Here is a 72,089-nt window from a genome sequence, read left to right on the forward strand (position 1 = left end):
AGTAAAATTTTCATGGTTTTTGGTGTATCTCCCACGTCTTACTCCCTATGATTGCTTTTAGTTAGTCTGAATGTCAGCATTCTCCTCTGTCCTTTTGCTTATCTAAAAGTCAAAAGTCTTGGGGTGAGGAGGGGGGATGTATAAAGAGGAGGGTTGTTTATGTTTCCAACTTTCGGTACTTTTGACTTTGCTTGCTGGCTATTAACTTAATATCATATATAGGATAGCTTAGATAAAAATCAGAGCATGCCTTCTGCTGTATAAACTGTTACAATACTTTTGGACAGCTCTTACAGTATCTACTAAAATTTAAAATGTTCATACATTTTGAATTTGCAATTCTACTGCTACATGATACTATGGAAATAACTTCATTTTGAGACTTGAAGGATTTTGTTCAGATATGAATCTCAGTTAACTTTTGGGAATCTTTTTATTTAAATAGTTCCTGCAATGGAGTGAATGCTTGTGTCCCCCCCAAATTCATATGTTGAAATCCTAACCCTCAGTGTGATGGTATTAGAAGGTGGGACTTTAGGGAGGTAATTAGATCATGAGGGTTCAACCCTTATGAATGGGATTAGTACCCTTGTAAAAGTTACTGCAGAAACTTTCTGCCATGTCAGGATATAATGCCATGTCAGCACTCTGTGGCTTGGAAGAGGGTCCACACCAGAACCCGACCATGCTGGCACTCTGGGCTTGCACTTCCCAAACTGTGAGAAATAAATTTCTGTTGTTGATAAGACATCAATTTATGGTATTCTGTTATAGCAGCCCAAGCTAATTGAGACAGTTCCTTTCATGCAAATGCTGCAAAACCTTTATAGAAATAAATCTTTGAATGTAAGACTTAAAAATTTTCAGAGCCCTAGAATTAAAGCTCTAAAGACCTTTGGACACTGTAAAATGAGTGGATTGCATAAGATGATCTCAAATTTTCCCTTTAACTCTTAACACTCTATCGTCCTCTGGTCCTGGAAGAAGATGATGGTAAAGGCAGAATGATGACAGTGATCAGTGTATTATAGTGGGGATACCTTTACTCTTAGCACAGAGGTCCTTTATTGCTTTTATTCCTAAAGCAGAGATTTTCTCATTCCGTTTTTTACTATTGTATCACATTTTTTTTGTGTGTAAGTAATATTGCCATCAATTTAAAAAATCCTTTGACCTGGCCTTATTGTCTTAATTTCACTAACAAAAGTCAATTGGTAGAGATGCAACCAAAGTAAGAAACAGGCTATTCTTTTGAATATGAAGAATGGCTGTTTGTTAACTCTTAAATGTGGATATGCTGTGTTTTTCCTATGGAGTTAATGCTACCTGATGTTATTTAAGACAGTTCAACATTTGTTGGACACAAGAATTATAGTGGGAATTATGGACCCAGAGATAAACGAGACAGAGTCCATATCCTCAAGGAGATTAGAGTTGAGTAGGTCATATTTTGGATTAAAAAAAATCCAGTTAATGCTGGGGACACAATAGGGTCAAAGGGTGAAACATGAAGATAACTTTTAGCACAATTTAAATATAACCCAAATGGACCCAAACTCTATCAGCCTTTTAGTAAAAATGAAGTCCTATTAAAATTATGGGCCAAATTATGATGACTCTTAACGTCCTCTTACATGATTGTAGGACCCCCACTCCCCTCAACATCTCTTCCATGTTCCAGAGTGGGAACAAATTCATGCATGTTTTCCCAGTCTGGTAAACCGTCGTGTCAGCTTGCCTTTGGCCCAGCTGCAGGTCTCTGTGACAAAACTGCTTCACTGGCACAGGGTTCCTTTGCTGAACTTTTAGGGTCCCAAAGAAGTGCAGAGTCTGTGGCTCTTCAGCTCTAGAAGCACTTGTCCTCTGGGTTCTACAGCTGCCATGCTTGTGCCTTGAGGGTCCCAATGAATGATTCTCATGAGAAAATGTTCTTCAGATTCTTGCTCCATAATCTCCCTCATCGTGGTGGATCCAAACCAGTGCTTTAGGCTGTGTGAGGGGGGTATGGACTGATATGCTGACTTTTCATGATCCCTGTCTGTTTTCTCCCCATTTTTCCTCTCCAGTGGCACTACCACTCTTTTCTTTAGAGAAAAACACACTCTCCATGCACATCCCTTCAGGCTAATGCCAAGGAGTATAACCACCCCACTAGTTCCAACCTGACCCCAAACAGACCATGTCATGTTTCACTTTATAACCCTAGTCTCAGCTCAGTGTTTGCCACAGAAAAGGACCTTTACTTGTTAAATTAATGAATCAATGTTGTTAAAGGGGAGTTTAAATATAATCTAGGGAGATGAAACAGATTTCACAGCTTCATGGTTGTGCCCATGGGAGATGCTAGCAAATGTTAAGTGAATGAACAATTAGTATCTTGCACGTTCTGAGATTAATGACCTCATGATTTGTGCTGCCCTGTCTTTATATTCTTATACTGTGAGCTTTGTGACTAAAGGGATATATTTGCAAGATAGTTGACCAGGATTAAAGCTCTATTTTTGTCAGGACCTGTAAAACAGTTTAAAAACATTAACAAGCATTTATTAAGGAAACATGTACAATTTAAGTGCAAAACAACTGTGCTGGGCACTAGAAACTTATTGTTATGGAGAGCAGCAGACACATGGATAAAAGGAGACAGGGAACATGGGGAGTCAGGAAACAAGGGAGGGGGATATAGTGAGAGGGTGGGAGGCAGGGCAAATAGTGACTGAGGACTCAGAACTCCTGACCATCTATGTTTCAAGTTCTAGCATTGGCACTGGAGTGAGCAAGTTCACTTTGAGTTTTTTGTTTTTTTTTTTAAGTTATGTTTTAGACTAGTTAGTAAGGAAAGGCTATTTATTTATTTATTTATTTATTTATTTATTTATTTTTCAATTGCTTAAAATGCAAGATAGTATTTATTCTTTTTTAAAATTTAAGTATATAGTTGGTATACAATATTATATTAAGTGTGTAGTTTCAGGTGTACAATATAGTGATTTGACATTTTTATACCTTACATTATGATCACCCCACTAATTCTAGTAAACATCTGTCACCATGTAAACTTATTATAATATTATTGACTATATTGCCCTTCACTTTTTTCACCCATCCCTACACTCCCTCCATCTGGTAACCATTTCTTTGGTCTTTGTTTCTATGAATCTATTTTTTAATTGCTAAGATGGAATTTTTTAAAAGACGAGATAATGGATTCACATGATTTGGCAATTGAAAGATCCCAAAGCAAAAAAAATATTCCTTCTACCATTTCCTCCAGTCACCTGGCTCCTGGATGGACGTTTTCTATCTCCCAATGGAGTCAAAGAGAAGATAAAGAAAAACTTAAAAAAAATGTTTGGTCTCTTCAGCAAGGTCAAAGCTGACTGATTTGTTTAGGAAAAAACTGTGATCTTGGCTTCATCAGTCTTATGTTCTAACATCCTGACCTATGAGCCTAGAAAGGAGCCCCTGATTGTTCACGGACTAGCAAACCTTCAGAAGTTTTGCACTTTGCTTTAAAATATTTCAGCGACATTTGAATCTGGTGGTTGGGTTTTGAGGAGCCTGTGATGGTGCTGGGGACATGCCCAGGGTGGTTCAGAAGCAAGAAAGAGCCAAAGGCCAGAAGGGAGAGTGGGGACTGAGAATCAGGAAAACCAAGCATTAACAACCTCTGTAGAGGTCCACAGGCAGGTAAGTGGACAAGTGTGTGTGTTCAGATTAACTTAAAGGGTCAGAGGTCATTGGGGAAAATATACCTCTAACATTTAACTCAACCAATGAAAGAGCTAAGAGAACCTAAGTGACTCCCCAACGATAGAGCACCTTGGTATTACTGCGTGACCAAAATATGTTCAGGCTTCAAAAAACCTTTTAGCTGATTTTATATTGTAGAGTAGGAAAATGATTGATTAGAAAGATTGACACTGTTGGCAAAAAGTGAACGATAGTCACATTTTTCTTCTAGTAAACACTTTGTTTTTCTTTCCTCTATGGGACATATTTTATTAATTTTTGTTGGCCCTGAGTTATTTTCAGAAAGACAAATTTATTTAGATATATAGTAACCTGATTACACTTTAATTTCTCAATAAAATGTTTGAATTTTTAAAGTTCAATTCAATTGAAAAATCATTATGTTCTTGGCCTCAAGTAGCTTAAAGAATTACCTTCTATCTTTTCTTCTGGCACTTACCGCATCTGTGAGTAACTAATTTTGGCTTCATGTCTATTTTCCTCACTAGACCGTAGGCATCCTCAGGGCAGAACTATATTGATCATGCTCATTAACAAATTTTTCTAGAACCTTGTACAGTGTCTGGCACACAGTAGGCTTTACTATTTGCTAAATGACAGAATGAAAGAGATCAGATGAGGTAAAGTGGCTAAACCAATAAATAACACCTCAGTTACTATAAGCTTTCTGTTTTAGACCTGGCAATTTAAGGTTTTTGTGGGGCATGCAGTTGGTGGTTACATATATGATTTGGTGGGTCATATGCATATATATTATATATATATATATATATATATATATATATCAATTAGAATAGTCTAGAGAAGTAAGTTCAGGAGTCATCATCACACAGGATGGCTAAAGTAAGGGTGTGGCAAGATCACCTAAAGGTCATATACAGGTACAGTACGAAGAGGGATAAAGAGAGAATCCAGGATGACTATCGCTTAGTGTGTGAGAGAAAGGAGAAGAGAGGCAAGAGAAAGGTAAAAGATGAGAGTATTGTTCTGGAATCCAAAGGATGAAAGGGCTTCGAACAGATGGTATAAGTGTCAACAGTGTCAATTGCTGCCAAAATGTCCAGCAAGATGAGGACAGAGAAAAGAACAAGACAAACGAATGAAGAAGCAGAAACCGAAATGTCCTTTGATAGATGAATGGATAAAGAAGTTGTGGTATATATACACAATGGAATACTATTCGGCAGTAAGAAAAGATGATATAGGACCATTTGTGACAACATGGATGGATCTTGAGATTATAATGCTAAGCGAAATAAGTCAGACAGAAAAAGTCAAGAACCATATGATTTCACTGATATGTGGGATATAAAACTGAAAACAACAAAAGAACAAGACAAAACAAATGAAGAAACAAAACCTCATAGACGCAGACAATAGTTTAGTGGTTACCAGAGGGTAAGGGGGGAGGGGATTGGTAGATGATGGTAAAGGGGATGAAATATATGGTGATGGAAGGAGAACTGACTCTGGCTGGTGAACACACAATGTGATATAGAGATGATGTAATACAGAAATGTACACCTGAAACCTATGTAACTTTACTAACAATTGTCACCCCAATAAACTTTAATTACAAAAAAAAATGATGAGGACAGAGAAGTGACCATTGGATTTAACAATTCTGAGGTCTTTGGTGAACATGGCAATACCAATTTTAGTGCAGTGGTGGGTGAAGAGGTGACTCTGAGGGTGAGGCAGGGGAGGCCCGGGATGTAGAGGATACTTTTCAGAGGCTTGCTTGTAAGAGAAGAGGCACATAGCTATGGGGGTATGTTAAGGGTATATAGACCCATTGCAGTGTTTTATTTCTAAACTTTTGAATTACAGGTAGAGTACATGTTCAGTGTAGAAAATTGAGACAGTAATTAAAAAGTATTTTAAAAAGTATAAAAAGCCAGAGAGGACATTCATAATTCTACCACTCTAATTCAAACATGCTGCCAAATTTTACTATTCTAATCAGTTTCATGCATTTTAGCCTAGTTGAGAAGAGACCAAATGAGTGATTATAAGCTCTGCTTTTGCACATACAGAGGATTAGCTCTGGCATCTATCCCTGCATTAATTACCAGGGTGGATTTGGCTGATCTAATTGGTTAGAGCCTTTCCTCCCTCACTGCTCCCTGGGTGTTTCTCCATATGGAGTTATTTAATTAGACAGAGATAAAACTTCTTGTTCATTCATTTAACAAATATTTATTAGTTGTCTACCACGTGCACTGCGTTAGTTGCTGAGGGATATAGCAGGGATGCAGACAGACACGTATCACCTCATGATATTTAAAGTGTCATTTACAGAGGGACTTACTTCATTCTATGGTATGTAGATATTATCAACTAGAATTTACAGACAAGCTTTCAATTTCATTTGTGTAACTGACTCCCTTGACATTTTCCCCAACATTAAAAACTCTTCAAAAATGTTACTCTTAATGGTTGATCTTAAATATTTAGTTTTTCTTTTCATTCCCCTGTCCCCCCCATAATAACACTACTGCAAATAGCTTTGAAAGTAAGCTTTGTCCATATTTTGTACTGTTCTCTTACAACTCATTCCTAGAAGAGGAATTTATTGGGTCAAAAGATCTGAACTTTTCTAAGGCCTTTCGATAACTATTGTCAGATTGCTTTCCAGAAAGTTCCTATGAATTTAAATTCTTAACAGTCATAAACAAAGGTGCCTTTTTCACCTAAGGGAGGGTTTATTTGTTTATATGCTGAGTTGACTGAAATAGTACAAAAGGAAAGATTAAAGATAAAGAAGATGGCTTGGGCTCTTACATTTAAATCTTTAATCCATTTAGACTTTATTCTAGTATATGGTGAAAGACAGTGGTCTAGTTTCATTTTTTTTGCATGTTTCTGTCCAGTATTCCTAACACCATTTATTGAATAGACTGTCCTTATCCCATTGTATATGCCTGGCTCCTTTGTTATAAATTAATTGACCATATTTGGCATGGATTTATTTCTGGGCTCTCTCTTCTGTTCCAGTGATCACGAGTGTGTTTTTATGCCTGTACCATGCTGTTTTGATTACTATAGCATTGTAGTATAGTTTGATATCAGGTAGCTGGATACCTTCAACTTTGTTCTTTTTTCTCAAGACTGCTGTGGCTATGGGATCTTATGTGGTTCTATATAAAATTTAGGATTAAAACTCCTAGATGAAAACAGAGGCAGTAAACTCCCTGACATTGCTCTTAGTAATGTTTTTTTATGATACATCTCCTTGGACAAGGGAAATAAAAGAAAAAATAATCAAATGGGACTACATCAAACTAAAAAGTTTTTGCATAGTAAAGGAAGACGTCAACAGAATGAAAAGAAAACCTACTGAATGGGAGAAGATATTTGCCAATGATACTTTTGATAAGGGGTTAATACCTAAAATTTATAAAGAATGCATACAACTCAACACCGAAAGAACAAATAATCCAATAGAAAAATGGGCAGAGGACCTGAATATATATTCCTCCCAACAGGGCATATGAAAAGATGGCCAATAGACATATGAAAAGATGCTCATGTCACTAATCACAGAGAAATGCAAATAAAAACCATGAAGAGATATAACCTCACACTTGTTAGAATAACTGTCATCAATAAATCAACAAAAAACAAATGTTGGCGAGGATGTGGAGAAAAGTGAACACTTGTGCACTGTTTATGGGATTGCAAATTGGTGCAGTCACTATGGAAAACAGTATGGATGTTCATCAAAAAATTAAAAATAGAACTACCATATGACCCAGCAATTCCATTTATGGGTATTTATCTAAAGAAACCGAAAACACTAATTTGAAAAGATATACACACCTCTATGTTCATTGCAGCACTATTTACAATAGCCAAGATATGGAAGCAGCCTAAGTGCCCATCAATAGACAATTGGATAAGGAAGGTGTGGTACATATACACAATGGAATATTACTCGGCCATAAAAATGTATGAAATCTTACCATTTGTGACAACATGGATGGACCTACAGAGTATTATGCTAAGTGAAAAAAGTCAGAGAAAGACAAATGCCATATGATTTCTCTTATGTGTAGAATCTGAAGAACAAAATAAATGAACAAACAAAATAGAAACAGACTCATAGATACAGAGAACAAATTGATGGTTGCCAGTAAGAAGGGTGTTGGGGAGCTTGGTGCAAATGGTGATGGGAATAAGAAGTACAAATTGGTAGTTACAAAGTAGTCACAGGGATGTAAAACACAGTAGAGAGAATATCGTCAATAATATAATAATGAGTATATATAATGCCAGGTGGGTACTAGACTTATCAGGGGGAATACTTTGTAAATGAGATAAATGTCTAATCACTATGCTGTTCACCTGAAATGAATATAAAATAATATTGAATGTCAACTGTAATTGAAAAATTAAAAAAAATAAAGAAGATGGAACAGGGTCCTTGAGAAGTAGTAGTGATAAAATCTGGAAAAGGTACTAGAAGGTAATTTTGTAAAAGAAAACAGAAAAGTTTCTTGTTGGGAGAGGAGTTAAGGAGGGTGCAGCTACCAAGAGTGTTTGTGTATGTGTTGAGAGACGGGGAGCTGAGGGAGTTCCTAGCTCATGGCTTCCATTTTCCTCATATGCCAAGAGGCAAGATCATCTTGGCAGGCAGGGGTAGGATAAGGCTGATAGCTTGGAGAGAATGAAGGTGGCTCGGAAGGGCTGTGTAGAAAATGGGACACCATGTAAACGGTGCAGATGCCCAGATAATGTAATGTTGCATTTTGTTTACAATTGTAAGTGAAAACTTGATTATTAATATTGGGACTCTGTTTACAGGGTATAGTGAAATTGAGAATCGGTGATTATTTGATTAATATGATGAATGTTCCAAATTAGGAACACCAGGTCAGGGTACATTTCCGACCTAAATTATACAGTGCAGTTGTCCGCAGTGATCTAATTAACCAGATGATTGCCAAATCTCTACTTCTTTCTGTCCCCTGTGGACATAGCTTAAAGAACTAATAAGTGAACTGGACTCTGCCCCAATCTATTTTGGGATAATTGATGTCTTTGTACTCATATCCCAGCAGCTTGGTATTAAACACTGAAGCTTTGTGGAGAATATGTCAGTAGGCGATTTACTACCTCAAAAAGCAGTCTTTCTCTTGGAAAGCTTATCAATCAGAACTTTGGAGGGAAGTTTCCAAACTCCCTAAGGAAAATTATATTTTATTGCTATGGAAAAATATTTGATTCTGTGCATTTTGCCTCATAAAATGAATTTGGTTTTGATTCTGGGTACTTAACAATTTTTGTTTCCGTCTTCATGAATTTCTTTAGAGCAATTTCAAACACTTATGCTCATTAAAAGTTGGCTTTTTTCTCCCTTAAATAAAAAGTGCCATGATTTTAACATGTTAAAGAATAAGGAAAATCAATTATGGTACAGAAATATTTCATTCCTCCCTTAATTGATGGTTGATGTAATGTAGGCTGTGAAATGAATGGAGGCAGTTACTGAGGTAACTTGGACTCTGAAACCTATTTTGTGAAGTAGCAATGTGATTGGGACATTTTTGGAATTGATCTTAATGCTTTGAGCTTCCTTTCTATGTTCTTAAACAATACCATGACATGTCATTTATTTATACCGTGTTTCCCCGAAAATAAGACCTAGCCAGACCATCAGCTCTAATGGATCTTTTGGAGCAAAAATGAATATAAGACCTGGTCTTATTTTAATATAATATAAGACTGGATCTTTATAATATAACATAATATAATATAATATAATGTAATATAATATAATATAATATAATATAACATAACATAATACCGGGTCTTATATTAATTTTTGCTCCAAAAGATGCATTAGAGCTGATGGTCTGGCTAGGTCTTATTTTCGGGGAAACACAGTATATGAAAGTGAAGATAACAAATGATTTTACTCCAACTTGACTCTTCTCTTCACAGACTCAGCATACCTCCCTTGTTCTCAAGTATTCATCAACGTGCAGTTCTGTGGTGGTGGAAGATGATGATGTAAGAGGGCCTGGCATGAGATTTCAGTTTTCTCAAAGAACTCACAACCAGTTAAAGTTTGGTAGCAAACCAAATTCTGTTAGGTTGGTGTAAAAGTCATTGAGGTCTAAAAGGTTAAAAATAATTGCAAAAACCGCAATTATGTTTGCACCAACCTAGTAACAAACAATAGCCATGTTCCCATTTGAATATTGTTCAAATACAAGTGTAGCCATGAATGCTAAGAACAGTTTTTGGCATTAGAGATCTGTCAAGTGCTTTTATCAATTGTAAAATGGATAAACAAGCTGAAATACAAAATGGCAGAATTATATTCTTTTGCATCTGGATTTTAGTCTGTTCCTGGTCAGAGTCTCAACATTGACAAGAATGATAAGTTTGACTCAGGCTAGTTACTTTTGCAGAAGCTTGAAGGAAATGTGTGCAAAGTCAAATCTCCTTCTGTCACCATATATTTTGATCCATTTTACTCTTTTCTACCTTCTCCCCTACCCCCTTTCCCTGTGGTAACCACTAAACTATTGTCTGTGTCTATGAGTTTTTGTTTATTTGTTTGTCTTGTTTGTTTATTGTTTTCAGTTTTATATCCCACATGAGTGAAATCATATGGTTTTCAACTTTTTCTGTTGACTTATTTTGCATAGCACGATAATCTCAAGATCCATCCATTTTGTCATAAATGGCTGTATTTCATCTTTTCTTATGGCCAAGTAATACTCCATTGTATGTAGTATGTACCACATCTTCTTTATCCAACCATCTATGGAAGGACACTTTGGTTGTTTCCATGTTTTAGCTATTGTGAATAATGCTGCAACGAACATAGAAGCACATATATCTTTACAAATAAATGTTTTCAAATTTTTGGGGTAGATACCAAGAAGAGGGATTGCTGGGTCATATAGTAACTCTATTCTTAATTTTTTGAGGAACCTCCGTACTGTTTCCCATAGTGGCTGTACCAATTTACATTCTCACCGGGAGTGTATGAGGGTTCCTTTTTCTCTACAGCCCCTCCAACACTTGTTATTGCTTGTCTTGTAGATAATAGCCAGTCTAACAGGTGTGAGGTGGTATCTCATTGTGGTTTTGATTTGCACTTCTCTAATAGCTAGTGAAATTGAGCATTTTTTCATATATCTGTTGGCTGTTTGTATGTCTTCTTGGAAAAAGTGTCTGTCGAAGTTCTCTGCCCATTTTTTAAATTGGATTTTTGTTGTTGTTGTTGAGTTGTATGAGTTCTTTATATATTTTGCATATTAGCCCCGTATAGGAGGTGTTGTTTGCAAATATCTTCTCCCATTCTGTTGATTGCCCCTTTGTTTTGTTGATGGTTTCTTTGGCTGTGCAGAAGCTTTTTAGTTTGATATAGTCCCATTCATTTACTTTTGCTCTTACTTCCCTTGCTTTTGAGGTCAAATTCATAAAATCCTCTCTAAGACCAAGGTCTATAGTTTAGTACCTGTGCTTTCTTCTATGCAATTTATTATGTCAGGTCTTATCTTTAGGTCTTTGATCCTTTTTGAGTTAATTCTGGTGTTTGATGACAGGTAGCAGTCTAGTTTCATTCCTTTGCATGCGGTTTTCCAATATTCCCAGCATCATTTATTGAAGAGGCTTTATTTTCTCCATTTTATGTTTTTGGCTTCTTTGTCAAAAGTTACTTTGGGTGCAGAAATATATATAACTTTGATAGAAGGGAAAAGAAAACCAGTAAATAAATTCTTATAATTAAGATTTAAAAAATCTTAATATTCTATTAATTGAATTTTGAATATTTGCCAAGAGTGCTATGTGCTTTTTGATTTTACAGTTAACATTTCAGCGTGGATACAGAAGGCAAGATTAGTGCAGATACAGAAGACGAGATTAACAAGGAAAGAAAAAGGGAGACAATACTGGATGATACAGACAGACAACAGGAGGAGAAAACCTGGACCTTGGCAAAAGCTACATTATCCAAAGAGCACTGTAAGTCCTGCCCATGATACTCTTTTTGTGTTATAATAAAGAACCCTTATAACACTTAGTATGTGCCAGGCAGTTCTAAACCTTTATGTATAATAAATCATAGATGAATAAATAGATAGATAAGAGAACTTAAGTTTACCATGGTTATTTTTATTTTTTTCAATGAGCTCTATTTTAGACATCAGTTAAGACCCCATTCAAGTGTTATTGAGAAAAGAAACGTCAGTTCTCAGGAACCAATAGACATTTGGTCACCAGGCCAGAGCCCAGATGGAGTGAGCCAGGTAAGACTCCTTCAGGCAGGAGCTACCTACCAACTTTCACCTGGTTCAAACCCATTTACCACTGAACTATTAAAAAACCATTAATCTTTGCTATATCGTTAATATCTTGCAATGTCAGTTGTTGCCAATATGAATAATAATGACCACAATGCTGTACCATGAAATAAATGTTTATTTAAGGTTTTTTAAGACACGTGATACTAGAGAAATGGTTTGGGGGCTTCTATAATGTGGTTATTCAAGCTGTGTGTGTGTGTGTGTTTCTGTATATGTATGTGTGTGTTAGCATGCATGCTCACGCACACACCCATGTGTGTATGTTTACATGTAGTTGATGACTTTGCCAAAGAGACAAAGATGAGAAAACTACTGTGTGGCCTTAAAATCCATCAAAACTTGCTGTTGGCTTGTAGAAGAGAGCTCCTAGAATTTCTCATATCTAAGGTCCCTGGAACAGGAGGAGAAAGCTAAGCCTACATGTAGAGTTCAAAAGCTTCTAGGTGGGGTGGAAGGAGAAATGCAAAAACCAAGCAAGGTGGGACACTTTTGGTATCATAGTAAATGACATGGGCGAGTAGCAGGAGGTGGCAAAAAGTCTGAACGGTGGAAGGGTGACGTTGAGCAAGGAGGGAAATAGAGGTTGATGGGCATGACTTTCCCATGAGTCAGGTTTGCTTTGGGTTCCCGGCTCTTTTCTCATTCCCCTCCTGGTCTTGTCAGGACTTGACTAGATAGATACTGGCCCAGGTGATCCTAAGAACTCTCACGTGCACATTTTGAAACCAAACATTATCAGGCAGATCACTTTATTAAGTAGACCTTCACTACATATTGAATTGAACTTTTGGACCATATTCTGACATGGCATTCCTCCTTCCCTCCCTTTTCCTCTTGTGCTTACTTAGGGACTGCCTTTTATTTTTTATTTTATTTTTTTAAAAGAGCTTTAAATAAATTTTTCACATGCTGGAGTCTAGATGCTTCAAATAAAAAAAAAATACAAGTAAACCAGGAAAATGTATGCTTTAATTTATTGGTTCAATAAATATTTTCTCAGACTTTGTGCTAAGCACAAGGAACATAACTGTGAACAAGTCAAGGGGCCTGCCCTCCTAGCATCTATAATCTGGTGGGGGCAAGTTAATTTTCTCTTTCTGTTCTTTCACAGGTCCTGTCTAGCAAACTATTTGAATCACCCTTGCGTGTACTAGATTCCCCCATCTCATATGGAAAGTTCAGAAACTCAGTTGGGAGTAGCAATATTAGAATTAGAATTTTCCTCTGGATTCAGTCAATCATAGAATTCCTAAATGTAGTATCTCTTTTTGACAATGAGATAAGCTTTCAGGTCTAGATGTCAGTGTTGATAAGTCAATAGGCAGTGGCTCAAAACAGTGTCCTTTATATTTATGGAGGAATGCAAATGTTAATTTATTCCCCCATTTTAACCTACTCCATAAAATGGGGGGATACTTTAGTAGCTAAAACATTAAATTATTTCCCTGCTTACCTCAGCTCTCATAAGAAGTTTGGGTCATTTTATCAAACAACTATATTTCTCAATGATAATGAGAGTGAAATATAGAAAATTTAATTTTTAAACATATAAGAAACATAATGCAGTTTCTGAAATCAAAGATTTTCTTGTTTTCATCTCTCTAGCCATGGCTCTCTACCCAAGTCCCTAAAAAAAATCTTAGAGAAAGACTCGTCAGACCAGCTTCGTATGAATTAGTAAATCATTTCCATCTTCACTCAGTTAAAAAAATCTACACGTAATTATTAATAATAATATATACTCATAGAATATTTTTTCTGGTCATTAAAGGTGCTTTTAAGAGACAGGTAATTTCCTAATGCATGGGGAGCACCTTATTAGAAAGGATTATAGTTTAAAAGACCAACGTGCCTTACCCTAATTGCTCCAAGTTTTCTCTTTAGGTCCATGCCTGATTTTTTAAGGCATGCTATATCTTTAAGGCCTCTTAATATAACATACATTATGATGATTCTTTCATCATAATTTGGGCCAGATGACCCTTCTGCATTCTTTGAGCTAATAGTCAACTGATCACTTAGCTTAAGAATTTCATTTAAAATACCTCTGAAGATAGAAGGAATAGAAGGAGCTCTTACCCGGCATTTTGTCATACTCCTCCATTTATTTTTAAAGTGCTTTTTCAGGGAACAGCGCTGACAGTGTGGGGAAATGTGTAATGAGCATTGGTGGACAGAACACTACATGAGGGGCTGAGGAAGCAGGTCCCTCTCTCTGTGCCCTGCTTGTGCCACAACCTGGTCAGGCATACTAGGACATACTTAACAATTTTTTTCCAGCAGCTCTTTTTATTTATCTTCTCTGTAGGTTTGTAAACTGGGGATCCATCTATGGCTGTTAGTGTGCTTCAAGAACTGGCTTTTGGGGGAAGAGTATCTGTAAATCCCCATAAATAGTATGCTTAATTCTGTTTACAGACATTATTTTTTCCCCCCTGGGTCCATAACTTTATATTCAGATTCCCCAGAGGGTATGTGATCTTTAAAAAAACCTCTTCTAGAGGATCACTCAAGTGCTTTTAGTAGTAATGTTCTATGGCTACAGGCTGTGTATATGTTTTCTTCTAGATCATAAAAATGTGTTTAGCTTGTCAGTTACTTGATGGAAAGATTCTGACCAGAACATTTAAGAACATGATTTACAGATCCTTACTAGAAGACAAAAAGCTCTGATGCTAAGGAGACTTGTCTGGAAATCCTAGCTCTACTATACAGTGTATAGATATACCTGCATATATACGTGCGCACATACATATATGAAAGTACCATATACACTGCGTTAAAGATAACCCTAATGAAGTTTTTAAAAGTGCTGACTTAGAATGTCAGTGTCTGGCATGGGAAAGCTGTAGCACCTTCAGCCTCCTTCCTAACATCAATTTGTTTTTGATGTGCCTCTTTTAAGTAGCATATACCTGGACTTTATTTTTCCAATTTGAAAACCTCTGTTTTAATTGATACATTTAATTTAATCACATTTATTGTGATTACTCATTTATTTCTTTGTATTCTATTTACTCTGCTTTGTATGCTTCATTCTATTTCCTCATTTCTTGCCTGCTTTTGGATCGATTACATTTTCTAAATTCTTCTTAACTGGGTTAAAATTCTAGTTTTAGAATCTATTTCTAAATTTTTAGTAGTTACTCAAAATTTTAACAGTGATTTATATGGTGTTAGTTTACTTTTTGCTTCCTGCTGCTTCTTCCTTCCTCCCTCCCTTCCTTCCTTCCTTCCTTCCCTCCTTCCCTCCTTCCTCCCTCCCTCCCTCCTCCCTCCCTCCCTCCCTCCTTCCCTCCCTCCCTCCCTGCCTCCCTTCTTTCCTTCCTTCCTTCCTTCCTTCCTTCCTTCCTTCCTTCCTTCCTTCCTTCTTTCCTTCCTTCCTTCCTTCCTTCCTTTTTTGTAGTGCTTTCAGATTCCTTTAGCATTTCTTTCAGTGATGATTTCTGCATAGTATGATCTCTAATTCTTATTTGTCTTTCATTTTTGAATGACAGGTCAGTTGGTTATAGAATTCTAGGTTGACAGCTATTTTTCTTTCAACTCTTTGAAGATATTATCCAATGATCTTTCTGGTCTCTTTTGCTATGGATGAGAAGTCCATATAATCCTTTGCAGATAAAATGTTTATTTTCCCTGGTTGTTTTTGATATTTGATCTTTTTCTTTGATACCTTGCAGTTTCATTCCAAACTGTTCTGGGTGTAGATTTGATAATGTATTTAGATTTTCAATAAAGTGTTATGCTATATTAACTGTTGTGACATTTCCTCCAATCAGTAAAATTTATTACAAAATATCTTCCCATGTCAATAAGTCTTCATCTATTATGTAAATTGAAATGATCGCATTTTTGTACAGTTGGAGATTAAAATATTTAACCTCATTTTTATTTGAATAAATTCATACGCACACACATGCAAAAAAAAAGGGGGGTCATGACCTATATATAAGTATTGGATACAGCTGATGTCCCGACAAGCTCACTGGTGCATTGAAGCCACTCATACTATTTTAGCGATTGCTAACTTGTGCATCTCTTCCCAACTCCATATTCAGTCAGAGCTCTTTTGCCACAATTGGAGTATTTACACTATGAAAATCGACTCATGTTGCCTATCAGGATTTTATTTGCTGGCAAATTGGTTCTTAAACATTTACCAGCACATCGCTAGTTATCTTCCTTCTGATAGATACTTGTTACCTCTTTTCAGTATCTATGAAACCCATCTTCTGTAAGTTCAGCTTGGTCTAGGTCTAGAAACCCTCCTGACTTTAGTAAGGTGTCTGTTGCCAGTCTTAAGGCCACTAACTAATGGGCCATAGAGTCATTCATTTATTAGTATATTTATTTAATGGATATTTTTGAAGGCCTAATGTGGACTAAGAAGCATATTGGGAAAGAAGAACACATGAATGGCCAAGAACAGGATATCTACTAAGCCAAGGGTCAGCTTTAATTCCCAGTGTACCTTCTCCCTACCACTTAGCGCGATCATCAGTTGGGCTGTGTTCATGAGGCCCAGGGTGCCTTAGCCTAATCTGTCTGCATTATGACATACATGTGAACTAAATAAGGAGAAGATGTGGCTGGATGCTTGTGTGGGTTGTTGCTTTTGTTTATAGACATGTACTTCTCTTAGCAAATATGGCTCCAGCCTTCTAGAATAAACAGCAGCAGACCTATTGTTTATTTTTAAGCTCTTAACCTCACCAAGTGTCTCTAAGTAAGCAATGTTAATTAAGTTTTCACCTATAAAATTATACAGCTTTTATTGTGATGTCACAGGATTTTTTTTATTAGTTTCAGGTGTACAAAACAACATAATGATTAGACATTTACACCCCTCACAAAGTGATAACCCTAGCAAGTCTACTACCTATTTGACACCATACATAGCTATTGTAACACCATCGACTATATTCCCTATGCTGTACTTTATATCCCATGACTATATACTGGGGGTGCCAAAAAAATGTATACTAGTGGACACATTGGTCAACGTTGCTCAAGCAGCAGTTCGCTGTAATCGTGTCTGGATGCTGATAACCACATTGAGTACCTCTTGTGATTACAGAAGTCATACGTGACTTGTCATCTTTTGTTATTGGTATATATTTAGTATTACAATTAATACAGTTTTTTCCATTCTTAAAATGTGTATACATTTTTTTGGCACCCTGTGTGTGTGTGTGTGTGTGTGTGTGTGTGTGTGTGTGTATGCATACGCACACACATATATATACATATATACACACATATATATGTAATTAGAGTTGACAATCAGTATTATTTTAGTTTCAGGTGTACAGTGCAGTGGTTAGGCATTTATATAATTTATAAACTGATCCCCTGATAAGTCCAGTACCCATCTGACACCCTACATAGTCTTCACAATATTATTGACTGTATTCTCATACTGTATTTCACATCCCCATCAGTATTTTGTCATTACCAATTTATACTTCTGAATCCTTTACCTTTGTCACCCATCCCTTAACCCTCCTCCCATCTAGCAACCATCAGTTTGTTCCTTTTATTTATGTGTCTATTTCTGTTTTGTTTGTTGATTTATTCTGTTCTTCAGATTCCACATGTAAGTGAGATCATATGACATTTGTCTTTCTCAGTCTGACTTATTTCACTTAGTCATAATATCCTCTAGGTCCATTCATGTTATTGCAAATAGTAAGATTTCATTCTTTTTTATGGCAGAGTAATAATCCATTGTACAAGTATACCACAATTTCTTTATCCAACTGTCTGTTGAAGGGCATTTCGGCTGTTTCTGTATTTTGGCTATTGTGAATAGTGCTGCAGTAAACATAGTGCTGCATATATTTTTTCTAATTAGTGTTTTGGATTTCTTTGGATAAATACCTATAATTGGAATTGCTGGGTCATAGAGTAGTTCTGTTTAATTTTTTGAGGAACATCCATACTGTTTTCCATAGTGACTGAACCAATTTGCAATCTCACCAACAGTGCACAAGGGTTCCCTTTTCTCCATATCTTCATCAACACTTATTGTCTGTTGATTTATTGATGATAGCCCTTCTGATAGGAGTGAGGTGGTATCTCACTGTGGTTTTTATTTGCATTTCTCTGATGATTAGTGACATTGAGCATCTTTTCATATGTCTACCAGCCATCTGTATGTCCTCTTTGGAGAAATGTCTATTCAGGTTCTCTGCCCATTTCATAATTGGATTGCTTGTTTTTTTGGTGTTGAATTGTATGAATTTTTTATAAATTTGGGGTATTAACCCTTTATCACATGTATCATTGCCAAATATCTTCTCCCACTCAGTAGGATGTCTTTTCGTTTTGTTGATGGTTTCCTTTGGTGTGCAAAAACTTTCTAGTTTGGTGTAGTCCCATTTGTTTATTTTTTCTTTTGTTTCCCTTGCCTGAGGAGATATATCAGTAAAGATATTAATAAAGGTAATATCTGAGAATTTACTTCCTGTATTTTCTTCTAAGAGTTTTATGGTTCGGGTGTTACATTTAACTCTTTAATGCATTTTGAGTTTATTCATTTATATGGCATAAGAATTTACTTCCTATATTTTCTTCTAAGAAAATGTGGTCCAGTTTCTTTCTTTTTTTGCATGTATCTGTCCAGTTTTCCCAGCACCATTTATTGAATAGACTGTCGTTACTCCAATGTAAATTTTTGCTTCTTTTGTCATAGATTAAATGACCATATAGTGGGTTCTCTATTCTCTTTCATTGATCTATGTGTCTGTTTTTATGCCAATACCATGCTGTTTTGATTCCTATGGCCTTGTAGTATAATTTGATATCAAGTAGCATGATACCTCCAGCTTTGTTCTTTTTTTTCAAGATTGCTGTGGCTATTCGGGGTCTTTCATTATTCCTTATATATTTTAGGATTATTTGTCTTAGTTCTGTGAAAAACGCCGTTGGTATTTTGATAAGGGTTGCATTGAATCTATAGATTGCTTTGGGTAATATGGACAGTTTAACTAGTATTTTTTCCTGTCCATGAGTGTGTTATATGTTTCCATTTGTTTGGATCTTCTTTAATTTCTCCTTTCAATGTCATATGGTTTTCTATGTACAGGTCTTTTACTTCCTTGGTTAAAGGAAGTAAAGTGCTGATTTTCCCTGTCAGATATTTTGGAAACTACTCTTCCTGGCACAAGACCCCTGGGTTGGGGAGCCCATTGTGAGGCTGGGACCCCTCCCTCTTCTGGGGGGACGCCATTGAGGTGTCCCTCCCTGTGGGTTCGGAATCAGCCCATTTCACGTCTCCACCCCTCCTACCAGTCTCGATGTGGTCTCTTCTTTATATTTTTAGTTATAGGGGTCCTGTTCAACTAGTCTTCAGATGATTCTTGAGGTTGATTGTTCTATAATTTATTTGTAATTTTGGTGTGATCCTGGGATGCAATAGTCATAACATTTACCAATTCCTCCATCTTGGACCTCAAAGACTCAGGATTAGATTTTAAAATTTTGATGAAATGATCTCTATTGGAAGGAAATGTTATGTGATGCATACATCTTGAAGGAAGATGACACCCAAGCTCTGGAGTTTGAGGCACAAATGATGGAGAATGATTGAGAAGAAGGAAGAGACAATAGAGATTTAATAGGTGAGGATTTTAAAAGGACTGTTAATGTTTTTATTAGTGCTCTATTACAAAGTTTTACAGATCTTTAGTGGTCTGCCTAACACTAATTTCCCCATAAACTGTTATTTTCATGTCAATTTTGCAGAAGGCAAGGTTTTTTTTCAGTTACACATATATTGTATTATAGCAGAAATGCTGTAGATGAAACATAGGCATGTAAATGAAATCTTATATTTACTTGAAACCTTACTCTTAAAATAATTCCACAAACAACACATAGTTATGAATAAACACAGACAAAATGGTGCAGTGGAAGAGAGCCTTGGATTAGGCCTTTCAGTTGCTGGGTTCTAGTCTGGGTTCTTTACTTACATACTCTATATGTTATGGGCTGAACTGTGTCTCCCAGAAATGTAGTACTAACCCCCAGTACCTCAGAATGTGACTGTATTTGGAGATGCGGCCTAAAAGCCTGAGAGAGAAAATGTGGGTATATCCTGATTTGAAAACACCAAAAATGCTACATTAAAACTAAATAAGTGAATGGATAATTATTTACAGGAAAAATTCACAATGTTTCATAATGCCATCAATTGCACAGTACTCTGATGGAATTTCAAATATAATTTGACCTCCTCTTCCCCCAAATTTTAATTTGCATCAACACCTCAGAAACATACATATTGCATAAATATTGCATACTTTTTAAATACTTAAAGTTTGGTTTAATAAAAGATTTCAGGGTGCTGAGAGCTGCCTAGGCCTACCGTTATTGTAATGCATGCAAACGCTGCAGTTGATAATCAGAGCTGTGTTGGGCATTCCACTTTGCACCTCCTAGGGCACCAATTTTCAGAAACTGTTAGAACCCAATAGCAAAATCTCACCTAAGATTAATCTGTGAGCTAAATTACAGGGGAAGCCATTATCATTCATTTTACATACACCATCGGTCCAAGTTGGCAGCCAAGCACTTCTAGATCACAGGAAAGGATTCTGCTAGCTTTGAGAATCCCGAGAATTGAAATGGTCAACCAAAGTATTTCACTGTTCTTCTGATAAAGAAATAATTCTTTACTGAACCAAACGGATATATTGAGTCTCCACTAGATGCCTAGCCCTGGATGCCTAAGTTCTGGAGTGGAGATAAAGGAGTAGAAATTTAAAATCTGGTGGGAAGAGATCAAAGAAATACTAAACAATCAGAAATCAATGAAATGTTAAGCTATATGGAGTTAAGTGAAAGGGACTTCAGAGGAGGGTAAAGGCAATGTGAGTTTGAGGAAATGGATGAGGGTGAGGGAAGAGGTAGGAAGGATTTGGAAATGGGAAGCTAAAAAGCAGAGGATACTTTGTAGGTTAATTGGGAGTGGGTACCGTTTGAAGGGAACGGCATTGTGTGTGTGTGTGTGTGTGTGTGTGTGTGTGTGGTGCATATGGGCTTAGATGCCACTTTCTTGGGGGAGTGCTGAGAGGAGAGAGAGCACGAGCAAAGATATGTAAGTAGACGAACCCAGGTATTGTGCATAATGCACGTAGAGAGCTCTGGCTGTGAGAAAACATGTGCAATTCCATCCCATTTACTGTCAGGATTAGGAATGTGTTAGTCCTAAATCTTGAGAATAATGTACAGTATTGAGTATTACCAACTTTTTGGTTGCAGATAAAAGAACTGAAGTTTAGAGAAATGACGTGACTTGTCTTCAGTCACACATATTAAATGCACAAGACCCCAAAGTCTTCACAAGGTTATCTTGTGAAGGGGGACGGCCATAGGGCCACATGGGTATCACAAATTAATGGATGATGTTGGGCCCACAACAACATCCACCTTATCAGTGGATAGCCACAACCCTCAGCTGCATTCATTCCTGGGGAGGATAAACCCCTGCAGATCTTGACCAGTGACCATTATGCATGGGGTACAAAAGGCCAGCCCCCTTGCGAAGATGAGCCTCACTTTGTTATGTGCTTTGTGCTTCAGAGCTTCTCCACAGGATCAGCCTGAAGCTCACCTGAAGCTGAGATCAGTCTTGCTTTGCTTCTCCTCCCTTTTCACCATATACTCTCTCCTGCATCCTTTAATACCTCTCTCCTGACAGCATGCCCCCCACCCCAATAAAGCAAACCCTACCTAAGACACAAACATCCCCCAGATATGCCTCTGAGTTACAATCACTGTGTGCAGTGTATCATTACTGCGAGTAAGGACACTGTGCTGGGAAACTGTCAGCCAGCCTTATGCTGAGCAGGCAGTGGGGCCGGTGATGATCAGGAGCACCTCTGCCATCGAGCAGTGTGTACGTGGTAAGCACCGTACCTGCATCTTCTTACCTAAAGCTGGTGTGGCTAACCCCTGTTGGTTAGGTTCTAGGACTATCCCTATATTTACGGAAGAGGAAACTCAGGTGTAGAGAGGATATAGTACTTGCTCATGACCACATACTTTGTAAGTCATACAGTCAGGATTCCAACGCATGTGTTTAATCTCAGTCACTTCCCCAAATACTGGAACATGTAATGTACTAAACGTGCAACTTACTGGAATGTTGAAGACCCATGGTTCAGCGCAGTCAGGTCAGTAAACAGCTCTACTTAGTTCTGAAGGGAGAACCAAGTACTAATGCTGGATCCAGTGTAATCCATTAAATGGGTCACCGTTAACACAAAATGATTTGAGAACTACTGAGCATAAAAGAAGATGTCAAACTAGGAAGAGGAGTTTGAAGTGGGTAGAAGATGCAGTGACCACTTAATTAATTATCCAAATTGGACATCATTGAGGATGATAGGAGATGCTATTAGTAATTGCACAAGGATAACAAGTGTAAGCCAAGACTATCTAGCAAACTAGGATGTATGATCCCCTCAGTAAGAGGAGACAACTGGGAGCCATAGTAGGTTCTTGAGCAGCAGTGTAAAACAGTTCTTCTGTCAGCGGTATGTGATGTGGTTTAGAAGAAACCTTGGAGGCCGAGAGAATAGCAGACATGAGATTGTTCTAGAGATACTCGTGTGTGATGTGTTGGAGTTTCTGTCCTGGCCCTTGGTTTTTCCTCTAGTTCACTGCTGGAAATGGTTGTCCTTTCTGGATCTCAGTATGCTTGCCCGAAGCTATCAGCCAATCCCCTTGTCCCAGGGGATCAGAGCTCTGTCCAGGCCCTCCCAACCACTGGTCAGATCCTTTGTTTAATCCTGACGGACTCTGCCTTGGAACCAAACTATCCTCATTTTGCTGGCTCTGCTCCCCTGGAGCAGCCTCATCCCCATGGGGTGTCCCATGCCCCATGGGGCCTTGTGATTTTCCCCATGGACAATCCTGGATGAATAAGAGGGTGGGGATACACATCCGCCAGTAAGACACAGGAGTTCTGCCTAGATAGCATTCTCTTCAAGGTCATCTCCCTCTGGCTAATGTAAGAAAGTAAATGAAAAATGCTTGCGTGGGAGGTCCAGTTTTTTGGCTTTTTGTTTGTTTTTGGCCTTAATGCTCCTCAGAGTTTGCAGCAGTTCCAGGTTAAATGACAAGACCTTCGAGACTCATGCAGGGCCTTTTGGCCTCCTGTCTCCTTGAGTTTTAAACACATTACAATACCTTTACAGAGGTAAGATTAAGGTCAATAGTTCTAATCATGTGGGTTTTAGAGGGGAAAAAGAACAGAAGACCTATTGTTATTGATGGAGAGCTCCTTTGTAAAACGGCAAGTGTAGACTTGCAGCATTAAAAAACGAGAGAGAAACAGAGAAAGAATGGTGTCCTCAGCAAATCTCCAGGGTCCAGAGAGAACCAAAGGAAAAGATTAAACATGTAGCTTGTGTCTTTTGGAATTGAAACACTGTTGCTTTCACGAAGCAGCATTCTGTCCTCCAGGACCTCCTGGTCCTCTGGAAAATGCTGTCTCTTGGTCCACTTGTGTGGAGGGAGTAGAGAAAACGGAAACTGGGGAATAAGTGAAGCAAATTTAAAGAACCCTTCACTGTGAGAATTTGTTTCTGAATGCAGTCAGGTTAGTGGTCTAGTAGTAAAGAACACACACTTGTGAAATGGGCAGAGAGCATATTTTTGTGATTTACGATGAGGTAAAAAGCACCCAAAACTTTGGAATCACACAGACCGGGGCTCAAATCCTAGAAGTATCATTTAAATAATTATGGGACTGTGGATAAGCTCCTTAACCTTTGAGCTCCATCCTCCTCATCTATAAAATGTCTGGGGAAAACAGCCCCCTTGAAGTCATCACGTGGTGTAAATGAAGCACCATGTATCAAGTCTCAGGTGTGGCGCCTGGCACCCCGTGCAGGGGAGCTGGTGCTGTAGTGGTTCTTGCTCCTGAGCTGGTTTCTGCCTCTTCTGTGGTCCTGCACCACCTTGCATGACCTACTGTTACCACTCATGTCACATTATCTTACCCTTAGTCGTCCATGTGCCTCCCCCATCAGATCACCTGCTTTGCCTCGTATTCCAGAGCCTGGCACACAGGTGCTCAGAACACGCTCATTGGATAGAATTTTCTCTTTTATATTTTTGGTCGTAGCAATAATAGCTTCCAGGCAATGTTCTCTTTAAAATCTTGAAACTCGACAAAGTTTTTGTTCCTTTTTTTTTTTCTAAAGAGGCTATCTGAAACTATAATTGCATTTATCAGTTTCTTAAAGACATACACTTCCAAGTCTGTTCCCTCATCAAGAAAATGGAGACACTCATAGAACCCTTTTATTACGGGGTCGCTGTGAGGATGGAATGATTCAGGGTCCGTGAAGGGCTTGGCACGGGCCTAGTACCGAGCAGGCGCTTGACAAGTGCTTATGACGATTATGTCCAATTTGCTGTGTGTTTGCTATTAGAATAGAGACATAGTGTTTGGGCTAGCTTATTTTTTAATTTCTATTTTTGTAAACTATGTTTATATTTCAAAACTAATAAGATGCTCATTAGTAAATTTTTGGAAAATAGAGAAAATACCGACTCCTCAGCTTAAAGGAGCCTTACAATTGGTTCTTTTCTGAGGCGCTTGTGGAGCAAGTTTGTGGTCGGCAACGCTCTTCTTGAAAGGCATCACAGAATTGGAGGCCAGGACTAGGATCCCCAGGCAGACCAGCAGATGTACAAATCCTCTGGTCTAGGACCTCATTTCCTCTTTCTGGGGTTCCTCAATCGGTTTGGAGAACATGATCAGTTATGGGTCCAGCTACGTGACATCTTTCATTCCAGTCTGTGTTTCTGAGGCTGTCTTAATGGGGCCAGAGTATTGCTCTGGGAACTCTGGCATGGGCCTGACTGTCCTATGACGTCTAGAATCTGCGTCTGGACTCAGGCTGCCTTGGCTGCTGGTCCAGGCTTCTGGTGCCTGACCCTTTGTTTTGGTGAGGTTTAGCTAATGTTGGTTTGTAAAAGCCTGTAGGGTCAATTAGGCTACGTCCACATTTATGACCATACAGTTTTCTGATATGCTGCGTGAAATGTATTCCCTCTTTTTAAAACTCTCAACCACACAGGGATCCTGCCGTGTCTCCCACTCATACAACTGACCCTTTAGTAGTGGATCCAGTGACTGCATGTGGAAATGGTCCATATTAGCAGTGTGGCTGCAATACATGTTCATTGTCTTCCCATTCTTTCCATAAATGAGGAGTATCTTCAAGGATATGTCCACAATTACATTCTCTTGATTCAATCTGAGAAAGAGTTGCCAAATTGGCCTTTCCTGTCCAACCACATTGTGTAGCCTTCTTGAAGCCTTAAGAATGTGTTCATGCCATCCAACAGAGCAGTGCCAACCTAGTCCCAACCCACAATTCCAGTCTCATTTCCTGGAAGAAGACGTGGCCAATATCCAGCTGCTCCAGACATTTGCTACCCAAGAGTCTTTCACAATTATCCAAAGTCCATGTCTTTCCAATGCTGTTCTCTTTGCCTGGAATAGTCTCCTGTTTTGGAAAAGTCCTGCTCATCCTTTTTTGTCTAATCAGAATGTCATTACAGTTGACATTCTTTGTTGGCTCTGGGAAATAGTTATCCACTCCTTTTCAATGCTCTCACAGTTGTTTTGTCTCTGTTACAACCCTTATGGTGGGCTGTAATTATCCATTTACATATCTGTCTCCTCCCACTGGACTGCGAGACTGTGGACAGCAGATAGAGCACGCATTCAGTGGTTCGTCCCTAGAGCCTAACACATAGTAGGCATGCGATGTGGTTTGGAGGAATAAATAGTGACTGCATGAAAAGTTCTTCTGCTCTTGTAAAATGGCCTCTAGGCTGCTGTGCTTTTGTGATTTACCGTAAAAATGATAAAGTTTAAAGGGGAAAAACTTTCCTAACCTGTTGTGACATACAGCAAGAGATTTTATTGCTTATTTCTGTTCTCTTCTGCCATATGGCTTTCCATTCACAAACTGCTCTAGTGAGAATTACTTTTGAAGGTAATTTTCTAATGATTGTCTTGGGATAAACAAATTTATCAGGCCTGTTTGGCTAATGTATTCAAGGAGGTTCACAGGGGAAAAGATTAATCATCTAAAAAGCAAGCCAGTGTCTGTCATTAGGCGTGAAGGTCCAGAGATGATCAGAGCTGAGAGGGTGGTTGCTATGACTGCAGATACCTTTCTCTCCCTTTGTGAGGTCAACAGCAGCTCCCAAGCTGATTGGCTACAATTAGATTATCCTACTGACCAACCGTGGGGAGTTAATTTCATCAGAAAGAGAAAAATGGTGGGAAACCCTGCCGTGATGCTACAAAGGAATTTTCTTTAGAAACCCACAGTGTCCAAGTTTGCTTTCATTATAATTAATATGTTCCTTCTAATAAAATAACTTAAGGGATGCAGACAATAGCATTAGCCTATTATTTTGTGTATCCACGTAAGCTTTAATCTGGTTTGTCCCAAAACCAACTCTCAAAGTAAAGTAACCTTTATTTTCCTGTAATACCTCCATAACCAAAGACTGTCATCATATATATGTTTATATAATTGGAGATTAGCTAATTGGGAAAGACACAAAAGGAGCTGGCACAGTTAAATTGTTTGCTTGCTCGGCTTCTGCTCTACAGAAATCATGGGCACAAGTATCTTTAAGCAGAACTATTGACCTTTGGATTGGGAGCATCACTGGTATTGAATTTGAAGAGAATCCTGCCTTCCAAAGGGTTCTTTCCTAGAAATCTTTTATGGCCTATGCTCTGGATTTACAACTGATACATCTTTTGTTCTAGGAATTAATCACCATTGAACTCGCTTATTGTATTTATTTCTGTCAGGAAAGATACAGAGTTAGTTAATTTTGGAAACAAAGATGAGTCTATCTGCGGGCTCTGCTGCGTTGTAAAACTAAGTGGATGTGAAATACAAATCAAGGGAAACCAGCCCAGGATTTATTTGTTTCTTTAGCTCTTAGGTGCTATGGAAACGAGACATGATTAAGGATGAAATGGAAAAAGAGCGAATGTTGATTGAATTCTGGACATTCTACATGCTTCTCTATCTGTAAGATCACCAAATCAGTGTATTTTAAAAATTAAATTAACATGTTATGGCACATTCAGTTGTGTGCTGAGGGACCCATGAAGAGCGACCCCCAAGTTCCCCTTTCCTGAGAGCTATGTTGGGGGAGTTGGGAACCAGTACATATCAAAGGGAGTGATGAACTCCAGGCAGTGCAGAAACATGCCAAGCAATCATTTCAAGAAGGATGCTCCATAGGAATGCCTAGGAGGGAGAGGGCAAAAACACCATGGCTGAAGTGAGTCAGACCCAGGTGTTTCTCCCAAAGAAGGGGAAGAAAGATGAAGAGGCCATCGTCATGATGTCTGGACAATTAGCACATCACTGAGGATTTAGGAAACAAAGACAAAACGCTATAGCTCCATCCCCCTCAAAATAATCACAATATTCAGCATATCTACTGAGTGCTTATCCTCTTTCAGCCACAGCACTCATTCACTTCCCTACAATACTTCAAAGAAAGCAGTTATTTTATTCTTATTTTTATCACCACATATAATTAATGTGAGGAAACTGGGCCACAGAGATGAACCCATCTGATTTTACACAATTTATAAACTGGAGAGCCAGAATTCAAATCTAGTTTTCTTTGTTAGCATTTTCTGCACAGTCTCTGAACATTTTACATAGGTATTATCATAATGTTCATGTTTTGTTAATATTTCCACTTGTTATGTTATTGTATAAATGTAATAATCATTCTTGATAACTACATACTATTTCATGGAATGAGTATACCGCAATTTACTTCATATTTCATTGTCACTGAACTTTAAATATTTTCAAAACATTTTCTATATAAGAACTTTTTTTCCTGTCCACATTTAGCCCTATTTTCTTAGGGTTAATTTCTAGGAATGAGAGGGTATGAAGGTTCTTTGAAAAACTATATTGTCAAGAATATGAGAGTGCACAATTTACCACATTCCCTTCAGCACTGGAAAGAATCATTAAAAAAACAAAAGCAGAAAAACAAAAACAGAAACCCAAAACTGTTGATTGATAGGGAACACGAGCTTCCTGTTTTAATATGCCTTTCTAGGCACTAATTAAATTTGTTAAAACCACATTTATTGGCCACCTATTGATTTGAGGACATATCAGTGGGCAAAATAGGTAAGTGATGACACATCTGTTTACTAATTCTATTCAAATATTTCTATTAGAAATACCACTATGGCAGCATGTGGAAGGAAGACTGATTAGAGAGGAGAACAATTTGAGGAAGGGAGGCCATGTTTGGATGCTATATTAATAGAATTATTAAGATAAGTAACTATTTAGCAACCTAGCCATTTTAAAAAGTGACAATGAAGTGCATAGAATATATAGTATCACCAGTTCCATGAGTTATCTAGATCTTTAGTTCTAGTGGAATTTCCTTGTAATGATGTTAACAGAAGTCCCCATCCTAGGCAGTTGAATTTGTTAAGAACTTTGTAGGTAGTAGTGAGAGATTCCAGAGCTCATCTTCACATTTATTTCTCTTGCAAACTCTTCATACTGTGGCTGTTGTGTGGTCGTGTTGAATAGCTTCAAATGTAGGCAGCATTTTCAAACAGGAGTGATGTGGTTGTGATGAGAGATGTTGAAATTTGAGTTTCGGTGGCATAAAAATAAAACTGAGACAGCTTTGTCTCATAGCTTCCCAGGGCTGGGGGTAGCGATTATCCATCCTCATATTTCTGGCTACAGTGCAAGCACCATACAGTCAGAGAGTTTATTCTAGAGTGTGGCTGTCACACAGTTAAAAGGCTGCTTGAAAGCAGTTTTATGGTTGCACAATCAATTATTGTCATCTTAGAAAGTTAACTGTGATAAAACCAACCATAGTTCGTGCTTCCACACACCATTATTTGAGACAAAAATAGCTGCCAAACAGAAAATTTGTTTATTCTGGGTCATGCACACTAGGTATATAGCTCAGTGCCTGGCACAAAGTAAGTGCTCAAGAAATATTTGCCACTTTCATTATTTACATTATTACTATTTTGTTATTAAGTTTGCTGATAAGAGATTTTTTTTTCTCTCATATTTCAAAGGCATCTAGAAGTGAAAGGGGAGAAGGAATAGCATCACAGATGAAAGAGTAGGCAGGATCAAGGGGGGAGCTATTTTTAGGACAGGATTGTAGCTCTCAAGTGCAGGGGAAGGAGCAAGAAGAAAAGAGGCTGATGAGGAGGGCAGAGGGGAGATCAACAGTTAACCATGTGGAGTTGTGGGTGCAAATGAAAGGTCCTGGATGGGAAGAACAGTTCAGTGGAAAAACTAAAGAAATGTAGCAAGTCAGGACGCTGACATCCCTAAGAAATTTATCTGCCTCAGGCTAAGCCCTGTTCTTTACCTCTAAAGCCATAAGGTACCTACCAGTAGGCCATGGCCACTGCTGTAGGCCAGGGGCTGTGGGGATTTGCAAATGAGAGCAAATAGCTCTATTGCTTAAGAGAAATTAAAAGCTGAAGCAAGCTTGAGGATGATGTGTTGATTGACCATTCTTTTGTTTGCTTTAAAGTAAGGTTAACAACGAATGTGGAGATTTCAGTTTAACTCTGCAGAGGGGCCATGTTCTCTGTTACATGCAAGAACCGAACTGAAATTTCTAAGATTTGGATCCTTGTCTAACGAGATGGCAAGGACCACGTGACCTGAGTTACTGCTGAGCACTTCCACAGAAGGGAGAGGGGGATTTCTGTCTTCCTCTGGCAAGTTTGCTGAATTTTGCCTCAGCTGAGGGGGGAGGAAGTGGCATCTAACTTGTTTGTGGATGCACAGTTGGTTGGGACCCCCGGATAGGACTGGATAGTGGAGTCTCCATAGACCAAACGATCGTAGCCAGTCCAGGTGTCAACGTCTGCCAGTAGAAGGGACACTGTGCTGGCTTCAGACTTAGGACACTGCCAACCCGCCATGTGGCTGGAGGCAAGCTCCTTCACCTTGCTGCCCTTCAGTTTCCACATCTGTAAAATGGGCCTGGGTAAAGAACCCCTGGGGTGCTAAGTCATGATCTAAATATACCTGCAGGGTGTGGGCCTGGAGAGGCATCGGGTCCACAGACATGTTGGCTGAAATAGGAGGCATACAATAAGGCGTAATTGTATTTTCTCTGGCCCCGGACCAAGTATTTGTTCAACCCTTTCCTTACCTCTGTTACAGCCTATTTGATATTTTTAATGAGGTCTTTCCCCTTGTGCACACATTTATCTGTTTTGGCTGTAAGCTATTCAAGGACAGGGACAGTTTTGAATAGGTAATGGACTTACATGATTCAAAAGGTACAAAAGGAAACATAGTGAAGCTGCTTCCCCTGCCACCCATATCCTCTTCCCATTGGCAACCAAATATTATCATTTTCTCATTTTCTTCTGTCTCCTTCCAGAGTTGTTTTATGCATACACAAATCGTATATATTTTCCTCTCCTTGCTCCCAATAGCTTATGTGGAAAAATAGTAGTGTAGTATATGCATAGCTCTGCATTTTCTGAATTCTATATTTTGAAGCTCTTTTTACGTAGTATATAATGAGTTTCCTCAGCCTTTTCTTTATTTATTTTTTGGAACTACATGGTATTCCATTTTATGTGTATGCCATAATTTAAACAGTCCCACATTGATAAATATTTAGGTTGTTTTCAGCCTTTTATTATTATAATCACACTGTAATAAAAAATCTTATGTATATAAGTGGTTTTGTAGGTGTGTATGTGTGTGTGTGTGTGTGTATAATTCCCAGTAGTAGAATTTTTAGGTCAAGGTATATATGTATCCTTCTGTAGAGGTTGACACTCTCACCATAATAACTGAATGTCTATTTCCCCACACCTTGACCAACACACATGTGCACCTTGACGGGAGCCTGAAATTTTTCAGGGGCTTATGTTCTTTGGTTGGGAAGATCAGCCAAATCAGTCCACTTGTGATTGGTATTTGTCCTCCAGTTTGTCTGAAGTGCCTACCTGCCTCCTACCTTCTACATGAAGCAGTAGTGTGTGTGTGTGTGTGTGTGTGTGTGATTTTGTGCTAATGAGAGAAGTGATAGGCATCATTTAGTGTGATTTGGGAAATGCCTGCCACTGGTATCTCTCCCACCCATATACTTACCCCACCAATTTAATTCATTTTTTCCAAATTCTAAATTTGGATTCATTCCTTTGCTTAAGATTTTATGTCTTATCAAAACAGCAATCAATTAAATCCTATCAGTCACTTGTGCTATTATGAATTATTAACCTCCCTGAGCAACTTTGCTGAGAAAGAAGTCAGGGAGAAGATGGGAAGTAAAAAACTCTGAAAAGGGAGAATAGAGAGCAATATTCAAATGTCACCAATCATTTTAGCTCCTTCTACTATATTTATAAGAGAGACCTCTCTAATGCCCAAATTTGGTCATGTCATTTTCTGGCACAACGTATTTCTGTGGTCTTCACTGCTTTCAGGGTCAAAGACACATTTGTCAAGCCTTGCGAATCCTTTTATAACCTGGCCCCTGCTTATCTTTAGAGCTTCTTCTCTTTCAGCCTTGGTCCTTCAAACTGCAGCCACACTTAACTTCCTGCAGCCTCTCAAGTGGGTGATGCTTTCTCACCTCCAGACCTTTGCTCATGGTGCATTTCTACTTGGATTACTTTCCCTGCAGCCTCTAGACCTGGTGATGCCTTAGCTCAGTCATCATTTCCCCTGGTCTCGTTGGCCATCTTGCCCACTTTCAGCTCTGAGGGCCATCCTGTGGACTCCCTTAGGTATTTGTGCTTATTTCATCCAAGCAGAAGTTCCTCAGCATTGCAATTCCCCTTAAAAGTTTTTGTTTGTCTGTTTGTTTTAGATTCCTATATTCTAATAGAGCATAATCTCCTTATAGGTAGGAACTCTTTTTTTTTTTTGTCATTTTATCTCTTGTGCCCATAAAACAATAGATACACAGACTACTCTGTTTCCCTGAAAATAAGACCTTGTCGGACCATCAGCTCAATGCGTCTTTTGGAGCAAAAATTAATATAAGATCTGGTATTATTATATTATATTATATTATATTATATTATATTATATTATATTATATTATATTATATCATATCATATCATATCATATCATATCATATCATATCATATCATATCATATCATATCATATCATATCAATATTATATAAGACCGGGTCTTATATTAATTTTTGCTCCAAAAGACACATTAGAGCTGATGGTCTGGCTAGGTCTTATTTTTGAGGAAACACAGTAGGTGTTGGAGTAATGCATTCATGGATTGTCCTTCTGCCCAAGGGAAGAAAAAGTATAATGTGTGTGAATCCTGGGTTGGGGTTTGGTGTTGAGAATATGTGCCAGTTCTCACCTCTCTCCTCACCACCTCACCTCCTCAGGGGAGCCTATAGATGGGATAGCTAGATTAGGGAACCTTAGATGACCTTTGGAGAAGAGCAGGCTCTGCATGATGAACCCAGGCTGTGAAAGGAAGCTTGGCCAGACAGTGAATAGTTTTCAGGATAGTGCAGGTGTGAATGGGCCATGGTCAGGCTGCTGGAGCTGGTGCCACCACTGTGGGGTTGGGCTTCTCAGTGGAAAATGATAAGGGAAGGCAGATTCTCAGACCTGGAGAAACTGTGTAACTCATGTCTCAGACAAAGGGCTAGATTGCATACTCTATAAAGAACTCTACAAGCCAATTTAAAAAGCCCCAAACCCTATAAAAAGTGAGTGAAGGATATGGACAGTTTGCAGGGGATAAAAAAAAAGGAAATCGCTCTTATAAGCACATGAAACGCTACTCAGCCCCACTCGTAAGAAGAGAAATGCAAATTATGACAGTGAAATTTCATTTTTCACCTATCTGATTGGCAAATGTAAAAGAGTTTGATAACACTGAGAAATGGCTCTCTGCCAATTGGTGCAAACTCTGTAGAGAGAAATTTGTTAGTATCTATCAAAATTTTAAATGCACATGCCTTTGACCTAGCAGTTTTACTTGTCGCAATGTATTTCATATATATATTCTCAAACGTGTGAAATGATCCATGTAAAAGATTATTATTAAGGCATTTTATTGTAGCAAAGTTTTCAGACCATCCTGAAAGTCCCCTAGAAAGACTGGTTAAATAAATAATGATGCATCAATTTAATGAAATACCAGCAGCTGTAAACAAGAATGAGGGAGTACTTTGTTTACAGATATGAACTCCAAGATTTCTTGTTTAATGAAAAAGAGCAAAGTGCAGAAATGTGTGTCTAGCGGGCTACTATTTATGTTTAAAAAAGGAAAAAAGACTATGTACATACTATTGCATGTATATACTGTGTTTCTCCGAAAATAAGACCAGGTCTTACATTAATTTTTGCTCCAAAAGACGCATTAGGGCTTATGTTCAGGGGATGTCATCCTGAAAAATCATGCTAGGGCTTATTTTCCGGTTAGGTCTTATTTTTGGGGAAACACGGTATGAAAATTCACAAAATAGATAATAATTTGCCTATTGAGAGGGGAATTGAAAATTGGGGCTTGGGGGATAAGTGAAAGAGAAATTTTCTATTTTGTGCCATTTTGTAGTGCTTGAATTTTGAATCATATTAATTCATTACCTAGTCAAGCTTTAAAAAAATATAAATACTGCATCCTGCTCTCTAATATAGCCATTGAATTTAATGTGAAAAAGTGTGTTATGAAATACTGTCAATGCAGTTACTTAATCCTACACCACTTTACTCCAGTTCTTTTTGACACCCACCAATATTTGAATAAATTCGATCCTCAGGAAGATACCACAAGTTTATCCCATGGCTCCCCACATCCCCAGGGTCCACAGTCAAGTACTGCTGGACATGTGCCCCCTCCCCCCCCAGAATAAAATGGCTGTAGTGGCATGAGCAAGGCTTTGGAGGAGACAGAGCTGAGTTTGAATCCTACCCATAATACTTATTGGCTATGTTAACTTGGTTGGGTTGCCTTACCTTTCTAAACCTTGGTTTCTCGATCTATAAAATGGGCATAATAACTTTATTGTTGCATCATAAAGTTGACCTTGGCTGATGTGCCATAGGATTTCAAGTATTTAAGGATCAACCTCACAAGTAACAAGAGCTTTATTGTGGACCACTTCATCAGTGACCCACATGGCCTCTGTCAGAGTCATAGTTGAGCTAGATGAACTGACCTCTGTTCCTGTTTCACTAACTCACTCAGAAATGACTCAGGCCCACTCTTTTCTGGTCCCTGCTGTCTCCCTGGAGTTGGTTTCTCTTCTTTGTAGCTCAGCCATTTCTCCTTGTAAGCTACCCTAGACTTAGCCTGAAGAACGCACCTCTTACCCTCTTTTGTGTCCAAAGTCTCTGGCAGCTTTTGGATAGTGTGAGTTATTTCCTCATGTTTGAGAGAAAAGGAATTCCTTTCCTATTGGGGTTGCAGGGCCAGTTTCTGGTGTCTGGAGCACCAGGGACCTGGTGACAATTACCCTTATCTTGTGGGGATTTGTGCCAGGTACACAGGGAAAGGCTAGTCTCCTCCCTCTCTTCTTCCTCCAGCTACCACTTACCTAGGGAAAATTTCAGACCCCTCTGCTAACTCTTCATCAGCATGAGTTTGGCTTGGTGTGATTTACAATCAAATATGCACAAAATGTATTGCACAAAATGTATCTGTGTCGCGCCAGCTGCTTACTTAAGCAACTCCTGGGACCTGTTACCAAGTGACATGAAAGGCTCTGAGGTGGTGGTTTTATAGTCAGTCTAAAACGGTAGATGGTTCAGGTTTATATGTGTTCCCGTACTTTAATGGGAGAAAAATTCCTATATGGTTAATAGCTTAGTTGCTATGGCGAGATAGAATGCTTTTTGAAAAAGTTTCTTTTTAAAGTCAAAGATTAAACCTTCAAGGAGGAGGGAAAACAAGGAGGAAATAAACCCCAGACTGTGGTAGGCTAGATTTCCCCCAGATATTATTGCTGCTTCTGTCTCTACAGCCGAACGCAACAGCTGGTGAGTAGGGAGAAACTGGAGAAAGATCTTTTTTGCCTTTAATCCAGTATGCTGTTTTCCTGTGCCCGTTTTACTGTAATTCTCAGCGGCTGTGGGACAAAGGCTGTTGACTGATATATGCAATTACCTCCTCTAATATTGCTCTCAACTGTCGGCCCTGACTGACAAAAGTGGATGAGGTTTAGTTAAGGTCTGGGAAAACACTCTTTTAATAAAAGCCATTGCCATCTCTATGATCACCTCCCTCCCTCAGACCTTTTCATCTGTTTTCTGGAAAGATAAGGCCCGGTGATGGAAAGTTAAAAAGCGGTGCTGAACTTGAACGTTCGCAATGCGCCACCGCGGTTTACCTCACAAAAATTCTCCGCAGTGTGTGTGTGTATGTGTGTGTGTGTGTGTGTGTCTGTGTGGTGTGCACCAACGAGCACCCAATTTGCATTTGAAATGAGGAAAATCAGTTTGGGTCGTTGGGCAGGGTTTTCCCAGAAAGAATAAGAGGCTATTTTAGAAAGTTAAACCAGATCCTTATTGATTTCGGCCCTCGTTCGGTTTTTGTAGGCAAAAGAAAGCCTTGAGGAGGTATTCCCCTCAGGGCCCTTCCACATGTTGCTGGACTCCATGCTTGGTTCCTAGTGGATGGTGCGCACAAGTAAAACTGGGTTTAATGAACTGTAGATGGAAGACTTTTCCTTCCTACTGATGCTGTGCTGCACTCTGGGCCCGCATGGAGCAACACCATCATCAGAAGAGAGGAGCTAAATCCTGGTCGGGAGCCCCTGAGCAGCCCCAAGGTTGAAGAGGGGCATATCTAGTGAGACACCCCCCCCATCACCCACCCCCCCCATCCACTCTTTGTTTAGAAGAATTCATAGTTCACACAGAATGAGGGTAAGATCACGGAAGTGAGGACGACGGTTTCTTTCCAAGTGTGGTTTGGAATACTGAAGTGGAAACTATGGGAAGATGGCCTTCTAAAAACTGAAAACTGTGTGGATTGGATGGTTTCCCTGTCTTTTGAGAGGGCTGCTGGTTGTTCTGAATGCAAACTGCTGGCCATGGGGCAGACGGAAGCCAGTTCTTTAGGAAGGCCTGGCAGCTCTTGGCAGAAAGTTCCTTTGATGGGTGACAGTGCGCTGAAAGGGTTGCGGCTGAAGAGGTGGCAGTTTATTCACATGCCCAGAAGGAAGCTAGCTTAGGTTGAAGGAAGTCTGCTCCCTTATCAGAAGAGTGAGGCAACTTTGTCCTATCAGTTTTCCCTTGTGTTGGCACTAGGTTTTCATAATACAATTTGTAACGTGATAAGGCCTACACATTATTAATAGTAGCAATAGTGCGGCAAGGTTATTCCTGTGCAGTTTTAATAAAGAACAAAGGGCCATGCTGCTGGTGAAGTGAGTTACCTAGGATTTCAGAACCAGCATACAACATATTTCTCTTAAGTATCTGTAAACTCTTTACTAAAAACTGTTTCTTTTAGACATGAGCCTGCCTTCCACCCCACCCCACCCCACCCCACTGTCATCCATATGGAAACTCTGCACCAAGTTAACACTCCTTTTGCCTTCTGTAGTGGTCTCAGAGAATGTTAGCTGTAGTCAGGTAGGAACAGGAATCTGCCTCAACAGACTTTTCTTGCGCTCCTGTTGTGTGCCAACAAATACGCTGAAATCTGGGAGTGTTAAGAGAAGAGACTCATTGCCAAGGAGCCCTGACCTGGGAGGAGAGAGTTCAGTTCAGCCTAAGATAGCGAAATGCTGAAATGCTACGAGGTGAGTGCCATGAGTCCATGGAGGAAAAGGAGGATACAGTCCAGCATGGCTAGGTCAGGGATGGTTTTCAGGAAGAAAGAGATGCCTGGCTGAACCATATGAATAATGAAATATCTGTGTTTTTTTAATATTCATAAAATGGAACAAGTGGCAACTGATTAATTACGGAAGGGGAAGAATATAGAAGTGTGTGTGTGTGTGTGTGTGTGTGTGTGTGTGTGTGTGTCCCTACGCAGGGCTTCAAAAGAGTTATTAAAGAGCTACAATTTAGTCCTTTATGCATTCTCCAAGGCACATCTGAGATCTAGTTGGCCCCAGAGAAAGGAAGACAGAGGCAAGGTGGCAGCCATTTGGGGAAATCAGAGTGGCTGCTGCAATCATTGACTGGCTCTCTACTCCAGGAATTCTTTCTCCACTATTCTGTCGTAGCTTACCCTCTGGAGATTCAGTGCTACCTGCAAAGCAGCCTGTTTTTTTTTGAACTAAGTGACTCCTTCCTTGGGACCTTTTACAGGTACACAAAAGACACTGTTCTATGCACAAGGGTCAACAAAAACTTAAATGAGACACAGTGCCTCCCTTAGGGCACTAATGCCCCAGTAATACAGCTAGGCACATAAACAAATAATGGCATTATGGCAAGATTCCATAGGGACAGGAATAGGGTACTATAGCAGCACTTAAATTTGGGCTTCCTGGCTCCCGAGTCCATGTTTACCACCATTCATTACCTACCTTTCCATGGGGAACAAACTCCACTTTGGCCTTTCCTTGTAGGGAGGTGACTGTCTGGGCCCAAAATCTGATATGGCTTCTGGGGAGGAGAAAGCAGGGGAAACTTCTACATGAGGCATACTGGGGAGGAGGAATTATTACTATTATTATTATTTTAGCTATGCCCACCCTCTACCCTGCCACACACAATCACATGTGCACTCACATCTACAACACACACACATACACACACACGCACACACACACTTTTCTCCCACTCCCATGGGTCCTAACTCTGCTTTTGCATCAAAATCACCTAGAAAATTTAGATATAATACAAATTCTGAGGCCTGTTTTCAGATATACTGAATAATCATCTCTGGCAGCAGAGCTTGAGCATCTGAATTTTTCCATTAAACACACACACACACACACACACACACACACACACACACACACACACACATTAAATGACACACATGCCCAAAGTGAAAAATCACAGTACAGAAAAGAAAGTTTTCATACCCCTTCCACCTAACCCTCAGTCCTCCTCTCCAAAGGCAAATACTTCTAACAGTTTTTGGTGATTTGTTTTCTTCCTGAAAACAATGTTTGCCCATACCTCTCTTATTTTTTTTTAACCTCTGTAGATGATTGTGATGACTAGTTGGTGAGAATCTCTAACCTGGGCTCTGCTCTGCCCACCATGAGATGCATCTTCTGTGGGAAAGGAGGGCAGGAAGAGGGAGGCGTGGGAAGCAGGAGCTTTCTGGGTAGACAAGAGACAGGAGAGTCCAAGGCCAGAGCCCAGAGAGAAGTTGCTCAGTGCAGCAGATGGATTCAGAGTGAAAACAGGTGATGACTGCTCTAATACACATTGAGTAAATAAGGCCTAAGAAAGGCACAGTGGCAAGACATAATCAGAATTAAGTGGGGATCAATAAGGGAATGCCTTGCAGAGGGTACTTAAGAAGTCTCGGGCCGGCCCGGTGGCTCAGGCGGTTAGAGCTCTGTGCTCCTAACTCCGTAAGGCTGCCGGTTTGATTCCCACATGGGCCAGTGGGCTCTCAACCACAAGGTTGCCAGTTCAATTCCTCAACTCCCACAAGGGATGGTGGACAGCACCCTCTGCAACTAAGATTGAACACGGCACCTTGAGCTGAGCTGCTGCTGAGCTCCCAGATAGCTCAGTTGGTTGGAGCGTGACCTCTCAACCACAAAGTTGCCCCCTGCAACTAGAAAATGGCAACTGGACCTGGAGCTGAGCTGCGCCCTCCACAACTAAGACTGAAAGGACAACTTGAAGCTGAACGACACCCTCCACAACTAAGATTGAAAGGACAACAACTTGACTTGGAAAAAAGGCCTGGAAGTACACACTGTTCCCCAAAGTCCTGTTCCCCTTCCCCAATAACAAAACAAAACAAAACAAAACAAACTAACAAAAAAAAAAATTAAAAAAAGAAGTCTCAAAATGACAGAGAAAGGTATTCTGGGTGGAAAGAATGGCCTGGGACGTGAATGCTCATTCATCCATTTATTCCAGGTAATTTTCCTTCAGTCCTTTGGGAGGCCGTAGATGTAATCACGAGAGCATGCACTTTGGTGTCAGGTGCCCTTGATTGCAGGTGATGAATATGAAATAGGAGTGTCATATATGAGGCACTGGGAAGAGACAGGTGAAGGATGTTCCTTATGCTCAGTCTCAGGTGTAGGCAGACATGCAGAAACCCAAGTGCAATGCGATGAATGTTGTCCTAATGGTAGGTAAATGTGAGGTGGGTTGGAAAGGTGGAATAGGCCTGGGAACTCCTGGGATGTCTTTTAAGAACCGAATCAGGACCTCATTAGCCAGAGTCTTGAAATAGGTCGTTAAGTTTTTGGTCACCAGATTCTGGAAGGGGTTCAAACTGATCTGTCACAGACAAAACTTGGGGACATCTGCGGTTTGGTTGACTTTGGCAAACACTTGGTTATTGTACTGTGGTCTGTTTGCTTTCCAGAGTCTCCAGGAGTCTCACGAGGAAACAAGTGGTGCGCCTGCATACCTGTCTCATAGCCCTTCTTGTTCGAAAAGCAGGTGAAGTCTGAGTTAGAAATCAAAGGCTTACTTGAGATTTTTTTTTTTTTTTTGCTTTCAGGACTTTCACAATTGCTTTTCTATCTTCCTAATAATACATTTACATTTCCTGAAGCTATGTACCTGGAAAAGATCACTATGTACTCAAATCAATTATTTTGAAAAATGTATCAGAAAGAAATTTTCATGTTGTATCCCAGACTAGCCCAGCTTATGCTCCAGAAATTTTTGCTGAATAGTCATTTCATTTCTGCAATAGGAAATACTGTGGATTATTTATTGATGTTTTAACCTGGAAGGACTTTTGGCAGCCATCGTTTTTCTTTTTCTCTTCCTTTTTAAATTCCTACTGTGTGCCCAGTGTGGCTGTCTTTGCAGCAGCACTGCAAGGGAACTATTTTGCTCTTGTCATCATTCTAAGACAAGGGAAATGAAGACACCAAAAAAGTGGTATCTTACCTAAGGTCTTGTTCTGATAATGGCCAGGCTGGTATTTGAACTTTGGTGACTCCACATGATAGTCAAGCCTCTCATTTTACAGATATGCCAACTGAAGTCCCAAGGTCACGTGACTCATTGGTGGCAGATGTTGGAGCCTTGAGCTTCTGAATTTGTGACCAGTGTGCTTTGCATGACAAGAGGGTCACCCCTGAGGAATGGCTTCTGCCTTTGGTCTCTTCCCTTCCCCATGCATCCTGCATATAGTTACCCTAGAATCTGCTCCCTCAACCCCATACATATAAACATGTGCTTGTGGTTTTCCAAAAGCTATAGATGATGGTTTCATCCTGATCTCTAACATCTCTGGCCTGGACCTCACAATCCAGCCACATGGCCACCCTGTAATCCTCTGCATGAACAAAATGTAAGCTTTCCTGCCTCTGTGTTTAGTCACCATTTCTCACTTGTTGGTTTGCTCTCTTCTTGCCAGATCTATAGGTCCATCACAAATGCCACCTCCTTCATGAAGCTTGTTAGGTCTGGGAGTTGTGTACAATCTGTTGCTCATGCTGAGGGATAAGGGACAGGGTGGGGAAGAAAAGGAAATGGAGAAAATAGGTGGAACTCAGGACGGTAGATATGAAGCCTAAAGATGGTTGCAGAGATAGATGACCCCAACAGCCACAAGAGTTGTGGCTTAAAAAGTGCTTACGGTGTCCTGGAGCTGGGCAACGTTGTCATCTCCTTAAACCCTCACAGCAAGTCGTCAGGTTGCTGCAGCTAGGATGCAAGCGTAGCTCTGCCTGATGTCAGAGCTTGTACCCTCCCTTGCTGTGGTGTTGTCTCCCAAGACACCTGGCTGTGGGGCAGGAAAAGAATGGAGCAACCTTCAAAATGGAGGATTAAAGAGATGAAACAAAGTCGGGGTCATAGTTTGAGATGGTGCAGCGAAGGACATTGGAATTGGAAGAGATGAGGGAGGGCCTTGGCTAGAATGGAGCTCTTTTAAGGCTGTGGCCTTCGGTCCCTGGGCTTCTTATCATGATGCGGAAGCTCAGCTGGCAGTGATCATCTGGGCATCCGGGATAGGACTCACAGCTTGTGCGTCTTGCTTTGTGTTTTAGGCTTTGGGTTCCCAAACTTCCTGAAGGCAGGGGTCATGTCTGTGCTGTTTTGAAGTAAAGACGCAGTCCTTCTACCAAGTTGCCACATGGAAGGTGCAGAGAGGCAAGCACGTTGGTCTGCTTAGGGATGTGGGGAGGCATCAGTAAAGAGATGAGGGGTCCAGGCAGAGAGAGGGGATGGGTGAAGGAAATTCAAGGCAGAAAGCAGGGCACACATTTGGTGAATAAGCCTGAAAAAGCATGGGGACAGTGTTTAGGGATATGCCCAGAGTGTAAGTCCAGGGAAAGGAGTGGAGGACGACTCCCTGCTCCCTATTGTTTGACACATAGCCTTGTTTCTGAGCCTTGTGTGGACCCAGAGTACCCTTCTTACTCATCCAAGGAATTCTCCTCATCTTTCCAGGCATTTTAGACACACATCCTGCGAGTCTTGCATTGGCACTCTGAGATAGAATTCACTGTCTCCATGGAAGGGTCTTCTCATAGCTCTCTGTTTTAGCGCTGGTCGTGCTGTTTTGTCTGTCTTCCCTACTATCATGAGAGCTTCTTTGGGAGGAGGAATTTTGCCTTTTTTTTTGCATTCCCAATGCTAGCACATAGTAGGTACTCAGCACATTTTGATGATGGAATGACTCATCTAGCATTCATGTGTTTTTCAGGCAGACAGTGAGCAGTCAGTGGGAACCTGTGACTCGAGGAAGAGTAGAGGGAATTACCCTGTTTGCCCTGTGAAGGCTGGTGTGGGCAGCTCACTGTTATAGCAGGCCCACATCTTGCTCATCCGGATTCCCCTCAGCCTCCGGGACCTGCCTACCAGGCCATGGAATTTCTCTGCATTTTTCCCCTTTGTCACTTTTTTCTTTCCCTTTCCTGCAAGGGGTGTGGCAATCCCTCAGGAGTTTGATTATACTGCAAGATGAATAAGACATTTGAATTGTGCTCTTTAAACGAGTCATCTAAACCCTAGTGTAACTGTTCACCCCGTCACACTAAATGTGACCTGCATTTCCAAAAGAGTGCCTTTGGCCTGAATAGGCAATTGCTGAAATTGTTGGGTTCCAATTCTCAGCGGCTTTTAGTTTTCATGTGTCTTTTGTTGCACAGCTGGGAGGACGTGGACTTTTAAATGGTCACTCATTAGAGTTACCAGAACTAGTTGCATGTATTTACAAATAGAAGTTGAACTGATTTTTCTGGGTGTATGTACGTGTGTGGTGTGTGTGGAGGGGATTGAGGAAGCAGGATGATGCCGAAGACGATGTCTGATCTTAGCAAGCAGTTTCTCAATGTATAGGCAAGCTGAAACTGAGCAGATTTAGATTTTGGATTTGTGGTCTGAAATCTCATTTCACCTTTCCTTTTTGGGAGTTTTTGGTAGCTCTGAAAACGAAGGCTGTATTGATGTTCTCACGCCAGGTAGCTCAGCTTTGGTATGCTTTAGCTTTTTTTTTTTTTTTCTTTTTTCTTTTTTATCTTGGAACTGAGCTATAGGAGAAGATTCTTATACTGTCCAAATGGAGTGGGACCACATTTTACTTCATTGTGCATTTCTTTTAATGAAGGGAACATGATTGATTGTGAGACTGGCAAACAGAACCAATTCCAAAGCCACGTTTCAGAGTTTGTGAAAGGTCTCAGTTAGGAACTGGTAGTTATGTTGTCTCAGACACTTCAATTATTCAAACTCTGAATTTGAATCATAGCCCACTGGGCAAAGCCCACATTGAGATAAAAAGGAACTAAACTTTCCAAATTAGGGGTGAGCAGTATTCTTAAAGTGATAGATAGAGTCAGGTGTTACTTTCGTTTAGCAGATATTGATTGTGTACCTATGAATCAAGCATATGCTCAGGGGCTGGTAATACCAGAGAAACAAGCCCTTGAGGCTTCTGCCCTCAAGAAGTTCACAGTCTAGCGCAGTTGACGGGCATGCAAATGGCTACAACATAACGGATGCATGTAAGAAATGCTGTGAGAAATTAGGACAGCAGAGTCTGCCTGAAAAGATTGAGCAAAGTGTTAAAAAGAATGAGATACTTTCATAGGAACTTGAAGAATGAGCAGTGTGTTTACCAAGGTGGACAATTTTGGGGAGGGCATTCTAAGCAAAGGCTAGTGTGGTTAGAGCCTGGTGTATGGTGATGGAGAGGAGGTGGTTAGAACATGAAGAGCCTTGTGTGCCAAAAAAAATGTATGTTAGTTTTACACTGTAGATGTATTGCAGTATGTGTTCAGCTACAAGGAAAACCCCAACACTACTGCTTAAACACTATGAAAATTTATTAGCATATATGATATGCTCAAAGATAGGGGAGTTCCAAGACGACTGAATTCAGTGGCTCAACTCTGTCATTAAGGACCTAGGCTCTTTCCACTTTTCTGCCCAGCTGTCCTTGGTGATGCTTTATCCTCAGACTTGCTCTTCTCCCGATTGCAAGATGACTGAAGAAGAAGAGATATTTTCTTTTTTTTCTGTCTTGATATTTGTCTTTGTAATCAGTGAAGAAAACCTTTCTTAGGAACCAACCCCCATCCAGACTCACCCTCATGCCTCAGTGGCCGAAACTGTATCACATACCCAGTCCTAAATCATTCACTGGCAAGGGGAATGCAACCACCATGATTGGCTCAGTCCAATCTTGACTCACACCCTGATGGGGATGGACCCACTTCTTCTCAAGTACATGGCCAGGTAGAAGATACTGGGACAAAATTGGGCTTCAGATAGAAAGTAGGGGAAAGGGAACAAATGTTTGCCGAGTTGGAAACTAACAGTGTTTGCTGCAGTTGGTGATGAAAAACTGTTGTGGATGACTGAGCGGGAGTCAGCATGGTCAGCTTTTCATGTTAAAAACAAACAAACAAAAAATCACCCTGTCATTAGAGTTTAGAGTTGACTTTTGTAAATAGGAAAACTGAGAACAAATGGAAGAGACTTATGAAAAGTCAAGCAATTGATCAACATATATATGGAATTGGAGGTGAAGTTTTCCTTGAGCCATGCTCTCTGCTTTAAGGGTGGGAGGAGAGTGGAGGGGTAAGAGGTGACTAGGGCAGAGTAGAAGCTTTCCATTCTGGATTTACCAAGACGTCCTTTCTGGTACGGACGCAAGCATGCAACCTCTTTTAAATCCTTATGACAATGCAGTCCACTCAGAAGGGCTGTTGTAATCATAGAATCCTAGCATGTGGGAGCTGGAAGTGACCTTGAAGTCACCTGGCTCAAGACATTTATTTTACAAATGAGTAAATGAACCCAGACAAGCCAAGTGACTAGTTAAGGTCCTATGTTTGGAAAATGGCTGAACTGTAACCACACTCACAGATTTTCTTATCTCCCAGCCCTGTGCTCTTTGTAATGTGTTCTCAGGGCCGTCGTTTCTGGAGGCTTACGGGTGCATTCAGGAGGGCCGGGAAGGCTCCATGGGCCTTTTTCCTCTGTGTCTATTATCTTTGATAACCATCTTATTGTTGGAATTTTTTTAAAAAGTAATTCTTTGGTTTCTCTAAAAATGCAAACAACACTGGTAGGTATAATGTTTTAGCTCTTATTATTCATTTATAATATGATCTTAGTGTGAATGTGTCCCCTGGTTTTTTTTCTTTGAAGCAGTTTTAATGGGGAATGAGGATGAGAACTTGGGGGGCACTGGGAACGGGAGAGGAGAGGAGGCCCTAAGAAAAAGCCCTAAAATGTGGAGTGGGGAACTTCCTCAAGTTCCCCTCAAGTTCCTCATTACATTGTAGAGAGATTTTCCTGTGACACCAAGCCAAATAAAACACTAAACAAGAGCCTTGGTGACTGAGACAGTAATGAGTGGCAATTGGTGTGCTAGTGTGAGGTGGAAAGTCTGACCCATTTTTCTCAGCAACTCAAACATCTATCCACAGGGAGCCATCACACTCTTCTCCACTCTTTCCTTTGGCCTTCAGCATATCTGTGCCAGTTGCCACCCCTTCTGCCCACTCCAAACATACACTTGTCCTGGCTTAAATTTTTACCGAGAAACCTCTGAAAATTTACCCTTGTAGACAGAGCAGTAGGCACAGGAAAATAATAACCTTCATAAAAACTAGAAATAATTTCAAAATTAAGATTTTACTGACATAGTACTATGTGCAAATCACCAACTTTAACTATAGACTGACCTGTAAAATCCATTTATTTCAACTTTGCTTTTGACAATATTTCTAAAGTACATTAGTTTGTTTTTCGGGTAGTATGCCAAACATTACAAAACTGTTTAGTTTTAGAGGTAGATGGTGGGTAAAGATGCCCTTTATATGACCAGGGTATCCTTGTGTAAAAGATGATCCTATTTTTGTAAAACAAATAATTAAAAGAAAAAAAAACCCTGTATGTATGTGTGTGTCTTCTGTATAGGATTATTTAAGCCTGGAGAAAAATATAGAAGATATTTATGTATAATGTTGTTAACATAGGTACTGGTAATGTTGTTAACATAGGTGGTTCTGATGTGGGTAGAAGAAGAGGGCCAGGGAAGCCATACAAAATGCAAGAGAAAAAAGGGAACAGAAAAGCCTATATATGATGATATTTATATAAATTTATGTTTCTTTACCAGAGGGTAAGGGGGGTGGGGGGTGGGAGATGAGGGTAAAGGGGGATCAAATATATGGTGATGGAAGGAGAACTGACTCTGGGTGGTGAACACACAATGGGATATATAGATGGTGTAATACAGAATTGTACACCTGAAATCTATGTAACTTTACTAACCATTGTCACCCCAATAAATTTTTAAAAAATTTATGTTTCTGTGTGAATATATATATAAAAAATTGAACAAAATACTTTTAAAGGGTGATCTGGGCAATGAGAAAACAGAAATGACTCTAATTCTCATGTGCATCAAAAATTATAATGTGCTTAAGATGTTTGGCTAGATTGCATGATCAAGGGGAATTCCAACTTGAAATTGTATAGTTGTCTAAATTAAAAGTGCTAAAATGTTGTTGGAAATGCTGCTCTACTTTGATTTACATTTTATTCTACTCTCATCTACTGTTTATGTGGTTTTTCATCTCATTCCATTTCACTTTTGCCTTCTTTATATCACTAAAGGCTGAATTATAATTAAAAATATATATATATTTTATATATATATATTTATACCCATAATTATAATATCTAAGTTTATTTCAAAATGTGTACAGTTTGTTCGACAGTGTGAATTTAGTCCATCTTAAAAAGTCCTCTAGTATTCCTATGATGTCCTGATTTAAAGGAGCCCCTCAAAGTATTATAGAGAGATCTCTAAACAAGCTGGTATCACCTGTCATTTTTAATCGAGATCTTGTACTCTCCTTTCAAAAGGTGTGCCTAATGGATGGAAAGTACCCAGTACTTTCGTTTTGCACTTCACTTGTGGAGAGGCTAGAGACATCCACCTCTCTCGTCCCCACCCACCACCTCCATCACCTCCCAGTGCACACAAGAAAGCCAACAACATTTATTAAGTACTTGTCATGTGTCAGATACTTTCCTCACAGTAAATTAGTAAGGGCAAATATTTTATGCCCATTTAATAGATCAGAAACCTGAGGCCCAGAGGGATTAAGTGATTTATTCAGAGGTGAATGAGCTGAGCCAGTTTTAAAATCCTGGGCTCTTTGATTTCATAGGACAGTTTTTTTGTTTTTTCTCCCACTACACAAACTCGGCCACATCAGAAGGAAACCTGGAAGAATTTCTTACTCAGAAGACTTTCTTCTCCTCCTTTGTTTCTTTCCTTATCCACTTTTGAGAGGTGGCAGACGAGATGAGAGAGAAAGCACAGGAGGGGAAAGACAATCTCTAACCATTCGAATGCATGGTTTTCCTGTGAGAATTGACTGTTCTGGTTTAGCTCAAACTTGGGGTAATCTTCCTCTAAGAACCTCAACTTTCACTCCTGGAACCAATGCCTTACATCACTTAACCTGGATTTCTGACTATTCTGATCTTCTTAAGGCCTTTTCATTCTTCCCAGGTGTGGGCAGTGAGAAGTAGAGCTTAAAGGTGTTCAAAGACACAAAAATGAAAATAAAAAGGGGGGGGGGGGGAGGTCATGGTGTGAGTAGACTAACCTTCTTTCCCAAATCTTGGGTCCTTAAGGGTAAGTTTCCTTTTGTTAAGTAGGAAGAGTTGAAGGAAACTTCCAGTAAAAGGAACACTTACTATAATTGCCTATGGGCTACAATAAAATGGAAACAAGGCAATGCAGATTTTTTTACTCCACCGCTTTGCACTCTCCACCAACTCTCAGATTCCACTGAGTACAAATGTATTTGTTGCGTTTATTCCCCTGATACATGCATTTTAAAATTAAACTACTCTTTGGCCTATTTGACATCTTTAAGTCATTAATTATCATGTAGGTTTTATCAGTTGTTTTAGAAGAAGGTTTTTGTTTGCTTCCCATATATATAAGATTTTTTATTTTTAAATAGGACAAAATAGCAGAGGACTAATTTTTACTTCCTGTTGGCTCGAGCAGGAAACCCAAACCAGATTTTGATTTTTCCATGTTTGATTGATATCTTTGAGAGTGTCTAGCCAGGTATTCTGAGTGTGACCCAGCAGGTAACAGCTGGAGAGTGTGTGGCAAAAGAGCCCACACTGCAGGGGGCCAAATCACATTTTTCGTTTATTATTGAACGATTTTAGGATAAGTTGATACTTAACACATTGCAATCTGATGTTTGACATGGTGTGTAATATATGTTACAGTGTATATAGTCACACTATTATTATGGTCTGTGAGCGATTGCTCACATAATCTATTACAAATCTGGAATAGATGTCATTAAAATGTATCTCTTTTGAATTTTTAGCAGAAAAATTGTATTTGACACAGGTTCATCCAAATCATAAGATTGGACAACATATAGTTGTTTTGGGCATAAGATCCTAAAGATTCTGCACCCAACACCAAAGTGTGGGTGTCCTACAATTCAACTCAATAAATTTCTGCTGTTGTCCACCTGGAGATAGCATCAGATTCCACAGGTTAAGGGCTCAGGCCCACAGACAGCCCTACGGTAGCTGTCATAAGTCCACTTTTGCTCCTGACCAACTAACGGACTATAAATCAGAGGTTCCCACGACACCCTCCTTGGATTCAATTTAATTTGCTAGAGCAGCTCACAGAACCCAGAGAACATTTTACTTATTAGATTACCAGTTTATTGTAGAATAGCCAGATGGAAAAGACACATAGGGCAAGGTGTGAGAAAAGGGCTTAGGGGTTCTATGCCCTCTCAGAGCATGTCACTTTCCCCAAATCTCTACGTGTTTGTGGGGACAGAGCCAGGAGTGCAGTTTCTAGGCTCTCGACCTCACATAGAAAGGTGCTGGATTGGATAGTAAATGGCCGTCAACTGTGATCTGATGTCCATCAGCTGTGGCTAGTTGGCCGTCAGCTGTAACCAGTGAGCCATTTGTCACTAATATAACTGCCGTGGCTGTGCTAGCAGCTGATGGTGGCTGAGCTAGCAAGTGCCGATGGCGGATCGCAGATTGCAGTTAACAAGTGGGGTTGGTTGGTAGAGAAGTGGATGGCAGGTTGCGGATCATGTGGCTCCTGCTTCCTGTGTCTCCAACCCAGCCGCCACCGAAATTATAGTGGTATGACTCCCATAACTATGGCTCTGTGGGTGTTCCTTTTTGGCCTCTCCATGTCTTGTGTTCTTATGTGGGGAGAGGGAGCTGACGCCCCGCATGACACCCTTCACCATCCTGGAAGCTCTTCAAACCTTGTCCTTTTTGGTTTCTATGAAGTCTTCATTTCATGGCTATGATTGATTAAATAATTGACCATTGGTGATTGAACTCAATCTCTAGCGCCTCTCTTCTCTGGAGGTCAGGAGGGTGAGACTAAAAGTTTCAACCCTCTAATTACACTTTTGGTTCCCTTGGCAACCAGCCCCCATCCTAAGGTGTGTTCCAAAAACACCTCATTAACATAACATAAGACATCCTTACTCCTCTCTTCACTTATAAAATTCCAAGGGTTTTAGAAATGGGGACAAAAACCAAATATGTATTTCTTATTATAAGTCACATTACAGATATCCACTATCTGCCCATTTCATCCTGAAATAACTAAATTCTGCAATAATAAATTATTAGTTCAGATATTTTGCAGGATGAGAAAGATAAGATATTTCAAAGGGCAACATCAAAAAAAATTTAAAGTAATTATAAAATAGAAACACAGTTAAACTGGTGGTGTTCCAACCTTCAATTGCCCTCTTTTGCCTTTTGATTGATTAGTTATGGGAAAATAAAAGGCATCTCTACCCAAGGAATGATTAGCCTTCATGTGACTAATATCGAGATGTTGTGATCTGTTGCTCTCTAGTTATAAATATGCTCTCAATTGCTTCTAAGACACTGTTAAGCATTAAACAGACCCAGGATAAGTAAAAACAATAATCTTTATACTCTTTAAGTTTAAGGAAGCTAATTAATAGCCAATTTTGGGTAGGAAAAAATAACAGAAATGTTCACATTTTTCTTATTGATGATAGGGGCAGCTGGTACCAAAGTTTATTCAACCAGTCTAATTTCTGAATTTGGGGCTCAATCAGATGTCAAAATAGAATATTAGAACATTTGAATGAATTCCTCATTTAATCTTGCCTCAGAATTTAATTGGCATGGATCCTAAATTATGACCTACAGAAAATAACATACTTCCTATTTCATATACCATAAAAACCACCCTTATAAAATGTACAATTTAACGGTTTTAGCATATTTACAAAGTTATTCAACCATCACCACTATCTAATCGTAGAATATTTTTATCCCCTCACCCCAAAGAAACCCCATACCCATTAGCAGTTACTTCCAATTCCTCCCTTCCCCAGCCCCTGGCAATCACTAATCTACTTCCTGTCTCTATGGATTTGTCTGTTCTAGATGCTCCTGTATTTTCAGGTGAACTAAGTCATAATGATTATTCTTGTTTCACCTCTTCTGTTGATTCATATTCTCCTAGTATGTATTATTTCCATATTGAAAGCCTCCCATCTGCAAATATCTATATAAAGAAATTATTATGATTTTATCAACTGTCTTTTTGTCCCATCCAAGTTATTAGTTCCAGGATTTGCCATTTATTGAGCACTTCTTGTGTTATCGGAACTTGACTGAGGTCACATATTTATTGGGCACCTACTGCAGGCTAGGCACTGTGTTATGTGCAAGTGATACAATCTCTGCCTCAGAATTATTTAACCTTCACTACAACCTTAGACGTTTCATACAGTTGTTACAATCTTATAGACAATGAACTTAACATCCAGGTTTTCCCAGCTGGCAAGTTAAAGAAGAAGAATATGAACCAAAGGTTGGACAGCCTTTGCAACTTACACTCTCCCTAGTATGGACCCTGTCATAATCGTCACGTAAATATTTACACATATACGTAATTCAGTACCTAACACTCACCGTGTGTTTGGTCTATGTTTAGTACTGGTGTTGGTGCTCTTTACATGCCTCTGTTATAGACAATTTAAGAGTTAGTAAGCATGTTTTAAAGAGTAGGAGAAAAATGTTTAGGTTCACAAATCAGAGAAATACAAAGCTAAAGAAGGCACTGTTTTATATCTGCTGATAAACATTTTTAAAGTGACAATACTTAAGTGCTGGCAAAGTTTTGGTGAAGTTGATATATGCTTACATTTCAGATGGAAGTGTGAATACAATAGCTGTCCAAAAAGAAAAAAATTTAGTCCCCTGACTTATTGAAGGAATGTAATATAAAGAAGTAATCAAGAGATTTTTATGTACAAAGATGTTCATTACAGCACTATCCTCAATGTCAATGCATTATTTAAATGCCCAAGAATAGTTTGATGAATGATACAGTATGGCAGACATTCTTAACTAGAACATTATGCAGCCACTAAAAATAATTATGAAGACCTGAAAAATGTTTGAAAAAAATGAAAAAAATTGAATTTAGACTATGTTTAAGTCTTAAATACAACTATGTAGTAATTACATATGCAAACAAGTTTTAAAAACTTAGAACAGTATCTGGCACATAGCAAGTAGTAAGTATTGGTTAAATAAATGGGTGACTAAATAGAAGCAGAAAAATATCCTGCATGGTATATAATCTCTTCCCCAGAAGTTACAAGATTTAAATAATACATTATGGTTGAAATAAGATATTTTTAATAAGACTAAAGCTTACAGAGTAGTATCTCAGTAAATGTCAGTTGTTATAAAAGATTACTTCAGGTCTAGAAGAATTTTAATATTTTTGATAATACATATGCATGCAAATGATTTATAACAAAAAACTGTAGAACAATTTTAGAGAACGGTAGTGACTACCTAGTAATAATTATAACTAAAAATGTAAAACCACCTATTTTTAGAGAAACGAACCATGTGTGAGAAAGAGAGACAATTGTGCAAGCTATGGAGTTTGAGGGGTTACTACAATTGACAGAGAAAACCATGGGGGAGAGAGACCCCATGGGACTGTGGTTTTGTAACAGTCCCTACCAATTATTGCATGGTGACTCTGCCTACCCTATGCTAGATACATTCTATACGCTATCATGTACAATTACAGAAAAGACTAGTAGCTATGAGGGCTGCTTCCAGAGCCAAGCTGTTGGGGTTTATATTCAGCTTTACCACTTGCTACGTGGCCTTAACTTCTTCTGTAAAATGAAAATAATAGTGTCCACCTCACAGGGTTGTTGTAAAGCCCAATGTTTGGCACACAGTAAAGCGCTCAATGTTAGTTATTCTTGGAAAGAAATTATCATTCCTTTCTTACAGAGGAGTAAACAGGCTTATTAGAAATTAAAGAAGTAAGATTCAAACCTAAACACATCTGTCTTCAGAGCCCAATACTTTCCACCACACCTTATTGAGTATATTGCTGACTGAAGGGAATGTCCATTTTGATGAGATATCAAAGAAAAACAAATTCTCACAATTTTATGCATTTGATAATTGGCAAAAATTTCCACAAACCACCTTCTAGTTTTGTCCATTTCAATCTGTATGTTTCTTATTACACGAATACTCCTGGTACTAGGCTCTGTAGGACACATTCATATCATGGCCCAACATCTGGTCTTGTACCTTTGGTTTCTGGTACAATCGGTACAGTGTGCATAGGCGTAGACCAGGAAATCACTCATTATGTTGGGATGGCTAACAAAGCATATAAAGATTTGCCATTAAACCTAAACTAAATGTATCTCCTGATTAATTTTCCCTTAACTGGATTTCAAAGATACATCTACTCTAAGGCTAGTTGACACAAGGAGAAGTGTGACAGAAGGGAGGTCCAAGTGCAAAGAGACCACTATGCTAAATTACTGAGATTAAATTTTCTTTTTCAACATTCCAAAGCATATGACCATGTGAACATATTACCAGGACCTCTCCCAGAGCCTTGGAAGGAGCCTGTGCAAGTGAAGCGACCTGAAATTTAAGCTTTATTAACTTCATGATCAATGCGTCTTTGATTGTTACATTCCCAATGTAAAGGTCAACAATGACATTTTACTTTCCATCTTCTCATTATGTAGTCAATGCTTAAATGTGATGAGTATAATAGTGTAAAGAAGCTTACCTATATATTTACATTATAAGTAGATCTATCTCAATTCTGTATAAGACATATAAAAAATAAAACTTGTGTCTAATAAAAAACTAAACATTTAAGAAATACTTGTAATTTTGAATGGTATAATCTAAGTTTTTTTTGTGTACATAAAAAGACCTGTACATATAATGCATATTCCAAGGAAAGAGCCTTATTTTCAGGATATTGGAAAGGATATAGCACATTAACTAGCTGTGGCAAGAGGAAAAGCCTGTTGGTCATCACAGCCTCTGGTTCTTCGTTATCCGATGTCATGGAGGTCCACTCCTGAGTCTCTCCCCACTGTCACCATAGGGTAGCACATCACCACATATTTCAGTCCTTCAGCTGCCGTTGCTAGGATGCTCTGCACCCAGTGACGCACTGGTCACTGGAAACAACCATGAAGAGATTCCGCCATGTTTCGCCATTGCACTTCTACCTACCCGGATCTATCTCAGTCCATAGCTTTACCTTAGCTCCTTTGCTTCTGACTTTTTTCAGAGTAGAAATTAACTCAAGTTGTTACAGGGGGAAGAACTGTAAATTGTAGCACAAAAATAGTCTGTCAAAGGAAAAAGCTGTTCTAATTTTGGGCACTGCAAATACTTTAAACCACTTATTGAAGTTTTCTTGGTGCCTTAATATCACATGGCCTCATGGCCTTCACTCCAGGCACCTGAGATTAATCAGCTTTGGAAGGAAGATAGAAAGTCTCAACTAAACAAGAAATAGGACACCCCAAATCTGGGGACAGTAACTGTGAGACTAGGACATAACAGCACATCTAAATTTTGTAAGGTCACAGAAAAGACATTTCTATTCAGGAAACCTTTAGTAGCAAAAGAAGGCTGTGTGTGGCAAGTGGAGGAGGAGGATAAAGTAGATACGACTCTTTGCTTACATTAATTGGTGAGATATCTGGACTCGGGGAGTAAGAGATGTCTACACTAGGTTTTTGAGGGGGACAGATACCTCTCTAAAGTTACGGCTTTGGGACAAGTTCTGCAGGAAGTTTTGGCTTAGTTATTGGTGACTAAGTAGTAGCTAATTATGACATTTCTTACATCTTGATAGATGTCTTAAAGACTGAATTTGTTTGTCCCTAGTTATTCTTAAATGCAAAGTACCTTGACCTTTTACTGAAATATTACAGAAAAGACTTTAATTAATCAATTGTAGGTATTTCACTTTTTAGATATTGACTGATAACACGAATGTCATTAAAAAAAAAAAATCTGTGGCTTACGTTCTCAGCTGGGTTAGCAGGAGAGATATTTTCAGGAACTTCCAGCATCTGGACAGATAACCACACACACATTTGCTCCCTGCCTCCCCGTCATCATCCCAGAGGAAACATTTAGTTAGATTTGCCTCTAGGGTTTGAAATGTGGATATGGAGTCACAGCAGGTAGGGAGACCTGTGGTCTGCTTGGTTCTTAGGGGAGCACACCATCAACATGTCTTGGTGTCTATCATCAAGCTTCAGGATGGTAAGGATTCTCCTCCATTGAAGGCAAGTACTTTGCTCTTCAGGACTTCATCCCACACCCCTATCCATCAGGCCCAACTTCTTCTGCCCACCAAAAAAACAAAGAGCATCTCCTACCATATGTCAAACTGATATTAGTGTGCAGCTATTTCAGCATCATTGACAGTTGAATGAAAAATGATGCTAGCAATCTTTCCCAGCTGTATCCAGAGGAACACAGTGGCACTAACTATGTCCTATAGTAGGATTTGTGGTTCATGTCAGCTTTACTCCTGTTGTCCCCAAGTCCAGTAGCAAGTCCACACACGAAAAGTTTCACAACTAAGTTTGCGAACTAGGTGGTAGTGGGTCTAGAGCACACTGTGTATTGAGGTGGTTTCTTTCTAAGATCTTTCACTTTATAGATGGTTCTTTTTATCAGTTCAGACTGTTCTGGCAGAGGATTAAACTTCAGCTCCAGGCCGTGAACTGATTCAGCAGAATTTGCTTTTTCCAAATTGGTCCATTTGGCTATTGAGTCATCAGAAGGAAGTGGCAAGAGGAAAAGGGGAAGAAACTGGCCTTTCACGTATGAAAGAGCCTTGGCGTGGGCCTTGGTATTTGCACCACAGACTGGACCATTGATTGTTATTCTTGGCAGACTCAGGACATTATTTATTGGTTTCAAGGAAGACCAGATTTATGAGTTCAGGGAAACGTAAAATGGTAAATTGGAAAGACAGTGCCTCATGGTGAAATGGAGATGGTGACAGAAACTTTGAACCAAAAGTTAATGTGGGCTTGTTGTACTCTTTGTATTTCACCCTGAAACTTTCTGCACAGTTCTAGTTATCCCTGTTCAAGAAATCTGATTCTTCTTTCATAAGCTTTGTTGCTAAGCTATTTGCTAGAGAACTCTGAACATTGGCATCAGGATCTAGTAAGGGGAGACAGTTGCAACTGTTATGCATGAAAAGAGAGAATCCAGCTCCTGTTGTATTGTCAAACTGATGAAGAACAGTGCTGTCCAGAAAATAAAGTGCCATTAGTGGAGGCATCATTTCCAACAAAAGAGAAAAGACAGAATGATGATTCAAAGATCGGGTCATTTGTTTGTTTTGTTTTTTCCCTCATGAGAAGGCATAGCTTAAAAATGGATCCAATTGCTGTTTCTATTTACTAATACATCTCTTTCTTATTGAAAACACACTGTCTGATCTGAGTTCTCTGACTTCAGGGTAGAGATGGCAGATGTGGACTAAGGCCTCCTGTCTACAGTGCCTGGAGGTGTTCTTGAGTTTGGTGTCTCTACCTCCAGACCTGTTCTAGACCTAGCAAAATTGAGAGGGAGACCTAGACTGATTTGTAAGTTTATCACCTTGTGTCCTCCTGAATCTGGGAGAAGGGAGGAAAAATTATATGCCAATTACCTCTATTTTTAAAATTTTAATCACACACTTAAAAATTCTGGGTAGAAATGTCACCAATCACAATAATGAGTTTTTCTGCTCATGGTGTAACATTTCATGCTAGCTCTCATCATTCCTAGGATTTTATTGCTGTATGAAAGCCCAGGATTTGGGAAAAGAAAATAGAAGTTTCTCATTGCAGAGCTAAGGCAAGGGTTGCTGCATTGACAAACTAGAAACCATGTTTGGGAGTATGAAGAAAAGACAGTGATCCCAGTAATGTGTGGTCAAAACCATGAGAGAAAGCATACAATTCCTGTCTAGGACTAAATTTGTAGCATGTCTAGTGGAAAGAACATAGGCTTTTAAATCAGACTGAATCTTGGTTTCATTACTTAAAGGCTCTATGACTTTAGGGCAAATTGATTTATCCAGATGTTCTCAAACTTTAGCATGCATTAAGATCCCCTAGAGAAACACACACACACACACACACACACACACACGAAAGATCTCACAACTAAGTTTGCGAATTTGTTGCAACCATGTTGCTAACCTTTTTTGATATCAGAGGGGTTAGTCATTATGAATTTGTACTAACTAGACAAACAGTTAACCAAGTTGACTATTTGGAAGTGCTGAAAAGGCTGTGTGAAAAAGTTAGATGGCCTGAACTTTCTGCCAGCAATTCATGGCTCTTGCATCACAACAATGCCCCAGCTCACACGGCACTGTCTGTGAGGGAGGTTTTAGCCAGTAAACAAATAACTGTATTGGAACACCCTCCCTACTCACCTGTTTTGGCCCCCAATGACTTCTTTCTTTACCCAAAGATAAAGGAAATATTGAAAGGAAGACATTTTGATGACATTCAGGACATCAAGGGTAATACGATGACAACTCTGATGGCCATTCCAGAAAAAGAGTTCCAAAATTGCTTTGAAGGGTGGACTAGGCACTGGCATTGGTGCATAGCTTCCCAAGGGGAGTACTTCAAAGGTGGTCATAGTGAAATTCAGCAATGAGGTGTGTAGCACTTTTTCTAGGATGAGTTCATTAACTTAATTGTCAGACCGCGTACACAGATTTCAGGAGCCTGTCCCAAAGTTTCTGATTCAGTAAGTGTTGGATGGGGCTCAAGAATTTGCACTTCTAGGACGTTCCCAGGGACCAGACTTTGAGAACCATCAGATTAACCCTGTCTGAGTCTCAATCCTTTCATATATGAAATGGTGCTAATATTACCTACCTCACAAGATTGTTGTGACATTAATATCTAACTTGTATTGAGCACTTACTATGTGACAGTCAAACATGTCACAAGTGTTATATCATTTAATTTTCACAGAAACCTCAGTAGGAAGGATTTGCTATCACAGAAGAGGTAACTGAGACATAGAGAGATTGCTTAAGGTCAAAGAGCTAAGAAGCAGAAGGAGCTGAATGTGAACCTAGGCAGTCTTGGGCCCAGAGCCCTGCTCTTAACCATCTTTTGAAATTAAATGAGATCACATGTAAGGTACCTATTATGGTGTCTGGCACATAGTTGCTTAATGCATGTAGTGACTGGTGATAATTTTGAGTTGTTCTTTCTTGAGATGACCCAGGGGCAAAAAAAAAAGGTACTGTGCCTGGGTTTCCAGCGGCTTCTTTTATCAGATGTTGCCAGGCTGGTGGTTTGGCTCCCTGAGCCTCTTTGCTTCATCTGTTTAATAGAATCAGGTATGTTCGAGAAAGGGGATAGTTGAGAGACTCAGTTTTCAGGGGTTTCATGCCACCATTTTGTGTGATGTGACTAAAGCCCTAAATTTCACTCTCTCAGGTTGAGACAAACACCTCAACTCCAAAGCAGTTTTTACACATCATCAGGATTGGCTCAGGGCTTGGCCAGAAGGGAGTGTGTTATCTAGAGCCAAGCTTTAGCATTCTCACTGGAACTTGAAACTACTCAAGTTCAAATATATACCCTGAGCCAAATTTGACTATCTGGCTAATGTAGTAATAACACTTTACAAATATTACACCATAGGGTATATAACTACTCTGAAGAGAAAAATAAGAAAAAGACAAAGGGAAGATCCTGACTATTTGTTGCATCATTCTACCTTCAATGAAATTCCTTGGAATGATTTTTTGGGGGAGTGAAAGTCGCTTCCAAGACAGCTGTCTCAAGTTGTCACTAACTTGTCCTAAGAAAAAGTCAAGAGTTTTTATGTTTATCAGCTTGTAGGCCTCAACAAGCCCCAAACCAAACCTTGAATTAAAAATAAATTCCTCTGGTTCAGTACTTTTAATAAAAATCATCGGCAGGAAAAATGGTGACTTATTATGGAATACATTGTGATGATTATGTTTTGTATTTGGCTCTATTTGGAAAACAATGCCTTTAAACTCAAGGCCTTCAATTTTGACTCTGATATTTCTGTATTTACACCTTGAAAACTATGTCATACAGCTTGAACAAATTCAGTGAAACTTATATTGCAAAAATCTGACACTTTGAAAAGTTAAAGGGATTTTTTTCCCAAAGAAGAAAATAAACCAAAATCCAATTATTTATGGTTGTAACTGGAACTATTCCAGTTTGTCGAGATTTAACTATTATTCCCTTGGGGAGGCAATACGGATTACCAAGGACGAAGGGAAGGTGATGAATGGGGACATGGCTTTTACTTCTGTTGACTATGATCATTAAAAAAACAAACATATATACACACATACATATATTTATGTATATCTACATCCTACATTGCCTATTAGTTATTACATATTGAAAACTAAGACTTAGGAGAAATTCAGAATAGAAAACATAATTGACAAAACTGGATTTTTTTCATCAGGAAGAACAGATGCATTTTTCTGGTCCTGCTACAATGCTCTGAGCAAGTTGTCCTAGCGCCGCACAAGGACTGCGTTTTCCCACCCACACCCCTTAACTCCAGGAGGAGATGTTACAAGGATTATCAGGGCAATGTTAGCAAATGTATCTGGAGCTGACTGGTAGGAGGCAGCGTTGGAAATCAAAACACACTTATGTTTGGCACTTTTGATAATTTGGGGTGTACCTAACTTCTCTGACTAAAGCTTCTTACACACAGAAACACAAATATCAGATCCTAGTCCCTATAAAAATTCCATCGCCAGTTACTGCTCTCTCCTCATTAGCTGCAGACCTTTGATGTTTCCATCTGCAAAGTTTCTAATCTTTCTGCGAAGTAGATGAAGCACTCATTCCTTTACCGTTTACATTTGGTCCTTTAATTTTGTAATTCCACCTTCCCCTTCCCCCCTTCCTTCCCACTTTGCGGATCTCACAGGTGTCTGGTCAGACCTGTCAGGTGGGTCTCTGTTTGCCTGTCATTTGGGAAGCTGATGGTCTTACCTGGGCATGGCTGATTGCACAAAGCGGAACAGGGGTTAGTTTGAATTGCAGGTGTGAGCGATCAGTGTAGATCAGCTCTAATCCATCAGATATTAGAACTGCCAAGTTGCTGCAGACACGGCAGAAAGAGCCAAATACTAAGTGTGACTGTAGGTGTCTGTGTGTGCAGCCAATGGCTTCCAGTGCTGAGGGATTTTCTGTGTTACAGAACGTGGTCTCCCTGACTCTTACAATGACACTATCTTATTGGGGCTCCATTCTGTTCAAGGCTGTACAAGAAACCTTGGTGGTAGGACACGAGAAACCGATCAGATCTTCAGATAGCTTGTAACCCAGAAGAGAGACAATGACGTACAGCCTAAGGGGTAAGAGCTCAGGCTATTAGAATTCTGGGTTCGAGTATCCATTCTGTCATTTATTGTCTATTTGATCTTGGCTAAGTTTCTTGTTTTCACTGAGCTTCATTTTCTCATGTACAAAATACGGATAATACCTACTTAGAAGAGTTATTATCTCTGGCACATAGTAGGTCCTAAATACATGTTAATTGTCATTATTGTTATTTTTTTACTATTGTCACTAGAAAGTGGCAAATAACCAGAGTGGTGCATATAGAGTGACAACAGGAAGACACCTCTTCCAGTCCAGGAGGCCAAGGAAGCTTTCAGGAGGGGTGGGATGTGAGGAACCTAAGCCTTGAAAATTCAGACAGGATCACAAGGAAATGGCATAAAAAAGGCTGGTGTGGGTTCTGAGACCAGCAACAAGTTTATTTGGGTTGGTGTCCAAGGAAGGATGCAGTTTGTCAAGACTTGTGCTCTTAAGCAGTTTGTCCCTTCAAAACAAATTCTGAGATACGGGAGCCTTAGCAGCCATTTATCAAAAGGTTCAGTTGAAAATACTATCACTGTGGTCCACCTGTTGTGCAGAAAGCCAGGGCACACTTTTCTGTCTTGCCAGTAAATTTGAAAGACTACACGAGTATTTCTCAGATAAAGAATGTATTAGAAGTAACTGCTACATCTGAGGGCATTTGCCTTTGATTAGTTTTAATACTGCAAGCATGAGGAGGAGTCTCCAAGCTATGGGGAATTTGCCCTTGGGATCCTTTAGTGTGTTTATACTTTGCATCAGAATGTGAGGCCATAAGTCCATGAAGGCCACTTAAGACTGACACACACTATATGACATGATGGATGTTTAACTAAACTTAATGTGGTCACCATTTCACAAGATACCTATGGAAGTCAAATCACTGTGCTGTACACCTTAAACTTATTGCTCTATGTCAATTATATCTCAATAAAACGGGAAAAAAGAAAAAGAAATTTAAAAAAGACATATACAAAAGGTGACTTGGGAGCACAATGATGGGTCACAGTGTCAGGTGGAAAATAATATATGAAGTCAGGAAACCTCTGTCATTTATTAATGGGCAGACCCTGAGGCAAGTCATCTCATCTTCTGGGGCCTCAGTTGCCCCACTTAAAAAATTAGGGTATCACACTGATCACGAGTGGAAATCAAACTTTTTATTCTAAGTCTTTCTTAGGTGGCAGTACAAGCCCTTCAGAGCCAATACATCCAATGCAGAGTTGCATCTTACAGTGAAGTAAAAGCAGAGCAGCTCTGGCTGGTGGGAGCCGCAAAGGCCTGAGTCAGGTAGAGGAGGACAGCTAGTTTCCTTCTGGGCGTGGTGTCCAAGCTGACCGACTACAAGATTGCTGAGATTCTTCATCCTTTCAGCACTCTAAAGTCTTACCATAGCTTAAATTAATGTGACAACAGAGGGTTTGTAGTTTTCAACTTTTCCATTAACATGACTGAAAAGTTTTAGAAAATAAACTCATCTTTGTAGGCCTCTCTTTTAGCAGAATGCATAGTATTTATTTATACATGGCTTTTATTCACAAGATGTATTTAATTTTATTGGTGAATGCCAGAGCGTCAATATTAAGTGTCCTGATAGGAAGGGCATTGAAAAAGTATATCTTGTTGTAAGTTGGAGATATTCTTATTTATGAGGGAAGCTGTCTTTGTTAGGAATGGTACTGAAGTATCGTAGCAGTACAAATCTTGCCTGGCAACGAAACAGGGGTGAGGGAATTTAAAGGAAGAGATATCTCTCAGCACCAGAAGAGGCTTCTCCTGAAGTTGGTTGTTGCTTATCTATTGATGGCCAAGTGACATCAATAGTATCACTGGACAAGTGACAGTGGCATGGTCAGACAGAAGGGCAAATGCTCTGTCCCTGAGAAGTTTGAGCAAAAAGGAAAGCAGCTGAAAGACGCTGATATCCTAGCCCTCCAAATAGTCCCAATCCACTTCTGCCCTTGTTAGAGCAGTCAATACTAAACTGGAGAAGACGATACTTTAAGGCATGGCCTTTCCACATCTCCTGGATTGTTACCCCCCAGCAGCAGACCTTCAGTGGAGAAGAAAGTCAAGGTCTTGACGGTCTCTACAAAAACTGGGACTGCACTATAAGTGGGGTTATTATACACACACCATGGAATTCATGCATCATAGACTTAGGAATCAGATCCTATACCAGTCATCAATTGCCATCATAGAATACCTGTGGCCAACTGGCATGCTCTGTCTCAGAGGAGCAGCTGTACAGACCAGAGGGTTCCCGTGGCCTTCTTGAGCCACTCAAACTTCACTGCGGTAGCTGGGAAGGCCCTGTGGCTATCTGAGGCGTGTGGATTTCTCTATGCCTCATTTCTGTCATGTATTCAATGAGTGGGTTTTATTCTGGAAGTTTTACTTTAATAAAATCCCAGGTTCATCAATAATTATTTGAGTTATGCTTGAAATTTTATGCTAATTTCAAATTCTGTACGAATATTGTACTACTATGCTAATTTTTCATGCACCTAAAAGTACATTATTATACATATTATAAAAGGAAAACAAAGAAACAAGCCCTGGCAAACAGAAAAGCTGAATTTTGTGTGTTGGTTCTACCAGAAGGGACAACTGTATGGCTGTATTATTCTTGCTGTGTAAAGATGTTCTAATTCAAATCTTAATACTTTGGAAAGTTCCTTAACCACTCCAAACCTCAGTTTCTTCTTCTTTAAAATAAGTTCAATAAAACTTATGTTGCAGAATTGTTCTGTGAAACAGAAAGTATATTTATACCTTCCTACACAGTACTTGGCCCATATGAAGTAATAAATTCATTAATGTCATTTTTAGTCCCTATTTGTTAATAGATTGATACTGTTGATAATTTGTGTCTGAATCATGAATTCAGTAAACACAAACTACTTATCTGAAATTCTCTAGGAGAGTCATCCTGTCTAGGACTGGGAATTAGACAGCTGGGACCATACCAAGAACACATATGAGAGATGGCCCACGGTCAACCATCTAATAATACATTGACATTCTGTAAATGGGAATTCATTATAAATGAGTTTATTATAAATTTTAAACAAATACTAAATAAATGACTACAATAAATAGTTTAAGATGCTCCTGAGGCATGGTTTAGCCTTTTCAGAGGCAATGCCAATATAGTTTCATTCAGACCAATTCCTAAAACATACGAGATTAATATTAAATAAACACATTGACAAAGTAATATGAGTTAAGTCACTCTCCAGCCTTGCTAGCTTAAAGCTAATGTGGACAAAGCTTAAATGGCTAATTCTACCTAGCAAGGCAAGTTTGAAGAGTTATCTCTTCTCTATTCTTTTGACCCCTTTACTGGCTAAGGTGTTTTTCTTAGCTTATGTGGAAAAAAAATACCCAGAAAAAGATTGCTAGGTATTTCTTTCCTTTGGTTTATTTTTTCAGCCAAAGTATAAGACCTTACTTAGATGACTAGCAATTAAGGAATTTTTGTGGTTTATTTCCTGATCTAACTGCTTACTTCTGAAGAAAGCAATCCTGACAAGCTTATGTTAGCCTGGATCTTACCAAAAGTGTAGAGCCAAAAACATTTTTGAAAGATTTAGATAGTAAAGTCAGGCTGGAATTTTAACAATAAAATGCTTCTCAAGGTTGCTTTTCTTAGATCACATGGACTTTATTTTTTCCCTTTGGATACTGATTTTGTAGAAAATAAACCGTTTTCTTATGCATTAACCTCATATTTTAATAACACTGGAGACCCTGTAGCTGAACTAGAAGTAAGGTGAATAATCAAATCAATGATGGTAATTCTACTTACACTAATACTTTGAATTAATAAAACCCTTTACTTATTAAGATCTCACTACTGTTTTTATAAATTTGACCTCATTGCTCTGTAAGCATTGGTTGAATATGAATTTAAATTTTACTTCTTTTTTGAAGCATTATTATAAGGAAGAAATGAACTTCTTAAAAATCCGTTTTCTAGGAGGAGAAACAGAGATGTCCCATTCAGTGTCAAGATTCAGAACTGCACCTTCCTGATTATCATTAATGCCAGGTAGTGCCAGCGTCTGGTTAGGCATGAATCAGCAGCTGAGAATGCCCCCGAGGACCAGACAGTTTCATAGGCTGACCCTAGGAAGCTCTTATTGTTGCAGGATGCCTGCCAGCAACTCCTAGGGCTGTTTGCTGCCTGCCTGACCCAGCAGAGGAGTGCCGCGTCTTTATTCCAGTACCCCTGCAGAGGTTCTCAGGTTCATTTTGATTGGACTGGCTTGGTCATGGCTTAGGGATGCCCACGGACCACATCCACTGGCTAGGAGAACACAGGGTTCTCATTGGCCTAGTTAGAGTCATATTTGGAGGCCTGGGTCAGAGTCAGCTTCACCCAGAGCACATGGCCCAAGATTAGGGAGAAGAGATGTTCCCCCGGAGTGAAATCAGAATGGCTGCCAGGCAGAAAAACCCCAACCAAAACACAGAAATGACCGTGAGCTTGATTACTAATTCACACAGCCATGATTTGGGAAACACTGTTGAAAGTGGAAGTGGTGTGGGAATGAGGTAGGCTGGAGGGGGAGAAGAGGGATGAGAGTAGAGGTACTGGGCTTTTGAGCAGGAATGTGGCAGAGTCAATTTAGGTGTTGAGAATAATGATAATAATAATATCTTCCATGACTAGTGCTTTATATTTCCAAACTGCTTTCACTTACTTGAGCCCTTTGGATCTATCCTCTTGTGAGGTAGGAGGGGTATCATACCTATTTTGCAGATTAAATTGGGGTTCAGATAAATTATTTAGAGCTAGTAAGAGAGGTAGGATGGTGGTTCAGGTCTCTTAACTTTTGGTATACTTCTCTTTTCACTGTATTATCATTTATAATATAAATTATTATTAGATCAACTCCATCAAAGAATATTACTCAGTTTTTGAGGGTTTTCCTAATTTATTCACAGAATATTTATTCAGTGCCTGCTTTATGCTGGGCATCATATTTGGTGTTTGGGGCTCAAGGAATTTAAGAGGTAATAACAAACAGCCACTATTTTGAGTCATTAGCTAAATGAAAGCGCAGGGTGGCACAACATTAATCTAGTCTTAAGAGAGGTGGAGGAGCTGTCACGGAAGGTTTATGGAGGAAATAAAGTCTCAACTAAAACCTAAGGATAAGTGGAGGTGAGCCAGATGAAAGTATGAAAGACCAAGTTTAGCCGTAGCATGTGCTCTGCCTGGGGCCACCTGGTATGAGCCACAAAGCAATCTGCAGATGGCCGCCACCTGAACTGAGTTTAGAGGTGCCTTGGGAGGCCAATCTGCTAACCAAGGCTGGCTGGGTGGGGCGGGGTCTCTGGGAATCACTAGGGCGGGACAGATGAAAGGTGATAGCCAGTTTGATTGAGAATCAGATATAGCGTCCACCTGCGTCTGCACGCAGGGAGCGGGCATGGATCAACAAAGAAACAATGGTTTCTACCAGCTCCTCCATCTGAGAGAAAGCTGCTCCTCCAGCCCTCGTCCTGCAGCCAGACAATTCAGTTCTTCACCGTATGTCCCTGGTAATTTTTGGAGCCTCTGCCACAGTGCTGGAGCTCAGAGTAAGTCCATGCACCAGCCTTTTAAGAGGAGTGCTTGAAACTCCATCCGCCTTCTGTCTCACTCAGCCACAACGTCCTCTGGGTTTCACAAACAGAATTTATGGGGACTTCTCTCCCCAGCACTAGAACCCTGGGCTGGGGAGCCTAGTGTGGGGCTGGGACCCCTCACTCCTCTGGTGGGGCACCTCTTCAGTTGAGCTATTCCTCTTGATTTTTAATGGTCACACTTAGGTGTGGGACCAGCCCGTTCCATGTCTCTGCCCCTCTTACCAGTCTCAATGTGGCTTTTTCTGTATGTTTGTAGTTGTAGGGTTTTGGTTCAGCTAGACTTCAGGTGATTCTCAATGATGGTTGTTTCTGTGTTCCGTTGTAATTGACGTGGTTCTGAGAGGCAATGAGCAGTGTTTACCTACTCCACCATCTTGATTGGAAATCTCCACCTCATTTTACTTCATTTGGGAATTTTTCTGAATTCCTATTATTTTGTGTGTAGGAGAAAAGGTTTTCAAAGAGAGTGGTGAGATAACTTGTTTTTTAGTGCCCTTTCCTAAGCTAAAAATCTTGTTTATTTTTCTGATAGTATCTGGGGAAAAGGGCAAAGAAGTTTATTGAACAGATCACTTTACCAATTTATTTAACTGTAGAATTGCGACAAAAATCACTCCCAATATATTTTGTGGGGCTTGCTCAAATTTAAAACCTAGGAGAATTTTATATTCCCACAGATGCAAGTAAGGAAATGTATTTAGCTCCTGAAAGGAATAAAAGGATTTAGGCAAACATGCAGTATGTATTTACTAATTAATTCAGCTAAATTTTGATGAAGTCCAATGCTTAAAAACATTTTATTTATTTATGGAATTAAAAGTCTATACACTCCTTCATTATCACCAGGCTGGGCATATTCTTCACCCAGGTATCACCCTTTAATAATCTCTGGGCTGTTGCAATGCTTTACAACTCTAGCTGATAAAGGCAATTCTAATTTAGTGTTCATGTTAATTATCAGTAATATTAAATGAATATATTGGAGCTATTTACATGTGTCATTCATAGTTGCTCTATTCTAAGGAAAATGATTATAATTGTTCTTATTAGTTATCATGTTTCATGATTCTACAATGAAATTCTTTTTTTCTTTCTTGGTTTTGTTTTGGAATATCTTAATGAGGAAAAAGGCTTATAGTATTTTGAAATGTTCACAAGGCACCAAATAGCACTTTCTAATTCATCAGTCATATGTTATTGGAAAATTCCTTTGTGTTACTTTGTTTCTGAATACCTGTAAAACAGATTAAAAAGAAAAAATAGAGCAGTCAGTCAATTTTCTCAAACTGATAACTGGCAAAGAGATTATAATACAGAATGAAAAACAGAATAGCTCTGAGATTTGCAAGAGTTTACATTTCTCCGTATTTTCCTTTTAGTTCTGTTAGGGATTGAAATATGAAAATATGAAGCATATTTTTGTTCATATTTTTTGCCTAAATATTGCCAAGTTAGAATCCTGACTCATAGGAAGCCTGCAAGATAACTTGTTTTTATAGTACATTTTCCCTAAACGAAAAGAATTCCACTCTACCTTGTATTGAATAAAAACTTTATTTCTAATATGTGAATTACCTGCCTGATACCTGATTAAGTTTCAAAGTTCATTCAATATCCAAAACTTTGCTATGACAATAAAGGCTTCCAGATGTTCACTTACATAGTTTTGACTTATATAGAATAATATCTGTTATTTGGTGCAATTGGGGAAATGAGGTGTTTCAAAAAAATGGATTGCTTCCAAATAGCTGAAGTTCAAGTTTTTAAATTGTTTTCAACCTGAGTACTCCTATTTATCATCTAAAGCTCAATTCAGCATTGCTTTTACTGGAAATTCATCCTTAATCTCTCTGCCAGCCTCGGCCAGAGTTTGTGCTCCCTGGTTTGTATCACCACATGATTTTATATTGTAAGTAACTGTTTTGCTCATCTGTCATTATCAGCCTCCCTCTCCCTTCCCTTCCATGGACTGTAAACTCACTGACAGTTGGCACTCTGTCATGTTCCACTTTTTATTTCCAATTCCTTAATGCCATGTCTCACATATAGTAGGTAGATCCTCATCAATGAAATCCGTTTGAAAATAGACCATACATTTCCCTACCTTCTTAAATAAATATACATAAAATTTTTGACAAACATATCACTATGAGCCATGGAGCTTTGTAAACCCTCCAAACACCCGCCAGTCTCACTCTACATGACCAAGCTGCCTAGGGTTTGTGTGCCCCTTAACAAGCTCCTGGGATGAGGTGGGCTCTTGGTGTCAGATTCTAGAGCTGTAGCACAGTCCTTTGAGGTTGTTTAAGCTGACTCCAAACATCAAGGTGTCTGCTCTTCAATGCTTTAATTGACCTTCATCTTTGTGTTGTCTGGGTCTCAGCCTATTGATAGTAATGCTGTCAGCTAGACATGCCTGGAGCAATCACCCTGCTGTATTACTTATAGCAGTCTCCACAGACCTATCCCCAGCAGGGCCATCAAAAACCTTGGAGGAACAAAATTAATGACAGATTCTGGAGGGTACATGGCTCACCCTAGGGAAGAGAGAGGGGTATCGTAGACCTGGGGCTCTGCCTTTATGGTCCAAGGGTAAGGTGTCTAGGGTTTAATGGGTTCACTGTTTATTGGCTAATTTAAAGCATCAGAGAAGGAATTAGGGTGCCGGAAGGGAGAAGTGGGGTCCCTCAAATGGGCAGTTATCTACGGGCTTTCTGAAAGAGGAAACTTTGTGGGTGGGAGCACCCTAATTCCTTATCTGGTTGTTTTGTTGGTAGCTGTGTCATATGGCTGGCAATATATTTATCCAAGATGCGTGTCTTTTGAAATTGATGGAAATTAAAAGCTTAATGTCAGGAAATTACACTATACTCTGCCACTTGCAGTGGTCCCCTGTCTCTTTTCTCTTTTCCATTTAGTTTAAGTAACTGTTGGCTCTTACACCAAATGCCCTGGTTTTCAGAGTAATCACCGTGCTTTCCTCCCAATACATAAGCCAACTGCTTCCATCACATCTTATGACATCTTTTTGGCTAATTTCATTAACGTTTATTTTTCAAATGTTCAATTACTCTGTCCTTCCCCTCCCTCCATTGACAGTAAGGCCCTAATTAAAAAAGGAAAACAACTTTAGATTCAGTTCATTCTGACTACTTAAGCTGAATGTTTATAGAAAACTGCTTTCTGGAAGATAGACGTGTTACTAGAATTGCTTCTCATGTTAAATGATTCCTTAAATTTTAATTTTATATCTAAAGGAAAGACAAATTTAATTCAACTTTGCAAAGGAAAACTAGAATATTGTAAAGATAACCAAATTCATTTAAGTAATTCTATAAACTTTACGTTGAATCACCTTAGGATGAAATCTTTGTCCACTTCCTTTAAATTCTTCTAAAACTCTTAATAGTCATCATTTTAGTATCTCATGCTTCTGATAGTTAACCCAAAGATTTCCTATAGTGATTTTTGTCTCTCTTTACTGCACACTTTGCAGTGAAAACACAGATTCTTCATTTAATACCAATCATAGTTCATCCTTTTAAAACCTTAGTGACTCCTCCGGTCTATTATTCTTAGAGCCAAAAAACTCATTTATTTTTAAAACTTTACTTTTAGGACTTATTCAAAACCTGCTATCCCCCTCCCCACCCCCTTAATTGTTACTACTTTCCAAGATGCATATTAGAGTAGCATTTCTTAAAATAAGATCTCTGAACCCCTTGCATCAGAATCACACTTATTCAGTATTTACTATAAAGGAAAATGCCTCAAAACTGCACTCCATATATTCAGTTATCCAGTATCTCACTTTGTATAAAAATAAAAGTAACAATGCAATAAGGTGAGTATTCTATTAATAACTAAGTTTAGATTGTGGTCCACTCTGAGCCCCTGATATTTTCCCCCTTACTTTTCAAAGTCAGTCTGTTTCATTACAAGTTGTGGCATTGAAAAGACCCTATAGATGTCAAGTAGTCCTCAGGTACTTTGGGGGAATTCTCCTGCTTTTCCAATCTGTTTGGATTTTTTTTTTTTTAATCCATATTCTCTCCACATGGATGCATCAGTTTCGTGGCTTTAAGTGACAGCTATAAGCTGGTAGTTTCCAAATTTATAACTCTAGCCGGGCCTTTCCCATGGATTCAGACCTGTTTATTCAATTATCTACTTGTCTCCATTTGAACATCTAATGGCATCTCACATTTAACATGACTGAAATTTAAATTTTGACTTCCATCCCAACATCTAAAACCCATACTTCTTTAAATTTTCCCTATTCATTCATTTTCCTCAGCCAGAAACCTAGGAGTCATTTCAGATTCTTCTTTTTCTCTCATCCCTTATATCCAGTTCATCAGCTCATCCTGTTGGTACAACATCCAACACATACTCTGAATCTGACCACCTCTTGGCCCTTCACTACTAACATGTAGGGCCAAGTCACCATTATCCCTTACCTGGTTCTACAATACTTTCGTCAGTGTTCTCATGGCTTTCACTCATCCCCTCCACTCAGCAGCAAAATCACCTTTTTCTTAGCTTTCATCAGATTGCATTACTCCACTGCTCAAAACCCTGCAGGAGCTGCCAGCCATCTTCAGGACAAAACCTAAAGCCGCTACCATGGCCTACAAAGACCTACATGATGTAGCCTGCCCGCTTCTCCCACCTCATCGCCTACCACTCTGTCCCAGCATGTTCCTACTTCCCGGTCTTGGTACTTGATGTTTCTTCTGCCTGGAATGCCCTTCCCCCACAAATCTATATGACTTTCTGCATCACTTCTTTCAGGCCTCTGCCCACATATCACCTTATTCAAGGGGGCTTTTTAAAATCTAAACTGCCACCCTTCCATCACTCTTTATTTCTTTACCCTGTTTCACTTTTCCTCAAAACATATATACTATCTGGCATTGTATTACATACTTATATTTTATATGTTTGTTGTCTATATTGTTCCTTTCTGTGTTACTCGAAGCATCACTTCTTGTTCACTACTATGTATTCCTCCAAGGCTGAGAGCAATAGCAGCACATAATACCTCTTAAGTGTATGAATTTAAGCCAGGTCCCTTCTTCATACAATGCTTCAGTTAAACTATGCCTGAGAGTTCGAAGGAAACCATTTTGAAAATTTGCCATGACCTAAAATGACAATGAGATGACTCAGCTTTGGGCGATCACTAAAACTGTATGTTAACTATTTCTTTCTTGTTTGAAAATGCTTCCTTAAGTCTAATCAGCTTTATTCTCATATTGAAACTCCTGTCTGCAAATTGGCTGAGGGCTCCTACAGTCTCTTAGCTGGGCCCTCTGCCAATCTAGCCCCTAATCTAAATCATAACACAGTCATAATTGTTTTCATTATTTGATATCACTGTGAATCTGTGGATACAAGTTATCCGCAGAATTTCCTTTACGGCGTTTCTTGATCTTGTTCTTTAATTTGTAGGTTAGATATATTTTGGACATGTTTAGTCATATTTTTACTCCCGGGAGTAAAATATGCTAGTAAGGAAATGTGTTAAATTGGATATCAGGGATATTAAAAGCTCTTATTTCTTCGTTCAGTGTTATCAGCCATGCTTCTGTAGGTAGTTGAATATATTATGCCCAGAATTTAGTATATGCATTAAATATGATCGAGCTCACTAGGAAATGTAAAAATAGAACAAAGTACAACACTCTACTTGCAGATTGGAGGTGAGGTGATTGGTATGTTAATTAAAGGTGACCCCAGCACTCTTAATATTAACCTCCTGATTTTCTTCAGTGTTTCAGGTAGGGAAAAAAATTATGCTTCAATATTCCTAAGAATGAGATTGGATAAAGGACACAAATGAAGTCTAGACCAAGCACAGAAACATGAGCTCCTTCTCCTGGCTGCTCCACTAATGCAGACTAGCCTGGGGATGAGATAGCTATCTCCACAGCCATTCCATCACTCAGACTTCAAATTATAGTAATTATGACAAATTGTACCAATAGCCATGAGGTGGGATTTTTGATGTGGTTAAAAATAACATCTGTAAAACCCAATAAAAATTACATTTTGCTAATTTTCTGATAAGATACTGTTTTAACTATCTTGTGTCTTCTGCTGCCGCCAGTTTTCAATTAGAGCATTCCTTTAAAAGTTTTTTTTAACCCATTTTGTCTCCTGGATCCAATTCTATCCTCAGTAATGCATTTGTTTTACTGCTCTTAATTAATTGTTTTGTGTGAATTTTGCCTTTCAAACTGATACTAATCTTGGAGACTTTATTAACTTGCTGATCGTTAAATCTTGATACAAAAGGACTAATAGTGGGGCTCAGCTTGTTCTTTCTGGCTTAGAAAACTGCGTTCCCATAGAGTCCTGCTCAGCCAAGTCGGTGCAGAAAAGGACAATAATGAAGTGAACAATGGGGCTACTAAAGTAGGTTGGGTTTGCAGTTCTGTCTAGCTTGGAAATCACTAGCTCACCCTGGGGACACAGTCATTGGTGATAGCTCACAAAGATTTCCCCTCAAGTGCATTTTAACAGTGCCTCGTGTGTCTTTCTATGCCGGGCTTTCTTAAACACCTTTTCTCTCGGTTAATTTTTGATGAAAAAAATTACATATTTCCCCATCTTCTTTATTGCATAGATGGTAAAATTGATGTTCAGAGAGCTCAAGTGGCCTACCCAGGCACTCTCAGTTGGTGAACAAGTACCAAAGGCAGGGCTAACACAAACGCCTTTCGATTCTCTTTCTACTGGTCTTCTAATCAAATCATGTGGACTCTAAGCCAGTATAATTGTGTGTGGGTAGGACCCATCCCTGGCTCCGCAGAAGTCATTTTCCTTCACCTTTGCCCTCTGTCTACTCCTTTCTTCTAAACAAATAAATAAACTCTCCTTCAATCCAGCAGCTTCCTCCAGCC

The 72,089-nt window shown here is 39.3% G+C and overlaps 1 long non-coding RNA gene across 2 annotated transcripts; it reads left to right on the plus strand.

Moving 5' to 3' along the window:
* The first annotated feature begins 9,694 nt into the window (after window positions 1–9,694).
* LOC109450249 (uncharacterized) lies at window positions 9,695–45,790 on the plus strand. 2 transcript variants are annotated; one of them, XR_012494935.2, is made up of 3 exons: window positions 9,695–9,765; window positions 11,579–11,736; window positions 39,639–45,790. It is a non-coding gene; the product is annotated as an uncharacterized LOC109450249 (long non-coding RNA). The 2 variants fall into 2 exon arrangements; XR_002137815.3 differs by lacking the exon at window positions 39,639–45,790 and adding an exon at window positions 11,915–12,014.
* Window positions 45,791–72,089: the final 26,299 nt, after the last annotated feature.

This window comes from Rhinolophus sinicus, chromosome 17 (assembly GCF_057876585.1).
Source record: "Rhinolophus sinicus isolate RSI-liver-muscle chromosome 17, RSI-T2T, whole genome shotgun sequence".
NCBI lineage: Eukaryota > Metazoa > Chordata > Mammalia > Chiroptera > Rhinolophidae > Rhinolophus > Rhinolophus sinicus.